The sequence below is a fragment of the Quercus suber genome, unplaced genomic scaffold (assembly GCF_002906115.3).
Source record: "Quercus suber isolate HL8 unplaced genomic scaffold, Cork oak 2.0 scaffold_332, whole genome shotgun sequence".
Lineage (NCBI taxonomy): Eukaryota > Viridiplantae > Streptophyta > Magnoliopsida > Fagales > Fagaceae > Quercus > Quercus suber.
This window is the reverse complement of record NW_027069785.1, coordinates 182,022-254,110: the sequence shown is the minus strand read 5'-3', so window position 1 is coordinate 254,110 and position 72,089 is coordinate 182,022. Positions and strand designations below refer to the sequence as shown.

General features: G+C 34.9%; 3 protein-coding genes, 1 non-coding gene and 2 pseudogenes across 5 annotated transcripts; 2 read left to right on the top strand and 4 right to left on the bottom strand.

Annotated features, from left to right (window-relative positions):
- Nucleotides 1-11,649: 11,649 nt before the first annotated feature.
- LOC111994110 (dirigent protein 5) lies at nucleotides 11,650-12,448 on the bottom strand. The gene has a single exon (XM_024025968.2). The coding sequence runs from the start codon at nucleotides 12,400-12,402 to the stop codon at nucleotides 11,860-11,862; it is 543 nt and encodes a 180-aa protein (XP_023881736.1). The 5' UTR covers nucleotides 12,403-12,448; the 3' UTR covers nucleotides 11,650-11,859.
- A 13,399-nt stretch (nucleotides 12,449-25,847) lies between these two features.
- LOC111994112 (small nucleolar RNA R71) lies at nucleotides 25,848-25,954 on the top strand. Its single transcript, XR_002881041.1, has one exon. It is a non-coding gene; the product is annotated as a small nucleolar RNA R71 (small nucleolar RNA).
- An 8,319-nt stretch (nucleotides 25,955-34,273) lies between these two features.
- Nucleotides 34,274-42,935, top strand: LOC112008197 (probable leucine-rich repeat receptor-like serine/threonine-protein kinase At3g14840). 2 transcript variants are annotated; one of them, XM_065759569.1, is made up of 7 exons: nucleotides 34,274-34,492; nucleotides 34,710-34,869; nucleotides 41,619-41,690; nucleotides 41,780-41,851; nucleotides 41,943-42,014; nucleotides 42,549-42,620; nucleotides 42,847-42,935. In XM_065759569.1, exons 1-7 carry the CDS (start codon nucleotides 34,402-34,404, stop codon nucleotides 42,920-42,922), a joined length of 615 nt encoding a protein of 204 aa, XP_065615641.1. In that variant the 5' UTR covers nucleotides 34,274-34,401; the 3' UTR covers nucleotides 42,923-42,935. The 2 variants fall into 2 exon arrangements, with proteins under 2 accessions (XP_065615641.1, XP_065615642.1); XM_065759570.1 differs by lacking the exon at nucleotides 41,619-41,690.
- Nucleotides 42,936-54,807: 11,872 nt separating this feature from the next.
- Nucleotides 54,808-60,992, bottom strand: LOC111994096 (dirigent protein 6-like; annotated as a pseudogene).
- Nucleotides 60,993-61,157: 165 nt separating this feature from the next.
- On the bottom strand, nucleotides 61,158-64,145 carry LOC111994648 (uncharacterized). Its single transcript, XM_024026538.1, has 3 exons — nucleotides 63,341-64,145; nucleotides 62,868-63,046; nucleotides 61,158-62,138 (listed from the first exon to the last, which is right to left on the bottom strand). Exons 1-3 carry the CDS (start codon nucleotides 64,143-64,145, stop codon nucleotides 61,158-61,160), a joined length of 1,965 nt encoding a protein of 654 aa, XP_023882306.1.
- A 4,779-nt stretch (nucleotides 64,146-68,924) lies between these two features.
- On the bottom strand, nucleotides 68,925-70,620 carry LOC112025044 (dirigent protein 5-like; annotated as a pseudogene).
- Nucleotides 70,621-72,089: the final 1,469 nt, after the last annotated feature.

Sequence of the window (72,089 nt, the reverse complement as noted above, 5' to 3'; positions counted from 1 at the left end):
AGATCTTCGATACTTACTCCTGCATTAATAGTCGATTATGCTATGAGCTCCACCTTGATTATCCAAGGTACCTCCTCCGTCAATGATGATGCCAATGTGGCTAGAGAATCCGCGTGTCTATTCTGCCCCCAGGCCATTTGGACCACCTTCGCTTTAAGAAACTGACTCATAACCTGCCTTACCACTCACAAGTATTCCTTCATTCAGGAATCTTGGGCTTCAAAATTGCCTTGCTCCTGGCTAACCACTAATCGGGAATTCGAGTAGACCTCTACTTCCTATGCACCCATATCTAGAACAACTCTCAATCTAGTAAGCAGGGCTTCATACTCAGCTTCATTGTTGGAGGCCCTAAATCCTAACCTGAAAGAATGTTCCAACCTTATCCTTTCTAGGGTGATGATTAGATTCCTAGCCCCTGCTCCCATTGCACTAAAAGTGCCGTCCACGAATACCTTCCACGGGTGACAGTCCACATGACAAATTATCTCCATCTCTTTTCTTAGGGCAAACTTTGCAACAAAATCAACAAGAACTTGGCCTTTCACTAAACTCCTTGGCTAGTACCTGATATCAAAGGAGCCAAGCTAGGTTCCCCATTTGGCTATTCAGCCCGTGAAGTCGGATCTCTTCAACAATGACTGTAAATGATATTCGATCAACAAATAAACTGTGTAAGCTTGAAAATAATGAGGCAGCTTCCTAGTAGTGTGCACTAGTGTTAACACCAACTTCTCCAAGGGCAGGTATCTTGTCTCGGCGTCAACTAGGGTCTTGCTTATATAATACACGGGTTGTTGCACTTCTCGATCCCTTAAAAGCAAGGCACTCATGGCATGCTTTGATACTGAGAGGTACATGAATAAATCCTCCCTGGGCTTTGGGGCTGTCAACATAGGTGCCTGTATCAAATATTGCTAAAAGTCCTCAAAAGCCTTTTTACACTCCTCATTCCACTAGAATCCCCTCCACTTCTTCAAGAGCTGGTAAAATGGATGGCAGCAATCAGCAAACTTGGAAATAAACCGATTAAGGGCAGCTAACATGCCAGTCAACACTTGGACTTCCTTTAGATTACTTGGCAGCTTGAGGTGCTTCACAGCTTCAATCTGGTCCAGGTTGACTTGTATTCCTCGGTTCGTGATCAAGTATCCTAGGAACTTGCCAGCCCCCACTCCAAAGGCACATTTGTCCGCATTGAGGCGCAGCTTATGCTGTCGATCTTCAATATGTTGCACCTTCTGTTTTCTTTTCACCACTATATCATCAATGTACACCTCGACCGTTCGCCCAATCTTATTTCGAAACATTCTCATGATCATTCGTTGATATGTGGCCCTAGCATTCTTCAACTCGAATGGCATCACGGTATAATAATAGTTAGCGTCAGGTGAAATAAACGTCATTTTCTCTTGATCCTCAGCAGCCGAGGTGATCTGATGATAACCTTAAAAGGTGTCCAGAAAGCTCATCCTCAAGTGTCTATAAGTGGCATCTACCAGTTGATCAATCTTTGGCATAGTAAATAGGTCCTTCAGACACACTCGGTTTAGGTCGCTGAAGTCAACACAAACCCTCCATTTTCCATTTTTCTTTTTTGCTACCACAGTATTCGCAAGCCACTTTGGGAAAAATATCTCCTTTATTGCCTCGACTTCCTTTAGTCTCTTAACCTCTTGCCTGACAACTTCAATGTGCTCCTTAGCCGATCTCCTTGGCTTCTGCTTCTTGGCGGGTATAAGGGGTCTAAGTTGAGCTTGTGAACTATGAATTTGGGATCCACCTTGGGCACCTTATATGGGCTCTAAGCGAACATGTCCATATTCTGCACAAGGAACAGCAGCATCTCTACCCTCTCTTTGTTCTCCACACTTGTTCCTATCAGAAAACTCCTATCATCATCTAGCAGAATCCTTACTCTTACCAAGTCCTCGGCACAGCTAGCCCCTACTTCCAATTAGGTTTTCTGTAATTACTACGAGGAAGCCTCATCGGTCGACTCCTTTTGTTTTAGTCCCCGGCCAACTGCGGCTACTAAGCACTGCCTGGCCACTTGCTGGTTTCCCCTCACTATGGCAATACCTCGCTCCATGTGGAATTTGACCTACACATGTAGGGTGGTGGTATTGCCCCCATTATATGAATCCATGGCCTTCCTAGGATCATCGTGTAAAGAGAAAATGAAGTGACCACTATGAATGTTACCATCACCTCCTTGCCTTCCATATTCACGGGAAACGAGATCTGCCCTTCTGGGATCACCATTCGGCCATCAAACCCTATTAGCGGCGTATCTTACTTGGACAGATCTTCCTTCTTCAAGCCAAGCCCCCTGTACAGGTCAGGATACATCACCTCAACTCCACTCCCCTGATCTATCATTACCCTCTTTACTACAAAACCATTTATTTGGGCCATAACCACTAAAGCATCATCGTGTGGTTGAATCGTGCCCTCCAAATCATCGTCCTTAAAGGCGATGAGCTCCCGAGTATACCTCAACTTCTTCTTAGAGGGTTGATCAACCGTGCAACTTTTTGTTGGTACTATAGCCAGTACCCCCCTTCTGTTGGCCACTTGAGTACCTCTTGGAGCTATGTGGATGACTTCTATCACTCCCAGCGAGGGTGGGAGAGGATTCCTACGAGGTCGGGCATCCTGCCCAGCTTCCTAATTTCTAGGATCCACCATGAATTCTTTCAAGTATCTCGCCTTCACCAACTACTTTAGATGATCTTTTAACACCTTGCACTGTTCAATGGTATGCTCCTTACCTTTATGATAAGTACAATACACGTTCTGATTTCTCTTGGACAAGTCTCCCCCCATCTTGTTTGGCCATCGAAAGTATGCTTATTCTTAATTCGATCTACGATCCTATGCACCGGCTCCTTGAATGTCACATTCACCTCCCTCATTTGTGCTCCCGGCCCCTGGATACTTAAATCTTTCCAGGGTCTTACTAGAAAACTGCTTTGCCGAGGATTATTTATGATTAGGGCTTTGCCTTTGCTTTGCAACTGATCATCCTCTAACTGTTTATATTCTTTAATGTGCCTCATTAACTGCCTCATATCCTCGGGAGGCCTCCTTGTCAACGAATCTCGTAGCTTGGAATCCTCGGGCAATCCCATCCGAAAGGTACTCACCGTGATTTTCTCATTGCCTCCGCCAATCTTATTGTACAACTCCCAGTACCAATTTGCGTAACTACGAAGGGTTTCCCTGGCCCCCATTTTCATTGATAGTAGGGCACCCACAGGCTGCGAAACTTAGTTGTGGGTCATGAATCGGACGCCAAACTCTTGAATCAATTTGGAGAAACTGTGGATTGAACCTTTCCTCAACCTATTAAACCATCTCAAAGCAGTGGGACTAAGACTTGAAGGAAATACCTTACACATCAGCTCATCGTTATGAAAGTGCAAAGACATCATTTGAATATAATGGCTTACATGTTCTACTAGGTCCTTCTTTCCATCATATGAATTGAACGATGGTCGTGTAAATCTGTGCGGCATAGGGGCCCCTTCGATGTTCCTTAAGAACGGTGATGGGGCAGCCCGATGTAATGCATGGCTTATAGCGTCCATAGTAGTTTTTCGGGGTCGTCGCTCCTTTAGGAAATTAAGTCTCGGTTTGCATATTCTCGTGAACAATTCTGGTGTTGGTGGGATCCAGATTGATGGGGCCCTTCTCTATAGTGACCTCCCACGCTGGCCAATCCTTTTCCTCTCTCCTCATTGCCCTTTCTCCAATGCCTACCTCTCACTTTCAACTCCAAATCCCTAACCAACCTTCATAGGCGCTTAAGTTCCTCTTCCCTTCACTCAAGCTTTTCATCCTTTTTGTCAAAATGATTACGCCCAAAAGCACCGACATTCTTCGGTACGTTTGAAACGACCCTTCTCCGAGGCCAGACTGCCCTTCCTCCTCAAACTCCCTATCTTCGCGTCTTTTTTGCCTTCTTTCCTGCCAAGTGGATCCCCGTAAAGACCTCCCAAAACCACTTTCAGCATAACTCTCTGATTGACCTCTAGACATTTTCCTGTGCATGTCCAGACAGAACCACAGCTTCGTAGGAGATTCCCACAGACGGCACCAATTGTGCACACTCAAAATATGGCTATTGGGCTTAACCTCTACTTGGCCTCATATTCTATTTATTTTGTGGGCTTTGGATTTCCTACTATGGGTGCTCCTATGCTTGGGGGACCTAAATACACTCCTGTTTCCTTAAGTCCTTTTCTTCACAGAGCCACTCTCTTACTTTCTTTGAGTGTTTGCCCTTTTCTTTCAGTGTTCTCCCAAGAATTCCCAACCCCCACTTCCCTCTTAATTCTCCTATTTATAGTCTTAGATATGTGGAAGTGTTATGATTACTCCCTCTTATTAGTGCAAATGGAGGTCCAATTCCATCATTTTTAGGTGGGTTTCTGGTGGCGAAGTGGTAGTGGCATTGGAACTGATTCCCACCTCCAAAAGCCCACCTGGCAGCGATATTCCTGAAGGCCCTTCCTAGTAACTGGGCACAGGGTATCTCTGAGCAACGATACCCCCGACCAGGTTATGGACGATCGCCGGGGGGGGGGGGGGGGAATTTGCCTTCGGTATTCAAATTAGCGTGGGGGGGGGGTGGGGAATTTGCCTTGGGTATTCAAATTAGCGAAGTCTTCTTTCAGTTTTGGGGCCTAGATTGGGCCCCGAGGTGTCTAGATCAAGGCTAAAGGACTAGAGATGGGGGCAAGGTCCAATAACTTGTCATAAGGTTTGGGCTCGAGGCCCGTGGGGCTTAGGGGCCTAACCCCATATGATAACAATAAAAACTTGGATGGTTAGAATAAAATTGTGCAGTTCTATATTTTTCTAAAAAATCGCTGGCATATTTCATTGGTTAATTAATTTTTTTTTTTCTATTTTGCAAATCCATTAAAAAAATTTGAATGGTTCACTGGTTTGACAGTTTGATTGCCGATTTGGTACAATTTTGATAACTATGCTCAAAATTGGGTCTATGTCCACATAATTATAAGGATTGGTAGTTCATGCTAGTGATCACATGCATTCACTCGTGCGTGCCCACACACACGCACTCATATTGGGACGATCGAATTTCACCTAGTATAATTTTTTATGAATGTTACTAGGGTGTCTACTCACCTACCGGACTCGACCAACCTGCGACTGACCCGAGAGCTTTGGTGGTCGACGATGAGTTCCAGACCTAAAAATCGACTCTAGTGGGTCAGATGGCGAGTTCTCTCCTCTAAAACTCGCCTCACCTAACTCAACCGTGAACTTACTAAAATCCGGCAAGTTTTGGTCAAAATTTTTTCAAATCTGATGATATTTATGCTAGATTGGGGAGATCTCACAGAATCTAGTGAGATCTTAGCTAGATTTGGTGGAAAACGCATTGGATTTGGTGAAGATCTCACCAGATCAATAGGTTCTCTCATCTAAAACCCGCCTCACCCAACCCAACCATGAACTTACCAAATTTTGGCGAGTTTTGGTCAAAATCCTTTAGATCTGACAATATTTATGCCATATTTGGGGAGATCTCACCAAATCTAGTGAGATCTAGGCTAAATCTGGTGGAAATCTCATCGAATCTAGTGAGATCTCACCAAATCTGGTGAGATCTTCGTTGGATTTCATGAATTTTTGCTTGAAATTCAATGTTTTGGTCTGTTTCCTTTGCCTTTGACGGTTCTGACTGAACCACCGATCACTATTCGACGAGAATCTGATCGCTTTGATCCGATTTGGTCGAGTCGGTCACGGGTTGGGCACCAACCCGACCCAGACCGACTCGTGGACACCCCTAAATGTACACTACTCAATAACTTTTAACTGAATCAATAATTATAAACTACTAATTTTGGATTACATGTTTTCACTATTCTTAAGATGCAATCCAAATTTTGCATTAATCAAATGTTAATTACTATTCCATCAATAAACTCATGTTTTGTATATAATCTTAAAATACAGAAAACTCTAAATTTTAAACATTTTATAGATGAAATAGTTATTAATCTTTAATCATTTTCAAATTTTACAATCATGAAGCATATAAGAAAAATATATAATCCAATGGTAGTCAAAAGACGCAAATAAAAAGATATTAAAAGTTGTATTATTGCCAAAAGTTACCCTCAATTTAACTTGAAATTAACTCATATATATATATATATGCCGCCTTATTACTTGAGCTACACACGTATCAAATTACAATAATGAGTCCAGAGCTTCTAATGTATACACAAACTCTATTAGCATCCCTAAAAATTATATTGGTACAGTCACCAATTTTGCACGATTCGAGGCGGACAACCCCTGAACCAACACAACAGATTTAACTCCATGAAATTTCAACATCTAAATCACCAAAAATTTAAAAACCCTTTTTACTGTTGATTGAGATGAACAACTTTGGGTCCTATGCTGTCTAAAATGTAAGAGTACACCTACTTTGGCATGTTCGTTAGGAGGGTGTTATTTTGAATTTTTTTTTTTCTTCGAATAAAAAAAATCATTGAGAAAATTAACAAAAAATACCAAGGATAAGACTCCTCAGAGACAAAAATTAAGTTTTACAAGCCATTAATTAAGATGGAATTATTGCATTTAATTTGTTCAAGGAGAATCAAAGCCAGAACACAGTCCAGGCATATCTATATGGCTGGCCTTACTTATCCTTTCTATCCTTTCGTTGCATTCTCTAAAAGCTGGTTGTTACTAGAAAGGCCAAAAGAGTCTGTCCATAACTAAGTTTAATTTCTTGTTCCCAGTGAATAAGATCGGATCTAAAATAAGAAGAAAATAATATATTACTATTACTGTATTCGTCATCAAAATCCAATGAAGGCTATGATGTATCGTCTCCTTCTTATGATCAGTTTTCATGTTAGGTAAGCCTTAGCAATTAGCATAGATCGAGTGGCCACAAGCAAAAGTTAGTAAGCCCAATGCAGTGAACTTTCTTAATATGTGTCCCGGGCTAAAAAGTTTTCCTTTGGACAAATGAGATTTATGTTGGGTTGGGGGTCTAAACTGAAACTCGACGATGGACTTGATGCGCAGCCCAAAGGCTATTGGTGAAGATCCAAGGAATCCACTATATTTTATGCCTTGGACCAAGATTAAAATTGACAAGAGTAGGCCATAAACAATCCCTACAACAAACACGTCAGCATGATTAAAAAGCATACTGTAAGAAATAACCCAGTAGTAAAGTGTTTCTGCAGAAAATAGCCCAGCGGTAAAGTGTTTCTGCAGAAGATAACTCAGCAGTGAAATGTCCCAGTGGTAAAATAAGATAAAACAAGATAAACCTCTAGTTGTTAGCTATTTCACAGATAAAGGGAAATATCTACACTTTCAGACTCATCATCCGTTAGCTCTAGAAAAGAGTCTTCTAGCACAACAATATGAAGGAAATATTCTATAGTAACAGTTACATCATAACCATTAATAGTAAATGAATAAGTAAATATTATAGGTTCCATAATAACAAATAATAAAGAAAACTTAGTGTGAGATGAAAGGAGACAGAGAGATCCCAGTTAGCGCAGCAAGATCATTATGGTGCCATGGCATGCTTGTGAATATATAGTGAGTAATGAGTAGAGAGAGTCATTTGTGAGTAGTATGAGTAATGAGTGAGAGAGTATAGTAAGGCTACTGGAGCTTTCTACTGGGGGATAGATAAGTGTTTATGAGTAGAGCTATGAGAAGTGTTTTTGAGCTAAGAGATGGGGAACTTAGTTTCTAAGCTTGAAACTAAGAACTCAATGACTTTTTTAAAGCTTGGAGAAAGCTTAAACAAAGAGGTTAAGGAAAAAATCTTTTCTGGTGTATGTTTTAGGGTATCTTGGTGTTGGTGTCTTAATGTCTTTTTGTGTGTTGTTAAAGCATTAATGGAGAGTTCCATTTATATATGGGTTTTTAGGGGGTGATTAGTAAATAATCTCTGCTAAATCTTTCCTAATCCTTAGAAAATCCTTAGAGAATCATTCCTGGGATTTTAGCTAATAGTAGTAAGCTCAACTTTCAGAATGTTCTTACTATTTTGGGTAATAACAACTGGGATTCTGGCTTAGCATTGAATGCTGATTAGCCTTGGCTGATGGGATTAGAGCATGCTTTAGTCTAATGATCTTGGATATGTTGCTACTAGAATTAGAGTTCCTTAGGGCAGATTAGACCACCCTAAACCAGGTGTCAACCTTGGAGCCCTTGTTGGGAACTCTGCTGGGATTCCCTTAGTCCCCTCAAAACCACATTTTCCTAAGTTTCCCCATTTGGGGTTCATGTGCTTGGTCCATGAACCAAAGAATACACATTTTTAGTATGAAAATGAACTAATTCCATGTTGCTTTAGGAGCTTTAAGGGCCTCGTCATGGCTGCTTTTGACTGGATGGGCTGAAGAAGAAAGGAAATACAGCTGGCTGAAGCTTCCAAGCTTTCTGTCACATCAGTTTTAGCTTTATGTCATATGAGAAATGATGGGATTTTAGCTTGTGGAGGAAGGGTTTAACCCCTGATGGACACGTGTCCTTTTCTGATTTGATTGGACAAGTTGGGACTTGACGGAAAGGGGTTCCAGTTGTTTGATTGTGCTGGATTTTGGCTAGTTAGCTCATGTGACCTCTATCTACTGGAATTTGTGTGTGAGTTGGGCTGGTCCAACTGGTCTTGTAGTTAAACTTCCTTGGGCTTGGTTGCACCTACAAAATGAGTAGTTTTGTCATGGGTGATATTTCATTGGCTTTTATGAATCTTGTAAGAGAGGTATTTCTTGAGTGATGAATAATCATATTTTCCATGAGTGTGGGATTTAGTATGTGTAAAACAAGTGTCAAAATAATGTTTGATTTTGTAAATATGTGCCAAAATAGCATTTAGGCTTTATGAAATAGGTGCCAAATTAGTATTTGGACTTTGTAAAATGATTTGAGATTTTTGTAAAAATATTGCCGTGTAGCAACGGACTTAGTAGAAGTGCCATATTGTAACAGGTTTAGTAAGAGTGCTGTGTAGTAACAGACTTTAGAGATGCTACATCGTAGCGGGTTTTAGAGGTGTCGTGTAGCAACGGGCTTAGAAATGCCGCATCGTAGCGGGCTTTAAAGATGCTGCATTGTAGCGGGCTTTGAAGATGTCGTATTATAGCGGGCTTTAAAGGTGCCTTGTAGCAACGGGCTTTGTAAAGATGCCGCATCATAACGGGCTTTAGAGGTGCCGCATCGTAGCGGGCTTTAGAGGTGCCATGTAGCAATGAGCTTTTTAAAGATGCCGCATCATAGGAGGCTTTAGAGGTTTCGCATCGTAGCGGGCTTTAGAGATGCCGCATTGTAGCGGGCTTTAGAGGTACCACATTGTAGTGGGCTTTGAAGATTCCGCATCGTAGCGGACTTTAGAGGTGCCGTGTAGCAACGGGCTTTGGAAAGGGTTTTGTTGGGCTTTTTGGATTTTCCCACAAGGTAAGTGCTTTTGGGCTCTTTATAGAGATGGTATAATTTCATGGCTTAATATGGTAGCAATATGGTGAGTATTTTTGTGAAAAATCTTAGTTGGATGATATGTGGGATATAATGGGTAATATTTGTGAGAGGGCCCAAGATAATTTATAGGGCTTATATATGAAATATTTGTGGGAGCCTAATAACATGGAAAATATTTGAGTAATATGTGAGAAATATTTATGTGGGCTTAAAATAATTTATGGACTTGTATGGGTATTTTTGTGATGAAATTAAGACCTGAAAATTTGTACAACAACAATATGCCAATCATTTTCTTCTTCCCATGTTCCATACTATACAAGCCCGTTCTCTGAATCAATTATGTACCCAAGTTCCACGTGCTGAAAAGATATCAATTGATATGCCAGCGTAAAGAGTTATGGATATTTAGGGATGCTTCCGTCTGGTCGTTGGGATTTCGTGTCATGCAAGGTGATAAATACTCTAGCCGTGATTTTGGATAAATACTCTAGCCATGATTATAGTGTATCAACGTGTGTGTAATAAACACCACTCTTCCTATATTTTTCACAATGTTATGCATGCAAAGCATAAGAGTGTATAAAATTGCATTGGTTTAATATTTGATATCATATCCCTTCCAATTAATTGTTAGTTAACAATTGTTGCACGTTGTACAATCAACCAATACTCTGACTTTTGTGGACGAATATAGCCAATATTAATATGTCTAATGTGCCCTTTAATCCAAATGGTTTAGGGTTGATTACCAAACTTTATGGGTACAATTAATTAAAGAGAGGATTCCTTCCAATTAATTGTTAGTTAACAATTGTTGCACGTTGTACAATCAACCAATACTCTGACTTTTGTGGACGAATATAGCCAATATTAATATGTCTAATGTGCCCTTTAATCCAAATGGTTTAGGGTTGATTACCAAACTTTATGGGTACAATTAATTAAAGAGAGGATGTGAACAACTTTAAAAAGTAAAAATGTCCCAATCACCACCTAACGATTGTGGACATGAAAGTCTGTTTTTGGAGTTTGCATTACACCCACATGGCTTGACTTAACTGTAGCTGACCAATATGTTGGGCATGACATAGAGTTGTCTATTCAAGCGACAATAAACTAGGGAAAAAGGTCAATCGGCTTACATCCAAAAGTACTTTTGGATTCAATTTTTTTTAGAAACATTATTTGTTTAAGCTGTAAATGGAAAAGAAGGTAGAATTTGGAAAACGACTCTTCTTTTATAACTAGTTAAATTGATTAGTCACATTTGAAGTGCTACTTTCGTATGGGGTTGTTTTTATTATTTTTATTATGCATCAATCACAATCTTTCATTTCAATGACTGTAAAAAATTTTGGTCACTATATTAATTGTTAAGAGTTATATAGTTGATGCTCTTCTAATTTATCAAAAAGGGTGATGGCTGTGTGAGATGCTGAGATTAAATCCCCTGAAAGAGATGTACAAAATGGGCCTAGCTCATTGAGGCACTATCCAGATAACATTGATCTTAACTGGTTTTTTTTTTTTTTTTTTTTTAGAATTAATCTTAAGCTGGTATTAGCCTCAGGCTTGACGAGAGGTCTCCTCAAATATCAAGAATGATTTTGTTGATTATCGTTCTTTCAACTTATTTTGCCTGCAACTGTGAGCTAATATTACGATGTTTGATTTAGGATTTAGGATCACACCTAATTAAGTGAAGCCCTCGAGTTTGATCACTCACATGGTTGATGTGGTGCTGTCTAAATATGTCCAAACAGTAAATTTTATCCAAGGGTGAGAATTAATTGGTACAAAAAGAAAAACGCACAAAACTTAACTTTTATAGTTAAATTACAAATTACGTACCCTAGTGTAAACCTTAACTCTTTTGAACTTGTCCTTTACAGTAGTGAGAAATTTGAACTTCTTAATTTTGCAAAAAGAAATACTTATAGTAATTTATTGAATAATTAAGTAAACGAAGTTGTAGAGAAATTAAGCTCCGTCGTAATTGCGAAGTACTTCAGCATATCGAGCTGACTTGCTTGAGAATCAGTGAAAATACTGAAGGTTTCATCCAAAGAAAAAAGGAAGAAGAAAGGAAGGTTTAACCAACTCACAATTGGCTAGAGTAACTTTGAAACATAATTCGCATAACACAAAGTTTTATTTATTATTTAGGACACAGTTACGAGTAGCAAACAAAAAGAAAGTAGCAATTCTAAGCGGATAGATCGAACAGCATAGAGCATGGCAAAGTATGCCATAATTCCTCATTCCCTAGTGAGCTTGTACTAATTACCAATACAAACACGCATGTGTAGCCCGCATATTTGATATGTGAATTGCATTCTATATCTAATAACATTCGTATAACTTAATATCCATCTTCAGGCGAAAGTATTTGGCTCCCTGAAAAACGTCAGTCTGAATTGTTGCAATCCCTTTTGTCAAGAAAAAGTCTCCAGTGCCACCAACAACTGAGAGGTCTCTTGTGTCAGCTGCCATTAAATCTGCACCCATAATGTTCAGTGTACCTTTATATTGTGTCGAGTTGAAGACCAATGTGAAGGCAAACCATGCATTGTAATCGTTCTTCTTGTCATAGAAATAGAATCCTTGAGCTCTTGCAACTGGAGGAGAAAGAAGGTGGCTGTCCAAAGTAACAGGATCATCAAAGACAACCAGCATGCCAAATTTGAAGTTGCCAAGAGTAGTCTGATTTGCAACTTTAGCGGATGTTGCATTAGCCAAATCCGTGCCATCAAAGAGAATGTCATGGTAGTAAAGCTCAAGACTCTTGCATGGTTGTCTCAACGGTTTTTTGGATGCCAACGAAGATTGGCATATAACAAAGAGGAAGAAGAGAATGAAGCAAGATTTCACTACTAGCTCTCCCATTGTTGCTTTTTGGCTAATGGCTTATGTGTCAGAGATAGGCAGCGTAATGCAGTTTATATAGGCAGCTCTCAAGGGTTGCTGCTTCTTTCTTCTCTTTCTTTTTATTTATTTATATTTCTTAAAAAGGAAAACATGTGAATAAAACTTTTTTCTTAGTATTTGTGTTTGTGAATAGTGTAAAAATAATAATAAACTTATATGAAAGTAATGTAACATTAATCAAAATCACAAATGTCATCAAGTTGAGGAAAATGATGTAGTCTTATAAGAATAATTTTCCCCCTTTTATATTTTAAGTTAGAGATAAATTTTAGTGCAATGAAAAGTGTCTTTCACCAAAAATAACAGAGCATGAGTTTGAGTCTAAAAATTAATCTCTCCAAACAAAATTGAGGATAAAGTTACTTGCTATCATCATTTGCTAGGCTGTAGAGTTTGGACATATCCCACAGAGATTAAAGAGGAATATAGCTATTCCTCAAATCATAATGCAGAGCCGGTCCAACTACTCTTACAAGATAACCAGAGCACTCTCAATAGTGCATGCCTATTTTTGCTGATTGGGAATACTCCAAAATAAATAAATAAAAAGGCACGTACAATTTTCTGTTGTAATATCCGAGTTCTATCAACTTTTCAATCAATTTGACTTCTTCAAATCATAATGCAGAGCAGGTCCGGGGATTCTAGCATTTTACTTTTATTATTATTATTATTTTTTTTTTTAATTTAGCAATATGTTCTTGTTTTGATACTCGATTATCTTAAAATCGAGTTTCAATAAAATACTCGATTTGTACAAAATCGAGTTATGCCTGATCAAACTAAAAAAAAAAAAATTGCATGGAACTCGAGTTTCATTAAAAACGCCACTATTGGACAACAAAAACGTAGCTATAGGTTATGCCCGATCAAACTTTAAAAAAAAAAAAAAATAAATAAAATAATTGCATGGAACTCGAATTCCATTAATAACGCCACTATAGGACAATCAAAATGTAGCTATAGGTTATGCCCGGGTTCCATGCGATTTTTTATTTAGTTTGATCAGCTATAGCGGCATTCAGGATCACCTATAGCGGCGTTCAAGAACACTTATAGTGGGGTTTTGGAACTCGAGTTCCATGCAATTTTTTTTATTTTTTTTTAAATTTTTTTAAGTTTGATCAGGCATAGCTCGATTTTTTACAAATCGAGTACTTCATTGAAACTCGATTTTAAGGTAATCAAATATCGAAATAGGGGCATAAACTTAGATAATTTGGAAACATGGGCATATTGCCAAAATTTTTAAAAAGTAGGGGTAAAATGCTAGAATCCTTGAGCAGGTCCTACTACTCTTACAAGATAACCACAGCACTCTCAATAATGCATACCTATTTTTGCTGACTGGGAATACTCCAAATAAATAAATAAAAATGCACGTACAATTTTCTGTTGTAATATCCGAGTTCTATCAACTTTTTCAATCAATTTGACTCCAAAAAGTCCGTTCTCAAGAATTTATAACAAAGTAATTAAAGGTACATGCGTTAGTGACATCCGTTACCATCAACTTTGAACAAGAATGTGTAATATATTGATATTGTTTTTCAATCATTTTCCACTAACTTATAACTCTCTTTTTTTTCGATAATCATTACTAACTAATTAGACTTTTGAGATTATTAGTACGTAATTTAGCTTAGCATCAAAGTTTAACTTGTTTGTTTTTCAATTCTACACGCCATGTAATCTCTTAATTTTGTTACTAATTCAGACTTGGATTTGTAAGGGAGTATAAATTTAAAAATGTCATGTTATAGTTGCGATTGTGTATAATTATGCGTAGTCAACATAGATACGTATATGTATTAATTAGATATACACTATTGTCAATTTTTTTAAGACATTTTTCTCACTTACTGTGTATGTGTGTTAAAAATACTTAATATTCTCAACCCAAAAAAAAAAAAAAAAAGATCAATTGTTCTGACGTGATATTATTATAAATTTATAAGTAGTCCTAGTGCTCATTAAATTTGAATTTAATCTCTACTTTATACCTTCTATTTAAATTTGAAAGTTTATTGAATTGGACTTTGGATAACCCTTCAAAACCCCCCACTAAAAAATGAACATGACTTATTTTTTATGTTTTATTCTTAAAAGACATTTAGTATTTTTCATTATAAAAACACGTACTTGAAAGATTAATTGTAATCTACAGCCTTTTTACGTTTTATTATTTAGATTTTTCTTATATAAAAGTTATTTAAATTATACTTGCAAATTATTTAATTTTAAAAAAAAATCAAGATAGCTCATTTTTATAAATTTTCTTTTTCTAATTTTTGTATTTTATTTAATTATTTAATTATTATAATATCATGACAATTTGACTTTGGTTTGAACTCCAGTTCAACCTTAAAAACATTGAACCCCTCTCTTTTCTAGTTCTCTAAATGGTTTGATTTTTGATATATTGGTAGCTACGTTTTATTTTTATTTATTATAAAAGATATAAATTTTATTGATTCAACAACTGCATGAATTTTTCACACACACACCAAAAAAAAAAAAAAACTGTATAAGTTGGTCAACACCTACAACCACAACATTAAGAAGGAAAACACGCTAGAGACACATATACAATAGCTACTTTTTTCTAGTGTTTAATAAGCAATAAAAAAATTGCTAACAATTATAGTAGATGACATTTACAAATAAAAAATAAAAAATAAGCGCAAAGGTAGATGATATTTATAAATAAAAAATAAAAAAATAGCGCAAAAATACACTTTATTATAATTTTGATGAATTTTCATTTTTGTCCACTAATTTTTTTTTTTTTTTTTAAATTGTCATTTTTAGCCATGAACTTTGATAACATGGTTACTTTAGTCTTTAGATCCATTACCAGTAAAAGCTTTTTGTCAAGGACTTCATTTCACATTGTGTGGGTTCTTTTTTTCTTTGTAAATAGAACGCACGCCCACGTAAAGTAGCAAGGATCTTGGGCTTAATGCTTTATACTTTAAGGGACTAGGCTTGGTTCGTGGCAACTAAATTGGGTTGATTTCGAACCAAGTGCTGCACAAAGTGCGGATCCTGCAACTCATACATACTAACATACAATATATATATATATATGTGTGTGTGTGTGTGTGTGTGTGTGTATGCGCGCGCGAGCGCGCGCATTTAATAGCAAAGAACAGTAAAACAATGAGGAAGAAAGGCAAAATAAACGTTAGGGATCCTTAAGACAAATTGAAATATTTCATTGCTTTCTTAATTTTGTAATACATCCTACTCACTATGACATTTTACAAGGTCCAAATAAGTTCAAAAATCACAGACTTAGATGGCTCTTCAGATCTCTAAGACTTGCAAAATTTGAATCCCTTTGAATCCAAGTGTATTCTCTAGTGACTATTTGAGAATCCCGGATGGTGTTTTCCCTCTTTTTTCTCCTTTTTGAATTCTAACAGAGTTTTCTCAAGGATTTTTCACTCTAATTCTACTGATGCTGAATGTCTTTCACTATTGGCTGCTTCTCCTTTTATAGTGCCATTCTAGGGTTTCAGGGGTACCATTGATTCTCTCCATTTACTCTCATAGGTACCAAAACCAATGTTATGTCAGCAACATTGATGGCTGGTCCCTTTCTCATTCTTCACTATTTCCCTCTTTTGGGATTCATTCTTCAAAAGCCCCTAGCTGACTTTCACATTCTAGGGGGTCTTAGAGGGCTGACCTTTGATCTTTCATTTTCCAAGGTTTCTAGATTCCACTCTTTCAGACCCACCTTTTGGCTGTTTTCCCCCTTTATCATTTTTTTCGCAAATGGGCTAATTCCTTTCTACCAAGCTGAAAGATCCCCAGCCACCTTCTTTCATGGTCCATCCTCCTGGGTTCCCTAAGATACCAAATCCTTACTCATGAGTTGATGGTTCCCAAGTCTTCTGATCCATTTTCTGCATCATTGGGTGGTTGATAGAACATATCTGTCCACATTCTTTGTGTTTTTAGGCATGCCCCCTTGAATTGTCTCAGTCCCAACCTAGCCTTGCTGTACATCCCGAGGATCCCAGACTTCTGGGAATCCCCAGGTATCCTGATCCAGTTTTCTCCCCGGGCTACCCAGCGATTTTCTTACCTTTGAGGGCTGGGCTAGACTTCTTCTTTCTTTTGTTTCGTGAGATTCAAAGCTTGCATATTCATGGGCTTGGGTCCCTTCCCATGGACCCTTAATGGCTTTGGGCCTTTCCTTTTTTATTGAAAGCTCGAATGTTTTCTAGATTTCAATCTTTTGTGTTGTTTTTGGGTTTTGATACAACATTGTGATATTTTGGACCTTAACATTTAGCCCCCCGAGTTCGTGGGTTGCTTGCAGCCTAAGCGTGAGTAAATGGGACTTTTGATTTTTTGTAGGAACTTCTTATCTGCTACCTCAGTCGGCTTAGGGATCCTCTTCCTTTGCTCCTTTGGAGAACCTACTTCTCCATGTTATCCTCTGGCATCCTAATTTTTTCACATATTACACTTCTTCTGTAACTCCCCCTCTTTCCACAAAACGTGGCAGTTAAGTGTCTGAGTAAACTTCTCCCTCTACTTTTTACGTTTCCCATACTCCCATTAATAATTGTCCATGACTTTTTCTTGTAAAATTGATTATTGACAACTGGCACGTCTTTCAATACATTGTCTTCTCCAACTTTTCTCTATGCCATTATTGCAGTCATCTTCATGCCATCTTTTCACTTCCAGAGATTTTTCCTTTCAAACTTACCTTCTTCCTTGCTGTTTTTTCCTTTGTACCTTCTTCTTTGTCCTTTACTCCCTTAACTTCTCTTTTCTGTTGCACTGTCATTCCATGACTTTTTCTTCTTCACAAAAAAGGAGGGAGCATGCTCCCACTCGTTCTGAAGGTGAAGGTTCCTCCGGGTTAGCATAGGTTAAGGTGCAGGAGGCTGTGGATTACCTAGCCTTCCTTTTACGGGACCCTTGGTACACCCCCAGTCTGTTCTTCCCTCAGGTGTCCCACGGCTAGGCTCCTCCTTCTCCTTACACCTAGGTTTTTTTGGTCAGTTTAGGTTTGCTAGTTCTACCTAGATTCTAAATCCAAGGGAGATTTTGGATCTACAAATCAGAGGAGGATCCCACGAGGCAGTTCCCATCTTCTTCGACTTTGTCCCAGGGAAGAATACCAGTTGGTCCAGTTGGGTGGACAGGGAGTTTTCTAATGGTGAGTTTATCAATTGTTTGGAGTGCACTGGGATCCTGAAATTAGAAGCAACTTCTAGGAATCTTGAAGGTTTTAGGAATGCCAAAGGCCTTAGACATCTAGTGCGCCGTTAGTGTCCTTCTCTCCACACATTCTTCTTTTCTATGGGTGAGCTCACCATCACTTTAGAGGATGCAGTTAATAATTTTCTCCTGGTGATGAGAATCCCTTTGACATCAGCCTTTCCAGTGAGGATCTTGAGATTGAAGACAAGCTTTTCAGTCACTTTGGCGGGTGTACTACTTCTTCTAGGGGGAAACCGGCCAGAGTGGGCAAATGGGTAATGTCTCTTTCTCAGGAAAAGGACAAGGTGGTTAGGCAAGCGGGGTTCTTGACACTATGGCTCAGTAAGTTTTTATTCAGCGAGTTCCCTGGGTATAGGATTAAGTCTATTTTCTTTCCTCTTACAATCAGATTGGCCCGATGTGTCTAGTATCCGTTAGCCCCTATGTTTTAGGCCTTGTTTATTCTAAGTTGGACTTGCTTCATGGAGATGAGGTTGAAGGCAACTCTTGCTACACTATTACTTCATCCCTCCATTGTGCTATTCTTTAGGTGTTCATGTGGGACCATTCTTCTATCACTTTGGTGAAGTGTAGGAACTTGAAGTATGTGAAAGATAAGTTCTAGGGATCCTCGGACGTGATTAAGGGTCTGTGTAGCAGTTCTACTAATAGTCATCCTCTCATCTTTTGTTAGTCTAACTTAAAATGTGGCAGCCTTAATCTGGTGGAGTTCTTCCCAAGAGTTTAGCCCCGGGTTTGCATGTGATTCTGTGTTGGCCTCTTTCCTCAACTCCTTAGGAGATACCTTTGACCTTCGCTTGTGATATGAAGGCAACTTGGCAGACTTGGCCTGTACTAGCCCTTTATGGCTTTTAATGCCTTCATCAGGTGGTCAAAGGTACACTCACTACTCAGCACACTGGGAACTTAGGCAATTTGGATTTGACCAAGACATCCCACTGGTGTTTAAAGAGGTAGTGTCGTTTCTCCCATCCCTAGATCCATTTCTAAAGCTTCGGGCCTTTTCTTATTGGTCGCAAAGGAGGCCCCAGTTCGTGGTGCCAAACTCTCAACAGGGGGTCTTTGCTTCCAATAGTTTTGCTGGTTATTGGAGAAGGGTTCAGAAGTCCTTCTTGGAATTTATTGGTTCTGGTAAGATTGGGGGAGTTCTTAATCCTAGTCTCTTTTCTACTAACACTTTCAACAGGCGTTTGGCCCTTCCCACTGTTGGCATTGTGTCTGTTGCAATAAGTAGTAAAATAGGATTTATGGAGTGGCATGCCCCTAGGGGTGGTTGGGTGTGCTATGCCAATGACTTTCCTGATGCTTGGTTAGGGTGTGACCTTATTGTGGGCTCTTCCTCTGGTGTTCTAATCAAGAGAGGAGTGGTAGAGGTAATTGGTGCTGCAACCCCTATGGGCAAAGGCAATGAAAAGAAAATCAAGCAGGAGACTATGAAGAAGGCTGAGGTTAAGGGCAATGTTGAGGCTATTGAGACTGGCCATGAGACTAAGAAAAAAAAAAACTGCCAAGTCTCGCAAGCAGCTTGTTGTTTTTTAGTAGCTTAAGGGAGTGGACTTTTCCACAAATGGAAAGGAGGTCGGCCATCCTTTCATCCCAAAGATCAGAGTGAAGACTAAGGTAGAGTCTTCTGTCCTTTAGGTTCCTATGGGTTCCTTTAAAGGAACCTCTACAGTAGCTGTTACTTCCTCAGCCCATTGTTCTCCAAGGTCCCTTGACATCTATTCGTGTAAAATAATCTGCAAGTGCATAGAATCATAACAAGTAGTAAAGTGTTTTTAGAAAACGAATGTCGAACTCACAAGGATTAACTATGTTATTTAATACCGAAATTCACTAAATTAATTACTATTTGGAAAATCGAAAATAAATGGAATGTTCTATTCTCTGAATTAAATTAAACTATTTAATAAAATTATATCTACATATAAAAAGAATTAACAAGGCGTAAAAAAAACCTAACAATGTAAAAATACGATAAGAATGGATCTAGAGTAGTTGATTTCACCTAACAAATCCCACACAATTTGTTCTTCCTAATTATTAAATTCTAATAATCTCCCGTTGATGATTAAAAATTCCTTAAGTATTCAATATCTTCTCTCGAATAATATCAAAAATATCTTCAACTAACAATTCCATATCTCTATGTGAATTTAATTAATTGGAGACTCATTACGTACTTTGAATTTTTTTGAAAAATCATACTAGTCGTGGTAAAGCATCTCTACTTTCGCTCAACTAATGGTGTTTAATTCTAGAACTAAAATAACAAATCACCTCTCGGTCTCATTGTAATTCAATTGATCAAACTATAATTTGTAAAAAATAGTAAGCATTAAGAATAAGAATTAAACACTCAATCATGGAAATATTAAAAATAAAATAACTCAAAAAATAAATTATGTGTTCATTACTAGACTACATCACTACTCTAGAAAATAAAATTTAGTTCATAATAAAATTGAACAGAAAACAAATAAAACTTATGTCTTTCATCTGCATTGGTTGATCAACATGAAGCTCTCGCCATTGTCCTCAGATCCTCCTCTTCATAAAGACTCCCAAAAGCAAATTCTTCTATGCAGCAGCCCCCTTTTCCTCTCAGGTTTCTCTTCTTTTTTTTTTTTTTTTTTCTTTTTTTCCCTAAAGAGCCTTTAAATAGGTCAAGGAATCCTATTCCCGTTTGGAGAAAATCCCAGATTTTTAGGCTTCACTTAACCAACGATTTTGGCCCATTTAACGTCGGAATTCGGACTTTTGGTAAACTACAAAGTTGTAGCCTTTTAAGTTAAATTTCCAGCCCAACTTGAATCATCTCGATTGGATATCTGAGTCGAAAGTTATACCAAAAATACTAACTGATGTGCAAGCTGGAATCCTAATCTGAATTGGACTTGGATTTAATTGGCTTAGCCCCACTTTGCATGTAAAGCCCTTGTAGATTAATCTGAATCTTCTCATTCCTTCAAAGAACAAATGAATAGATAAATATAAATAAAAATTAAGTCAAATCAAAAGAAATAAAGGAAAACTAACAATTTCAATAAATAAGAGGATAATAAAAATCATGTAAAAATTACACTTATCAAATTCCCCCCCAAACTTAAACTTTGCTAGTCCTCGGAAAAAAAAAAAAAAAAAAACAAGCTTTGCTTCATAAATTAAATTTTTTTTTTTAAATAGGTCAAGGAATCCTATTCCCGTTTGGAGAAAATCCCAGATTTTTAGGTTTCATTTAACCGACGATTTTGGCTCATTTAACTTCGGAATTCGGACTTTTGGTAAACTACAAAGTTGTAGCCCTTTAAGTTAAATTTCCAGCCCAACTTGAATCATCTCTATTGGATATTTGAGCCGAAATCTATGCCAAAAATACTAACTGATGTGCAAGCTGGAATCCTAATCTGAATTGGACTTGGATTTAATTGGCTTAGCCCCACTTTGCATGTAAAGCTCTTGTAAATTAATTTGAATCATCTCATTCCTTAAAAGAATTAATGAATAGATAAATATAAATAAAATCAAATCAAATCAAAAGAAATAAAGGAAAACTAACAATTTTAATAAATAAGAGGATAATAAAAAGCAGTAAAAATTACACTTATTAAATTCTCCCAAACTTAAACTTTGCTAGTTCTCGAGCAAAGAAAGAAAAAAAAAAAAAAAACAACTAAAACAAGCTTTGCTTCATAAATTTTAAAATTTTTTTCTTTTTTTTTTCTTGCCTCAAAGATCTGCATAAAGCTTATAATTCAAAGGAATCATTCCAAATTGAAAGCTCGAAAATGTGTTGAAAACACAAGAGCAATTTAGACCCCCACTTAAAATTACGACTCGATAGATTTTACACTAACTTAATACTAAGTGCGGAATAGTGTAAATGCGAGCGGATGAACAAATAAGCTACTCTAATTCATAAACTAAACAACACAGCAGTATAATGGAATATAAAAGAGTAGGGAAGAAGGATGCAAACACAGAAAACACCAAGATGTGTTTTCGAAGAGGAAACCGAAGAACTCGGCGAAAAACCTCTCCGCCGCCCTTCTAGCGGAAATCGATCCACTAGAAAATCAGTTGGGATACATGGGTTAGCAAGAGACCCTCCAAGACTAATCTACCTGATATACCTAAGCCCTCCAAGCTCCTACTCCAACAAGGCTTCTCGGAACCGTGTCTTGTCTAGCTCTCCGGATCCCGCAACAAGCTCCATGTTGCATCTGCCATCCTTGGCTTTTTCTAATGCTTCCTAGCAGCACCAAAATGTCATACAACACTCTCAAAGGGTGTGGTAAGTGTTTGGGCTATCACCCTCTCAATGGTATGGAAAATAGAGAGGGAAGGGTTGAGGAGATACTACAAGCAAGTGTATAGAGAAAGGTGGGGATGACAATCTCTAATTCTCAATGTGTTTGGCTAGGGTTTTTCTCTCTGAAGCATTCCTCAACATTTGTGGGTAATGATGGTATATATAGGATAGACACAGAAAGTGTGAGTCATTCAGTACAGGTTGGCAGAACGGATAGCCTCGCGGGTGTCTTGCAGGAAGGCCTTACCCGCGAGATACTCGCAAGACACAGCTGTCTCCACCTGGCCTGACTCTTTGCATTCCAGCATGTGCAGGGCACATGTTTCACTTCGCGAAAAGCTAGGTCGTGACATACCCGCGAGAATTCTTCAACCTCCAAATGCTTGAGTCTTTACACTCTTTCTCCATCACACAACCCTTACAACAAATCCCACAACAGATACAGGATATAAACAATTGATAATAATTACAATCAAATTTGGCACGGAATAAAAGCCAACAAAATACATAGTTGTAAACAACAACTTTACACAAATTAATCAAGTCCAAAAGTTAATTCAAAACTCAACTCCATCACATTATCATTCTTACTTCATCATTAGCTTTCTGGATAGTTTTATGCAAACAAGTAAATAAGTACAGATTTCTAAAAACTCCATAAGCTTGCTTTTTAAATCACTCTCCACTAATATAAAACAAAATATTACCCAGGATCAATAGGTCTTTATTAGGCTTGTGATGTATGGATATAGTGAGGGCTATAAAGAAAAGATAAGGTTCAAGCAAATAGAGCATTCTCACTTCTAAAATATAACTTTTTCTTAGTCCTTTGAATATCTCAAAATACCTCTCTTCATCAAATTTTTTTTTCTTACTTCAAGTCGTCACTTATCTTTTGATGTGAATGCAGGCATTTGTGATGGATGCACCCAGTTACTCAACAAGTCACAAACTTGAAGTGCTTTTGCATACTCATATTTCAAGTTACGGTTTGACATAAGAGTAAACATTGGTAATGAATACCCCTAGTTACCAAGCAACTCAAAACATTGGAGTAAATGGAACTCTGTACAATTTTCTTCTTCTTCTTCTTCTTCTTCTTTTTCTTTTTCTTTTTTTTTTCAAACACTCATATATCTTCTCTTTTCTTCAACCCAGTGTAAGAATAGATCAGTCGGATAACTAGGGATAAAGATAATAAAGAGGTAAGCTTCAAAGGCTCAATCGATTCAAAGAATGCCTAAATCACTTCCCAAGTAATATTCTGTATAAGATTTCTCCATGAGAGTAATTTAACAAGTTCTAGAATAAGTAGAGATCATCAAAATTTACAAAATTCACATAAAATTTCTCTAGGTATGCACAATGATTAATGATCATATCAAATTAAACAAGATCAAGTAAAGAATTAACAACTGGACTTAAGCAATGAGAATGATTCCTAAAAATTATAAGAAAATTCAACCATAATCTTATCATAGGCAAAATTTTTTTTTTTAATAAATAAAATAAATTTCCTTCCCCCAAACTTAAATTTCACATTGTCCTCAATGGGAAAAAGGAAGAAAAACTAATTAAAAGAATGAGAAAGGAGAAGAGATGCTCCCCTGATTTTTAATTGAATATTTTTCCTTGAGGTGCAGCCATGTACCCATTGAAGATTTCTTTGGTCTCTTTATTCCTACAAAATGAAAGGAAAAAAAAAAGATAAAGAAAAAAAAAATGAAAAATGAAAACATAAACATAAAAATAAAAAACTTGGGTTGCCTCCCAAAAGCGCTTTATTTAACGTCTGTAGCTAGATGTTATCCTCCATTAAAATCCTGTGTGTGCAAATTGAAGGACTAATTCCTTTGATGTCAGAGATGGTCCCACCCAAAGCCATTTTGTGTTCCCGTAAGATTCTCAGCAACTTTTCCTCCTCTACATCACTCAAAGAACTGTTAATAATAACTGGCAAAGTAGAGTCTTGGCCTAAGAAAGCGTACCTTAAATTTGATGGAAGCGGTTTGAGCTCAAGTTTAGGAGGTTCCTCTGATGGAGATGTTGGATGACATGATTTTAGATCTTCCACTTTTGGTTGCATTGAAGGGGGAAAGAGTGGTGTAGCCTCCAAATATCTTTCACACTCTTTAACCTCTTCATTATTGAATTTAACAGGTGTAGAGCGAGTAAGACATACCTCAAGTGGTAACTTTTGAAAATCAATTGCACAAGTCTCATCAGCCATGATCATGTCTCAGTCACTTATTTGAAAACAAGAATGTGTCTCGGAAGGAAATTCCATAGACTTAAATACATCAAAAGTGACCTCATCCTCTCCGACCCTCAAAACAAGCTTTCCTTGCTGGACATCAATTAGGGTTCTCCCCGTCGCAAGGAAAGGTCGACCCAATATCAAAGGAATCTCCTCGTCCTCATCCATATCAAGGACAGTGAAGTCAGCCGGGAAGATGAACTTGTCAACTTTTACTAATACGTTCTCAATGGCTCCTCTTGGATATTTAATGGATCTATCCACCAATTGTAAAGAGATAGTGGTCGGCTTTACTTCTCAAGACCCAATTTCCTGAAAATAGAGAAAGGCATTAAATTAATACTTGCCCCTAAATCACATAAAGCTCTATCAAAATAAGATTTTCCTATAGTGCAAGGGATAGTGAAACTCCCCGGATCTTTTAGCTTAGGCGGTAGCTTCTTTTGTAAGATTGCACTACTCTCCTCTATTAGCATTACTGTTTCATGCTCCTCCAATTTCCGCTTCTTTGATATAATATCCTTCAAAAATTTAGCATATTTAGACATTTGTTCCAAAGCTTCAATGAGAGGAATATTAATATGCAATTGCTTAAATATATTTAGAAATTTAGAAAACTGATCATCCACATTGTTTTTTCTTAATCTTTGCGGAAAAGGAATTGGTGGATCATAAATTGAAGGAGAATAAGTCTCAAAAGTAACTTCCCTGGATTTTTTGGATTTTGAAGCTCTTTCATTCTCCTTAGTCTTCTCGGCTTGCTCCACTTCTTTCATCTCTGACTCGACTTCCTTCATCTTTGACTCCTCATTATCCATAGCTTCATCTTGTTTGGCATTTGTTACTTTTGGCTCCTCATATGTTCGTCCACTTCTCAATGATATTGCCTTTACATGTTCTTTGGGATTGATGATAGTGTTGCTTGGCAAAGTTCTTGTAGTCCTCTCTGTGAGCATGCTTGCGAGCTGACCGATTTGCACCTCAAGATTGCGGATTGAAGCTGAGTTGTTTTGGATCGCCACATCTGTCTTATGCATGTACTACATGAACATGTCCTTAAGTGTCGGCTTCTTCTCTTGCTGTGGAACTTGCTGTGGTGGTTTAGCCTACCCTTGGTTATTACTCCATGAGAAGTTGGGGTGATTCCTCCATCTAGGATTGTATGTGTTCGAGTATGGATTATTTTGACGTTGAAAATTTGACACGTAATTTGTCTGTCCATAACTCGATTGGGCAAAAGGATTTCCCACTTGGCAGTCAACACTTGAATGATTTCCTGCACAATGATCACAAACAACATTAGTTTGAATAGCATTAACATTCATTTTATCTAGTTGTTGAGACAAAGTTGCCATTTATGTCACCAATGAGGTAATAGAATCAAGTTCTAAAACTCCAGTTGTCTTTCTTGGCATTGCTCTTTCTGTAGGCCATTGATAGTTGTTGGATGCCAATTCTTCTAGAAGTTCATAGGCTGCCTCATGAGTTTTACTCATTAAAGCTCCACCAGCTGTTGCACTAACCATAGGCCTGTTTGTAGCTCCTAGACCATTGTAGAATGTTTGCACTTGAAGCCATGCTGGAAGGTCATGATGAGGACACCTTCACAATAAATCTTTGTACCTCTCCCATGCTTCATATAATGATTCACCCTCAAATTGGATGAACGTGGTGATATCATTCCTTAGCTTTGCTGTCTTTGCAGGAGGGAAATATTTTGCTAAGAATTTTTGTGCCAACTCCTCCCATGTAGTAATGATGCCATGTGGCAAAGAATTCAACCAAACTTTTGCTTTATCCCTAAGTGAGAAGGAAAAAAGCCTTAGTCGAATCACATCATCTGTCACTCCGTTATGTTTAAAAGTATCACAAATTTCCAAGAAATTTGCAATATGGACATTAGGATCCTCTTGTGACAACCCCCCGAACTGGACAGTCTGCTATATCATTTGAATGATGGCCGGCTTGATCTTAAAATTATTGGCTTGTATGGCTGGCCTCCTTATGCTCGATGTAGCTCCATTTACCGAGGGCATAGCATAATCCCTTAACGCCTTTTGCTCTTGATCGACCATCTTAGATAGAGATGTGTTGGCCTTTTTCTTCTTTTCTTTCTTGAGCTGACGTAAAGTTCTTTCAATTTCAGGATCAAAGAGTGTATGCTCTAATGGTTTAGATTAGGGCATGCACTTCTAATTCCTGAAAAGAAGGAAAACAAACTCAGATGCACCTAATTAATTTTTTTTTTAATTAAATAAAACAAAATCCAAAGTAGTAAATATCTAGCTAGTATCAATTTCAATAACAAATAGTTAATCCCTGTCAACGGCACCAAAAACTTGTTCGCGTAAAATAATCTGCAAGTGCACAGAATCGTAACAAGTAGTAAAGTGTTTTTAGAAAACGAATGTCGAACCCACAAGGATTAACTATGTTATTGAATAACGAAATTCACTAAATTAATTACTATTTAGAAAATCGAAAATAAATGGAATGTTCTATTCTCTAAATTAAATTAAACTATTTAATAAAAATAAATCTACGAATAAAAAGAATTAACAAGGCGTAAAAAAACCTAACAGTGTAAAAATATGATAAGAATGGATCTAGAGCAGTTGATTTCACCTAACAAATCCCACACAATTTATTCTTCCTAATTATTAAATTCTAATAATCTCCCGTTGATGATTAAAAATTCCTTAAGTATTCAATATCTTCTCTTGAATAATATCAAAAATATCTTCAACTAACAATTCCATATCTCTATGTGAATTTAATTAATTGAAGACTCATTACGTACTTTGAATTTTTTTGAAAAATCACACTAGTCACGGTAAAGCATCTCTACTTTCACTCAACTAATGGTGTTTAATTCTAAAACTAAAATAACAAATCATCTCTCGGTCTCATTGTAATTCAATTGATTAAACTATAATTTGTAAAAAATAGTAAGCATTAAGAATAAGAATTAAACACTCAATCATGGAAATATTAAAAATAAAATAACTCAAAAAATAAATTATGTGTTCATTACTAGACTACATCACTGCTTTAGAAAATAAAATTTAGTTCATAATAAAATTGAAAAGAAAACAAATAAAACTTATGTCTTTCATCTGCATTGGTTGATCAACATGAAGCTCTCGCCTTTGTCCTCAAATCCTCCTCTTTATAAAGACTCCCAAAAGCAAATTCTTCTATGCAGCAGCCCCCTTTTCCTCTTAGGTTTCTCTTCTTCTTTTTTCTTTTTTTCCCTAAAGAGCCTTTAAATAGGTCAAGGAATCCTATTCCCGTTTGGAGAAAATCCCAAATTTTTAGGCTTCACTTAACCAACGATTTTGGCCCATTTAACGTCGGAATTCGGACTTTTGGTAAACTACAAAGTTGTAGCCCTTTAAGTTACTTTCCAGCCCAACTTGAATCATTTCGATTGGATATCTAAGCTGAAAGTTATGTCAAAAATACTAACTGATGTGCAAGCTGGAATCCTAATCTGAATTGGACTTAGATTTAATTGGCTTAGCCCCACTTTGCATGTAAAGCCTTTGTAGATTAATCTGAATCTTCTCATTCCTTCAAAGAACAAATGAATAGATAAATATAAATAAAAATCAAATCAAATCAAAAGAAATAAAGGAAAACTAACAATTTTAATAAATAAGAGGATAATAAAAATCATGTGAAAATTACACTTATCAACATTATATCTCTATTTCCCTAGGACTCTCTAGGCGTCCCCGTAGTAAGAAAAAGACTGTTGAAGAATCTGTAGAGAGAGAGAAAGGTCAGGTTTCATTCCTTCTTCTCTCTTTTATGACATTTCCTTACTCTGGTTTGTTGTTCTATTGTGTCTCCTTTTTCCTTACTGATGAACGGTCTTTCCTCTTTTTGTAGTCTAAGTGCAAGTCAAACCCTAAGGGGGCAAAGAGTCAATCCTCTAGTAATGATGTGGTATGACCCTTATTTACTTATTCTCTTTCACTTTCTGTTTTCTTTCTTTCTTCGGCACTGTGTATGTTTTTTTTTTTTTTTTGATGTTCTGTCACTTGTTTCTTCCTGCCTCTCTTTTCTTTTGCAGATCGAGGTGTCTCCTTCTGTGAGTGGTGGTGCTTTGGTGAAAGAAGTGATGGCAGCTCAGCCCTCGCTGCCTTAGGTGTGGAGAAGGAGCCCTGTAGTGGTGGCGTGGCTAGGGAGGCTAGGCAAGTGGTCAAGGATGCCCAACCCTTTTTATCTCTTGCCTCGTTGGCTATCTAGGATCCTGAAGTCTCTTAGCCTCTAGTTTCCCAGGATCTTGAACTTGTACAGACTCCCAGCCCAATTAAAATTGTAACAATTGAGCCTACAACTGAACTTGCGTATCTACACTAGCAAGTAAACCTTATCCCATCCTTTATTAATGCCTATTTTCTTGTTTCTTTTATCCTTTCTTCTTGATGGATTTTATTCTTTTTTCTCTTTCAGGCTAAGTCAGTGCCCGACTTGCCCCTGAACCTGCCTCTTCCTTAGAGTTAGAGACTTCTGGAGGTGTGTACTACTTGTTATTGTTGCCCTCCCCCCTTTTTAATTCATATCTTTTTTTTTTTAATTTTTTTATTTATGGGGAAGCCTTCAGTGTCCCTCCCTTCCTCCAATAATTTTGCCAAGATCTCTTCACTCTTCTTTCAACCTACATTGTATCCTTTCACAGAGTCTTCTAAGAGGTCAGAGGGATAGGAGGACAAACTTCCCACGATGGTTGAAGTGGTTGCCCAAGCTTAAAAGGAAGCTCTATCACAGGAGGCTGGTACACGTTTTTAACCTTTCCCTTGCTCTCCTCCTTTTGTCTCCCTTTTCTTTTCTTTTTTTAAAAACTATGACCCTGTGTTTTTTCTTTTCTTTTTTTTAGGTGTTGATGCAAGAACTAAGGGACCTAAGTCTGCGATTGCTGAGGAAGCTAAGGGACTTGCTCCTAGACAGGGATCTGTTAGACCTCCCAAAGACTTGAAAATCCTTTAGTTTCTAAAGGTGGAAATACAACAATGGAGGAAGCCCCAAAGATGGCTGTCTTAGATCCTAGCTCAAGGCTTTCTACTTTCCTGGCCCGTTTTGATTCTTTGGAGTTCAACAGCCTCGCTGCGAGCCACTTTCACCGTTTTGGGCCTCCCTTTGGTAGCTTCCTGCGATTCTTTGTGCCTGCTAAGGACTTGCCACTCTTGGAGGGAATGTTCATAGCTCATGAGGACTTCACCAGTGGGTTCAAGGGAGGCATTTTTCTGGGCAACATCCTGATAGAGCTCCTTGTGTTGTGTTGATTTCTCTAAGGGACTCTTCTCTTGACTCCTTATCTGAGGAGAGGAGTTTGGAGTGGAGGGAAGTGGTGCAGGATCTCATAGAGGCCAAGTTCAAATTGTCCTTTTTGCTGGAGTACCTACGGTTTTTCGCCCACACACTATTCCAGAGGAAGGCTTCCAAGGATCTTAATGCTGAAATTGTTGCTGCTGAGGAAGCTTTGACTCATGCTCATAAGGCATTGCAAGATTTGAAAGTCAAGAAACAGCTGATTCTTTCTTCCTCAATTGTTCCTGCAAGTCCCTCAGAAGGCTCTTTGTTCACTAGCCTTATATCTTAGCCCCTTTCTTTCTCTTTCTTTAGACAATTCAAGATGTATAAGTTTTTTCTTTTTTTATATTTCTCTTTTTGAAACTACTTCTGACTACTTTCTTTATGATATATATGGATATGTGCTTTATGTATATATATATATATTTTTTTTGGGCATCTTTCCCCCCCACCCCCCCCCCCTTTTTTTTGAGCTATATGAAATAATTATTGATTTTTGATATTTTGAAAATTTTTCGACAATAAATTTGACAAATTTACATTCAATAGAAAAAAAAAGATTTTGAATTGAGTTGTGGTGATTAGTTTCAAATTTACATTCAATAATAATAATAATAATAATAATAATAATAAAGAAGATTTTGAACTGAGTTGTGGCGATTAGTTTCAATCGAGTCATCTTATTGAATTGTTGATCTGGTCTTCATTTTTGCAATTATTGTTCCGCAAAAATTGAAAAGTATGATGATAAGAGCATCTCCAATGGCTTCTTTAAAGCCAATTTTAGAGCAACAACTCTCCAAAAACCCACTCCAACAGCTTTTCTATCTTTATTTTTTAGAGTAGAGTTGCTACAGTACTTTTCTATAAGTAGAGAACACTGTAACTTTTACTATTCATCCTTCAAATGTTTTTTTCTATTATAATAATCAAGTATTGAATAAAAAAAATGTTGAAAGATTTGTAATTGTTCGAAAAAGAATAAATAATAAATAAAGAATTAATGAAGAAATAATAATTAAATGAAGTGGAGAAAATGATAGAGAATCTGTTGAAAAGTACATTTAAAAATATATATAAATAAAAACTAAATATTATTGCTCACTTTCCAAACAATACAAAAATATAAAGAAGCTGTAGGTGATGCTCTAAGGCCGCCATTATTGATAATTGAGTCAGAAGTTCAAAGTTGTACAGTACAAAGCTTGTACTGTCTTTGCATATGAGGAATAATATTAACAACTTGCTTTCATGTCTCAAGAAAAAAAAAAAAGTTTGAATTTTAAGAATAATCTTTATCCCAAACGGAGTTGGATATGGCCATCTATACTTTGACCATCCAAGTTTATCTCAGGATTTGAAATTAATGAAACCTTATGCTAATGGTAATCCTACCCTATTTTGGGGTTTTTATTTTTATTTTTTCATATCAATATTTTCCCTAATTTTTGTTAAGATTTACACAATAAAAAATAAAATTTACACAATAAGAAATAAAATGCTAAGATTATGCTACATTATGAATCCGCTAACAAAAACTTAACAAAATAATATTTTTTTCTGTAGACAATGTGTGATGTATAAATAACCTACAATTATGGACCTAAATCCATTGGAATTATATTGTAACAATATTTAAACAATAAGCGTTGGGAACAAGCTTTAAAGCCTCCGCCTCTTTCCAAATAAGCCAACATCAAGCACAGCGATGTAATTTGCTAGCCAAAGTATAATTTAGATTTCGCACTTGCCAACCAAACTCAGACAACAATTACGTTTATCCAATGATCCCTCCAACAAAGAATCTCTCTTTACCGTGCTTCAGGGCTTTATTGGACCTACACTTGATATTAGCCTAAAGGCTGAGAAAAGGGTGGCTTCCCTAGACCCAATATCAATGGCCACTCCAAACACCAAGTCGTCAAGTCAAATGCGTCTCCACCTCTACCATTTTCTTTCTAAAAGAAAATGAAAGCAGATTTGCACTAACACGTGCAAATGACTCACCAAGTGTCCTCGTTTAATTTGAATAACAGTGGAGGACCATTTTAATGAGTTTTTTAAATGAAATTCCCACTGAAACTAGTTTATTCAATTTTTTTTTTCAATATTGTCTTGTAAGTTAACGTTGGATATTCATATATTACATAATGACAATTTCAGTTTTGATGATCAAGTTGTCCATTGATTAATTATGGTAAATTATTTTTGGTTATGGAGTTAGCTTGGTTAGAGTTGATGGTGTTTGGCCCTTTGGGGTAGTGTTTGATTAGAGATGTAGCCGACAATGGATTCGTTTTGGTGGCCTGGGTTTCCATGATTCTCACTGGAGATTGATAGGGAGGAGAAAGAGGGGCCAATTTGCCATTTTTGTTTTACTACGAATAATTTTGAACTCTTTATGGAAATATTATTTTTTTTTTTAATAGAAAAAAATATTATTTTGTTAAGTTTTTGTTAGCGATTCATAATGTAGCATAATCTTAGCATTTTATTTCTTATTGTGTAAATTTTATTTTTATTGTGTAAATCTTACAAAAATTAGGGAAAATATTGATATGAAAAAAATAAAAATAAAAACAAAAACCCAAAATGGTAGGATTACCATTAGCATAAGGTTTCATTAATTTCAAATCCTGAGATAAACTTGGATGTCATAATAGATGGCCATATCCAACTCCGTTTGGATAAAGATTATTCTTAAAATTCAAACATTTTTTTTTTGAGACATGAAAGCAAGTTGTTAATATAATTCCTCATACGCAAAGACAGTACAAGCTTTGTACTGTACAACTTGAACTTTTGACTCAATTATCAATAATGGCGCCTCTTAGAGCATCACCTACAGCTTCTTTATATTTTATTGTTTGGAAGTGAGCAATAACATTTAGTTTATTTATATATTTTTAAATGCACTTTTCAACGGATTCTCTATCATTTTCTCCACTTCATTAATTATATTTCTCATTAATTCTTTATTATTATTTATTTTTTTCGAACAATTACAAATCTCCAACATTTTTTTTATTCAATACTTGATTATTATAATAGAAAAAACATTTGAATGGATGAATAGTAAAAGTTACATTCTCTACTTATAGAGAAGTACTGTAGCAACTCTACTCTAAAAAATAAAGATAGAAAAGCTGTTGAAGTGGGTTTTGCTATATATAAGACAAGACCCTTATACTTTATTACCTATAATTTAATACACAATTTTCAGACTTTCACACTTATAAACAAAATGTCTTTCAGTCACTAATTTACAAAGAGAGAGAAAGTTGAACTTAGAAGTCAGCATGAAATAGCTGAGTAGCCATGAACACCGTTAGATGAATTTGAAAAATTAAACAAGAAATATTTTAAATGCGAAATTAATTGGGACTTTACAATTTCAAAATTTTCAATAGAATTTGTTATTTTCATCATAATTTGCAATATTGCAATTATTGGATCAATCAGGTGGGAATAGCTTGACTTAATAGTAGACCCTTTAAGTTTCTTAAGGGTCTCCCATTTCAGTCTGGACTCTGGCGGGTTTACTTGTATGTGAGGTGGTCCCTCACTTGTCCAAAAAAATAATTATATATGCAAAAAAAATTTATAAAAAAATTTATTTTAAATTAATATGTTCTGTAATTACTTGACTTGAAAAAAATGTGTATATATATACACTTAAAATAAATATTGTATACTAAATTAATCTATTTTCACCACTTAATAAAAATGCTGTCAGACACTAATTTACAAAGAGAGTAAAGGTTAAACTTAGAAGTTAGCATGAAATAGCTGAGTAGCCATGAACACTTTTAGATGAATTTGAAAAATTAAACAAGAAATATTTTAGGTTAAATGCGAAATTAATTGGGACTTTACAATTTCAAAATTTTCAATAGAATTTGTTATTTTCATCATAATTTGCAATATTACAATTATTGAATCAATCAGTGGGAACAGCTTGACTTAATAGTTGGCCTCCAAATGTCTTAAGGGTCTACCATTTCACAGTCTGGCCTCGGGCGGCTTTACTTGTATGTGAGGTGGTCCCTCACTTATCCAAAAATAAATTTATATATGCAAAAAAAATTATTAAATAATTATTTTAAACTAATATATTCTGTAATTATCTTTCTTGAAAAAAATGTGTATATATATACACTTAAAAAAATATATTTTATGCTAAATTAACTTATTTTGACCATTTAATATAAATGTTGAACACTTTTACTTGAGAATCATAAGAATTTGAGTTCAATAAATATAAGACAAATACTACATTTACAACATTTTCACAATAATTTCACAATAAATCTTATGTGGTAAGCTATTACTAATTTTACTTTGGGTTCAACATTAATATGTTTTACCCACCAATAACAGGCTAACAACTTGTTNGTAGATTTAGCTCAAAATTAACCTATTTTCAGCTAACTTTACACTACTCCCCTTCACTCTCCCTCATTTCTCCCTAAATCCAAACAGGTCCTTAATACCTAAATCTTGTCTCTCTTTCTTTCTCTTTTGTTTTTTCTTTTTTTTTTTTTTTTTGTGACATTGATATATTCAAAAAAAAAATTTATTAAATTTTATATAATTTAAATTTCATAGAAACTAAAAAAAAAAAAAAAATCCTAAAGCAACCACCAAATTCACACCCACTTGTGAAGAAGAAAAAAAATTATATATATTCTCAACTTTATTGTCATACTACTTTTATATCCAATGATCTCTCTCTAGCATGTATAACAATTTTACACCATTTTGGACACCGAATTTTTTTGCCTTCAAAAGTTAGGTTTATTTATCCAAAAAATTCAGGATGTTCTTCATTCGACTTCTCCTTGCTTCAGCTGTCACCTTTTGCTTCACGAGTTTTGTTTTTGGAGCCACTGTATTGGTAGATGATGAAAGTATGTTCTCACTCTCTCTCACACACACACAGTAGTGTATATGATAGCTTGAGTTTTTTTTTTTTTGTTTTTTTCCCTTTTCTATTTTCTATCAAATCTTTGTTTCCATGCGGATGTAATTGAACTAAAATTTGGTTGAAAATATTGATCGATTTGATTTTCTTTTTAACCTTACTTATATGTTTTTTTTTTTTTGGGTGGTTATAACGCTTCACAGTACGAGCTTTACGTGACATAGCAAAGACTTTGGGGAAGTACTGGAATTTCGATGAAGATCCTTGCAGTGCACCATCTGTATGGGCCAGAGATCCAAAAAATGATGCTGTTAACTGCAATTGCAATATCCCCAATACCACCGGCTGCCATGTTGTCAGCATGTATGCTCTCTCTCTCTCTCTCTCTCTCTCTCTCTCATATCTTCACCAAAGATTTATCTGCCAAACCATTGAAGTACTGTGTTACTGTTCACGACGAAAACTTACACTTGCGCGCGTGGCTTGATGAATTTATTTTGTTAAAAAATAGAACTGTGCAGAAAAAATTGTGATTTTTAGCTTCATCCAAAATACAAATAGTGATTTTTAACAATGGGTCCGTTTGGATAGCACTTATTGTTATTGAAAGTTGCTGAAAACTGATTGTTGCTGAAAACATTGTAGCAAAATAATTTTTAAATGTGTAAATAGTGTTGTGGGACCTACTTTTAATATTTTTTTAATACATAAACAGTGCGCTACAGTGCGTGAACAGTGTTAATGGTCTCCTGCACAGTGATTTTACTGTTCATGCGAAAAAAAAAAAGGGCTCCGAAACGTGAAATTGGAAACGCACAGTAACTTTGAGTGATATCCAAACGCAGGCAATAAAGTCAGTGCCCATGTAACAGTACAAGCAATTGAAGCAGTTGTCTAAGCCCAAGTTAAAATATATATTAAAAAAAAAAAAAAAGCCTCAAATAATATTTTTCTATTAAAGGAAAAACAAACGGAAAAGGAAAAAATACTGTTCCATAATACTTTTCATAACATTTTTATAATAAATATTAAGTAGCAAGTTGTTATAGTTTATTATTAATGGTAAAAAAATTAATGTAGTAGTTGGTTCAAATAGAAAACAATAAACAATTTAAAATTTAGGATTTATTGTGAAAAATATTGTGAATATTACATTTTTAAAACAAACAATATAAAAAAAAATGTAGTCACAAATACTTTCACAAATTTTTGAGATGGTATATATATATTGTTGTGACTGGTATGCGAGATACCAGTCTATTTCAAGATATTGTTTCGAGATTTATGCAAGGGATAGCTGTTGGCGGAGCCAAGGGGGCTGGGAGGGCCATGGCCCTCCTGACTTTTCAAACTTCCCATTTAGAATAAAATAATCTGTATATATTGATTATTGAACAATAATTTCCTCACCGACTTCCCCCTCAAATTAGTACTACTTCTTTTTAATATATGTTTGTTTGGATGTAACACAACTGTCAAGCTTGTCTGTCCTAAATAATAATATAATATATGTTTGTTGGGTGTCTATTGATTACATTACATAATATATGCTTATAAAAAAAAAAAATTACATTATATAATATATTATATGATACATACCATTTTATAATTCACCAAACATAAAATATTCTTTTTTTTTACAATTTTATTTAAATAATATTATTTTTATAAACTATTCATTAAAATAATAATAAAACAACTACCAATAAACCACCAGCCAATCCCCTTGGTCAACATGAAAATAATTTTTTTTTTCTTTTACAATTTAGGCTACAGTGAGCTTGTATTAATACAATCTCACTGTAGTAGTATGTCAAAAATTTTACAATTTGAAAGCTTTGATGGAGTTATTTTTTTGAAATTTTGATGCTAAAATTTAATATATACCCCTTTTAGCATCTTATTCTTTAATAGGAATGCTCTTACCTTCTATTTACCAAAATATTACACTCATATAATTCTAAAGATAATCTTATTATGAAACGGAGCTAGTTTGATCAGAATAAATGGAAACGGTCTTATCAGTTACAACACTCACTTTTTTTTTTTAATTATTTCATAATTTAATAATTACAATAATAAAATAAGCAGATTTCAAAAATGACAAAAATTAGATATAAATTCTAGTAAAAAAACTTAACATGAGTACATACTTTAAAATTGCTGATATTGAATTTTTCAGCAATTATTATTCCACAAAAATTGAATAGTATGACGATAAGGCCGTCGGTATTGATAATTGAGTCAAAAGTCAAAAGTTCAAAGCTATGAGGAATAATATTGAGGACCACACCGTTTGTTTCATTTTCATTACTATATCTTTCTCTTTCTCTTTCTCTAACGCGTCATGCAATTGCTCCCTCAGAATTCATTATTTGACAAGACATTATTGTCTCCGAAATTAAAGGTATACCACCGCCTTTGTTCGTTCGGCGTCTCCATCAAATATTGCAAGTTGCAATAATATATCTTAGCCAGTTAGAAGGAAAAACAAACAGAATAGTGCCACCCAATTATATATGCCTACATAGTTGTCAAAAATATATTTGTATGTACTTGTCAAAATTGAATTAATATTTTAAATTTATTTTTGTTGGGTATCATATCGTATTAATTTAGTACAATATACAAACACTATATAAATTTTTAAAAAAAATTATAAATATACATTATATTACATATATAAAAGGTATATTTATAATAAGTTTGAAATATATTTAACTAATAACCAATTTAATAATCATTTATGTAATAATACTTAAGAAAACTAATTAAATTAATCAAATTAACATATGTTTATAACATATACATTTAAATGGATTAATAATTAATTTTAATTATTTTGCCTAGCCAACTTCATTTAAGTTAATGTTATCATCATGTTCATCATCTTGAAAAAATATTTCTTCATTAACATTTTCTTCATCATCATCAACATTTACTATCTATTTTCTTCTTCTTTTTTCTAATTTTTTTCTTTATATTCTTCTTGGCATTCTTGCTTCTTAGACTAATAACAATAATAAAGAAACAATTATATTTTCATTTAATACATTATTCATAGCATAGAAAAGAAATTTGCAAATATGAAAATGAAGTGTCAAGTGTATAGTTCAAATTTTGTAGGAGAAAGAGAAGAGGGGGAATAAACAAACAAAAAAACTCATTTCAAATCCACATGTTGATGCATTGTAAGATAGCTATAATTATTGATATGATACGATTCATATGATATGTCCCTAACTATGTATCATATGATTCATGAATACTTCCAACATGCCCTTACTATACAAAAATTTTTGTGTACCATACAATAAGTATTATATGATACTAACAACTATGGGTGGAGACATAATCTACAACTTGTATATGAGAAAACACACAATTTCATCACTTGGGTCAACCACTTATTCTTGTCGGTAACACTTGCTAGTTGAGTTATAACGTTTAGCCAATAACAACTATACTTAATAATAGAATCATTTAATAATTTTACTTTTCATTTCAAATTCACTAATCACCATTGTTAGCACCAGCTACAAAACTCTTGGCCTATCATAACTTTACTTAATAGAATAATTTAACAGCTTCAATTTATCACTTCAAAGCAAATTAATAATAGAATTTTTCTCATTAATTAATCATAGAAATAAAATAAACTAATTTACCTTAAATTTGGCATGTAAGAGAGTAAAAGAGTGATGGTTTGTTGGTGATTGGTTGAAGAGAGAGAGAGAGAGATGTTTGATGGAACTATGGAATGATTTTTTTTTTTTGGAAAAACAATAGAAATACTCTTTTAAGTTATAGAGATAAATAGAATAAAAAATGTATGTGAGTGTCTTCTTCTTCCTCTTTTTCTAGGGAGGGGGGAGGCGGGGAAGGGGAGATGGAGTTCGAATCATAGATATAGGTGGTGGCAAAGAATGTTATTACTGGTGGACTATCATTTAAACCATCTTCTTTTTATAGTCATACACACACCACTTTCCTTAGAAAATTGGGTATGAGATACGGTTTGTTTTAGATAGACATGAGGGAAAATGACACAGAGCTGTCTATGGTTTTCTTTCATTTATATAAATTGACAAATATGACCTAGAATCTCAGCCAATCACACCCACCACTAAAGCTTCCCACTTCCATCCTATACCTTCATATTTTTATCTTCTCCAATTGCTAAAACACCATCAATTCTTGATTATATAAATTGACAAATATGACCTAGAATCTCAGCCAATCACACCCACCACTAAAGCTTCCCACTTCCATCCTATACCTTCATATTTTTATCTTCTCCAATTGCTAAAACACCATCAATTCTTGAAAAGTGGGTTGTCTCAATTGGCAACCCACGCAATAGTTCAGTGGATTTGACCATATTCCAACATATCTTCTTTTGTATGAGCTCCCGTTAGGAGAAAAAAATCCTAGCTCAAAAAATTTTCACCTACTCAAAATTTTTTTAGTAGAAAAAATTTTGGGGGAAAAATGTTTATTTCCTAGTGTTTAGCTATGTTCAAAAAAATGTTCCCAAAAGCATTTTTAACATTTGGCTTGTACGAAAAACTAAAAAAACTTTCTATATTTTTTAATATGATATTAAATTACAACTTTAATTTACCACGTTAAAATATTAATCTCTAACATATAAAATCATCCTAAAAAGTAAGAAAATCAAAATTAAATTATTCAGAATTACACTAACAAGTACAATCAGAATAACAGTGCAATATATAACAAAAAAGAAGAAGAAACAATTAATAAAAATTAACAGCTAAACTTTTATATACACTCACACATACAAACTACTATCAACTTTTGATATTATATGAGACCCAAACTAATCATTTACCTAATTACACTTTTGCTTGGATAATTACAAAACACTTGAAACCTTCAAAGGAACACTTGAAAGTTTTTTTTTGTATGAATTTAAAAATTTTGGATGCAATTCCCAAAGTTTTGAGTCATATTGTGATTGCCTTGAAGTTTTCCTAGGGTATCTTGGTCATTTCCATGGTTTCAATTTTTGTCATTTTATGTCATCATATTCAAGATTTTAAAGATATTTAGTCATTTTGGAGTATTCAAGTTTATTTGGATCAATTTGTAATTTTGAGGGTGTTTTAGTCATTTTGAAGATTTTAGGTTGGGGACTGCATGGATTGACTTGAGAAATTTTTAACTCAATCCATTACATGCGTAGAAACCAACTCAACTCAATCCACATGGGTCGGGTTTAATTGGGTTGGGTCAGTGGGTTGTGCATACATGTTTTATGCTTTGTAAAAATTAGGCTTTCTTAATTATTTAAACATTTTTTTTTTCAATAAATTGTTACAATTCATATAATATGCTTAGATTATATCAAATTCATCAAAATTTATTCCTATAATACCAAAATTTATCAACTTAAAAAAATAAAATAATGATATTTAAATAAACTAATATAAATGACGGATCAGATGGGTTGAAGAAACTATCCACCCAAACCCTACCCAACCAAAGACCCAAAATAGAATTTAAGCCTAACCCAACTCACCAACCCATGAAAACCAAGTCAAGGCATCATGTTTGGTCAGTTTTTTTAGGTTTGAGGGTTTGATGCACACCCCTAATTTTAAGTGTATTTTTGTCATTATAGATGTTTCCAAAGTGTTCTAGTCACTATAGAGGTTTTTGATCATATTGAAAATTTTCAAGTGGCATTTTGGATGTAATAATGGAATTTCAATTATTTTGGAAATATTGGTGGATATTTTTTTCCATTTTGAGGGCTTTAGAGGTGTTTTGGTTATTTTAAAGGCCTTAGGGGACATTGTAGTCAATTGGGGGGTTTTAAGGGTATTTGTATTATTTTGGAGATTTTAAGGATATTTCTATAAGTTTGGAGGTTTTGTGGTATTTTATCGATGAAAGTGATGAGTTAAGTAATGACTCCATAACAAAACCAATCACGAGTGGTTTAAATGATACTTTTTAAACTACAGAGAGGCAACAAGAAATTAGCCCTAACCACAAGCTGGTAAATTGTAATTAACCTTTAAAAATATTTTAAAATTCCAACCCTCTTGTCCCTTTTTGGTTCTACCCTTGTTGGCTGGTGGCATCTTGGGGCCACCCTAATAGAAACCTCCTTATAGTTACCTAGTGTGGATGGAGGGGGGGATTACACATATATGATAGAATAATCATTTACTTGAAGAGTTATGGACAACTATATTAACAATAATAGAAAAGAAAAGAGCATGTACTTTGTTGTTTTGACCTTAACCGTTTTTGGAAAATGAATAATTTTTCAAATTTTTTTTTTCCCCCTAGAAAACTACATCACTTTTCTATGTTTGGTAGCATTTTTAAAATGAGTTGGAAAAATATCATTTTACTTTCTTTATTAAGCTTGGCATAAAATAGAGTAGTTTTCTATCTACAACTTAATCTCACACCAACCTAATAAGGGATGTTAAGAGATAGCATACTCATTTTATTATGCTTCTAGTCCCACCTATGATTAGCCATTGATCAAATTACAACTTTATATTGCTAAAGTCATCCATTTATCCTTGTCTATAGCTTCAACAGTTGTTCAAGATACAATTTTTACATCCATGTTAGATGGTGAAAAACTAGAAAAAAGACTTATTTGTAACTATTCTGAATAAGAAATTATTAACATGTTTCATAAGTTTACATTGGATGGTTGATGAGGAAATACCATGTATGGCCTACTTAAATTTATTTATTGGTTTTTAAAATGTAAAAAGTATAAAGTGGAGTTTGGTCAGTTTAGAGCGGTAACAAAAAATAATTTTTTTTTTTTAAGAGAGAGTTTTAACTTATGACGTCAACTCCTAATTTATCATTAGACCAATATACTAATCAGTTTTTGGTATAGGCGGAGATTGAACTCTAGATTTCTTATATAAATATTAGAGACTTTACTAGTTGAATGTTACTCAACATTTTAAGAGAAGAAAGAAACCAATTTATAGGTGCAGCTAACCATATTATTTGTGTCTCTTTTATTGGAATGAATTTTAAATTTAATTTTTTAAGGCCAAAAATAAAATTAAAAAAGAAAACCCATTTTTCCAATGCTGGAAATACAGATATCTGAAAGAACAAAGTCTCCCGGGCACTCTGCCACCAGAACTGGTGAACTTGCCTTATCTTGAACATATGTAAGTACTAGTCAATAGCAAATAATTAACCTGTCTATGTTTTTGTGGTTTTCATCTCTTATTTATAATTTATGCATCTCCTTATACAGTGACCTGACCCGTAACTACCTTAACGGCACAATCCCTCCAAAATGGGGCTCCTTCACAAGGCTTGTCGACGTGTATTCTCTCTCTCTCTATGTCCTTCTGTGTGTGTGTGTGTTTTTGTTTGTGACTTTCATATTGTTATTCATGGCTTCTCCTGTATTGCAGTTCTCTTCTTGGAAACCGGTTGACCGGTACCATTCCCAAAGAGCTTGGAAATATCTCCACTCTAAAAAATTTGTGAGTTCTTACTCTTACTGCGCAACTCCACCATTTCACTCTGTTTCTATACAATGTATGATGCCCCCTTATTGATATTGAATTAGTTGAGTGAGCGTAGCGTGGATGTGTAATAGTTCTCATGTCGGGGCAAATTTTGCCAAATAATATTCTTTTGATAATAATGATTTAAATTGGTACTGTTTTGAAATCATTTGGGTATTTAGCAAAACCCAATTTTGAAGTGTTGAAAAACACAATCGCTTAAAATTCAGTCAAGTCAGCTGAAATCGTGTTTTGAAAACATGATTTTAAGTGTTGAAATTGTATCTCTAAAACTTGATTTTATATTAGAGGCTAGATTCTCAAATAACTCCAAAATGGTACCAATTTAAATAAATAATATTTAAAAAGTATTGTTTTACAAAATTTCTCCCAATTTCAAGCATATACTAAACTAGTCATTTTAAGGTATAGTGCAAATGTGGCTAACATTTTTTCTTGTATCGTTACAAAATGTTTTGTTATAAAGGAATTCCAATTTGTTATCAACAGGACCCTTGAGTTCAATATGCTTTCTGGAAGTCTTCCTAAAGAGCTTGGGAACCTAATGAATATAGAAAGGCTGTAAGACCCTTCATTTGAATTACTATATTTTAAAAACTTATTGCATTATACTTTATTTTTTTTTCTTTTGGTTGGCCTCCCTCCCTGTAGTAAGAATGTAAGATGTAAAAATGTCATTATGATCAAGCAAAATTGATTTACATTAATTTATTTTTACTTGTATTATATTTATGCATATCTTTTTTAGCTTATTGGCTTTTCTAAATTGGTATTGTTATTGTCATAGACACTTTACTTCAAACTATTTTACTGGGGAGGTGCCTGAAACGTTTGCAGGGCTAACGACAATGAAAGACTTGTAAGTTTCAAGATCTTTATTCAATTATTCGCACCGTCATTGCGTTTTTTTTTTTTTTTTTTGACCAACACCGTCATTGCGTTTAAAGTCCCGTGATAATAGCCCACCGGTTATCAAAGCTTAGTTTTGCATATTATTATTATTATTATTATTATTTTGGGTTAATTAATGTATTTTATATTTGATTTTAGAATAATGCTGAATAATTAATTTTGTGTTTAATTGAATTTTAATGCATGAAATTTGTTTTTTTTTTTTTATAAGAGAATGAAATTAAATAAGTAAATTTGTGCAAAGAAAAAAGTTAATGAACTTTATTTTTACAAGGGTCATGATGAAGTTAAAAAAAAGACAACCCAATTAAATTTGAATCCAATTGGAGCAAGAAATCAAACGAAATTTGCACCAAATCCAAGTCTAATTCGGATTAAGATTTCAGCTTGTGCACCAGTTAGTATTTAGGGTATAACTTTCAGTTTAGATGTCTAATCAATATGATTCAAGTTAGGTTGGAAAGTTAACTTAAAGGGCTACAACTTTGTAGTTTAACAAATGTCTGAATTCTGAAGTTAAACGGGCCAAAACATCAGTTAAGTGAAACCTGTAATAGGATTCTTTGACTTATTTAAAGGTTCTTAAAGTGTTTTTTTTTTTTTAATTTATTTATCCAGTTTTTAAAGTTTTATTTATATTATGGTTTGTTAAAAGTCTTGCTAAGGTAAGGGGTAAAATCCAACCATTTATTGGTATGTTCTTAACAATTATTTTATAGTTTTAATGCTTATGTTATTTTGTTTTTGATTGAATCCAATTTTACATAAGAGGAATGTGGTGTATTGAATAAATTTAGTGAGCGTGGATTATCAATTAAAAAAAAAAATAGTGAGTATAGAATAATGTCATATCCTTAAATATTTTGAGAATTTTATTTTGTCTTCAATTTCTTTTCATGCCATAAATTTAGAATGAAATTATTTACTAACAAGAGTGAGAAGTGACAAGGGATTTCGTTTTTGGGAAGAGGAGGCGAGGAGGAGGGTTCGGAGTTTGGACTCAGCCACATAGGGCTTAGGGTAGTGGCAAAGGTGCTAGCCCAGCTGTAGCCCATTGGCTGAGAAGGTAATAGAAATCCTTTGTCTTATTTTTAGACATGGCAAAACGGGTCAGAATTTTCTGACCCGACCCGACCCGACCTGAAAAATACCTGACCCGAACCCGATTTTTTTTGACCCGAAGCAAAAACGGGTTGACCCGTGACCCGACCCGCGCTTTTTGCGGGTCAACCCGACCCGACCCGCGACCCGACCCAAACCCGAACCATTTTTTAAAACTTTTTTTTTTTTTGGTAAAAAAAATAGTAAAACTAAGACAATATTGGTTTAATTATTTATTGTGAACTTTAAGGAAACAATTGATACATTTACATAACTATATGCAAATTAATTGAAAGATTAATGGTTGAACATTCTGTAATGAGTGAATATTTTTAGATATCAAATAGTAAAGTACATGCCAAGATAATCTGGTTACAGTAGAGTTAAAAAAATAGATTTAAAATTGTAGACATGTAAGAAATATTCATAAGTGTGAAAATAGTGAAGCTAAAGTATCAAATTAGTATAAATTATGAATACTTAGACCTATTTTTTAATAATTTATGTCCAAAATAAACAGCTTTTCAAAATAAATTATGATATATCCTAGAGTGTGTGTTACTTAACAATAATATGATATTCATAAAAGAGACCATGTATGAATAAGTAAGCAATCAAATTTTAAAGTATATCTCAAATTGAAATAGAGTGTCAACCACAACTGATAATAGATTATAAAATTAATTTTCAATTTTTATATTTGGAATGTTGATATTGTGCAGAAATAAAACTTGTGTATTTGTTTTACTTATCTTTGTGTTATTTTGTTTTAGATAGTAATGTTAGGATTTGTATAATTTTAAAATTGTTGAATAAGTATTAATAAGTTTAATTGAGTTCATTCTTGATATAAGTGGTGAATTCAAAATAATGCATTTTACATTAAGTAATTTGTTGCATAACTTTCCAAATGACAGATACATGTTGTTTTCTATATAAAAATTAAATAATAAAAAAATTCATGTGAAAAATACGGGTTAACCCGACCCGACCTGCAACCCGATTGACCCGAACCCGATTTTGACCCGCTTAAAGTGACCCGTTTTTGACCCGTGACCCGTTTGACCCGTAACCCGATTGACCCGACCCGAACCCGACCCGACCCGCCCGTTTTGCCATGTCTACTTATTTTTAGTGTTCCACCCTATTAGTTGAGAAGATTTATTTTATTTTTTTATTTTTTCACTTTCCACTGTCTTATTAAGTTATTATAGAAGTGAGATGTGTAGCACAGTAACTGCTTCTTTTTTAAAATAAAAAATAGAAATCCTTTTTCCCTTAAATATAAATTTGTATTTTCGAATGGCAGAAGGGTACAGTCGAAAGATTTTGAAAATTGAAATACTACTGTATTGCTTAATACTTGAATATCCAAAAACATTTGGAACAAATGCACAGCCTAAACACCAATATTTTTAAAACTTAAAACTCTGTTTCACAATAACAACTCATACTTTTTTTCCAAACACTCATTTTAAACAAAAACATCAATTTGCAACCCCTAATACAAATGCACCCTTAGAGCACTCACAATAAACATATGCAACCCTAACACTAAACATGCACACTACAGCAAAGCTCTTGTACTTAAAATATTTTGACTAATTGCTAAAGTAAGCTACTATCTCTAAAAGCCCACAAAGTTAGATCCTATTTTGATTCTTCCTAAAAAAATGTATTTTGTATAGAATTATACCACGCCATTTACATCAAAATTCAATAAATAAAAGACATATGTATAAAAATAATTATCTATTAACATATATCTTTTATTTATTAATAAAACAATTATCTTTAACTAACATTTCTCACACTTTTTAAATTTTGATATTATTAATACATTATCATTCGATACAAGATTCTTTCTCCCTGCTGGGAGAGTAGTTGAAGCAGCCAGACAAAAGAGGCCAAGAAAGTAAAAACATGCCGAATGGACCATTTTCTGGGATTACATTTTTTGCATATAACCAGACATCCAAGGGTATCAGGGACCACACTTCCTAATGGACCAAATACCCATAACTTTCCCTCATCCACACGGAGTGTCGGCAAAGATTATATTTACTAATCTATTTTATTATTTAATTTATTTTTACTATTATTTATGAATTTTATTACACTTTTTGATATTATTCATGAGTCACACTATATTATTTCAATTAATTTTTACTTTTATTTTATCTATAGTATTTTTAGTAAAAAAATTTTAATTTCAACAAAATAAACTAATCTCAAACAGACCCTCCGTATAGTGCCGCTGGAATGAATTTTCCGTTTCATTTTTTTATCAATAAAAGCATTTCCATCACTCAACTAATATAAAATATCCAAAAAATTTATTCTCAAATTTCTCTATTGATTCACTTTATTATCACATTAAATGCCACTTTCACAGAATAGTTTATTATCAAAAGCAATTACCTTTACTACCCAAAAAAAAAAAAAAAAACAATTCTCATCTTTAATACAGGTGAGATTTTGATTACAGATTTTTTTTTTACAAATCCCCCAAATTAAAAATATTTTTATAATTACAATCTCAAATTTATTATAAGATTTTATCAATTAAACTAATTAAAATGACAAGAAAAAATTGGCCTTGATATTTCTAACACTTAATTAAATTCTACCATTCAACTGAGAGATTAACTCTTTAAACTTGTCCTTTTTTGGAAGAAATTTGAACTTTTAAATTTTACAATACATTTAGTAATTTATTGAATATTTAAGGAAACAAAGTTATATAAAAATTAAACTCTATCGTAATTGAGAAGCACTTCAGCATATCAAGGCAACTTACTTGAATCAATGAAAATACAAATGGTATTAGGGTCAAGTACTGTATGTGTTGGCAAAGTCAAAACACTTATTTTATGCATTTATGCCTTTAGATTTTTGCGTCCAAGAGTGTCTTGAAGAACTACATTGAAGACACAAGAAAACATCTCAAGAATTTGCTTAGTAACGGTTGCATCTATTGCCTCTGTTAGTTATTTAGACCCCTTAAAACAATAATTGGATTAATCTAGTTAATTAGCCAAGTTGTTACTTAGTCAAATTATGCAATTCTAGGTTAAAACAATCAAACAATCATATCAAGAAATATAGCAGCGGAAATATAAATAACATAATGATATGATCACCCAGGAAACCACACGGTAAAAACCTGTGTTGCATTTGACCTAGCTATCCTCAAAGTAAACTTGAATCCACTATGCGAAAGAATCGAAGTTCATAAAAAAGGACTTACAAGCTCCCCGCTTGACTTCCTAATGCTACCCACCAGTAGAACAACATGACCACGTGCAAGTTCTGAATCCACGGACTCCTTCTTTCTTGGATTCTCCAATCAGATACAAGCACCCACGCCTGATATTCTTTAAGTTTCAATAGTAGCAACCGAGTTGATCATCAAGATGTTGAAGTAATCTCTACCTTGAAAACCCTAAGTTTTGTGTAAAGGAAAACTCTTCTAGATCTCACAAGAGATTTACACAAAACAGCAAAATATGAGCAACAACTCAACTGGAGCAACTCTAAAAACGTGGCTAGGGTTTTTCTTTATATACCTAGGGTAAAAACAAAAAACCCAAAACGTTTAATGAGTTAGGGCTGAGCTGGAAAATTCTGCAAAAAAACATTCTGCCCGAGATTCGATTGATCTAGTATTTCTTTCGATCGATCGAGCCAGGCCGAAATGCACCAATGCATCTGCAGCCTCTCGATTCCAACTTGACATGAAAGACCCAACTTTGAGCAAGTCTAAACAAGACTAAACAACCTGTTTTGATCATGGTTTGCCAATAATACAAATTAGAGTTTTAATTACATAAAATCCTAAATCTTTAGAACCTAACAAACTCCCCTTTTGGCAATCCGTGACAAAACACAAACACTAAGCTCAAAGTTTACAATTAAAAAGCCCTTTACAAAAATAATGCTCATAAAACCAAAATTCAATCCTAACTACTATCCATCAGTTGCAAGTGTAGACAGCAGCTCAATTAAATCAACCTGTTTATTCCTGAAATACTCAACAAACGCATAAATGCATGTGTGACAGAAAATAGTATATAAACAGGTATAACATTCTTGTATGATTCACACAACACATAATAAGGACATATATCAAATGAATAACTCATAGAATATAAATCAATAAACAATGTATCCAAAGTAACAAGAATAAAAAAGAAAACATGTATATCAATCAATGTTACTCCCTTTAACATGAATATCTCCAAAAATGATATACAAGGTGAAGCGCCTAAATACAATCTAACAGCTCCACTAGCTCCTAAAAAAAAAAACAAAAAAAAAAACTCTCCTTAACTACAAAACTCCTCTACAAACGCTACTTCCCCTTTTTGTGACGGAATGACAAAGGGCAATCACAATCCATCATCAAAAGGAGGTAGTGAGGGTGAACGAAGATGTGCTAGATCAGCTCGCAACGCACGGATCTCGTCAAGCAAGTCTACCAAAATCTGACTATGAGCCGCCTGAATGATCATGAAAGTCTCCAAAGTACGACGGATATCAAAGTCATCCGATGGAGGTGGAGGAACAGCAATAGCAGCAGCAGCATCATTAGGATCAGGAACATCCTCACCAGAAGGACTTGTAGAAGAAGAGGAAAGAGGTGCGGACCCAGAAGGTGTAGACCTAGGGTGTTTAGAGCCAGCTCGAAGGTGAGCAACCCTTTATCTAAGAAAAGACGCACCTATAGGACCAATGACATGTACAAGCTTCGAGGAAGGGAAACCACTAAGATCAAGATAAAGAAGAATCCTATGGATAAAAATAAGATGAATAAGGGCATGAGAAGAAGATGAACTCCTATACACTTCGTTCAAAGAATGAAGGAACAAATGGGGAAAACTAATAGGAGCATCAGTAGCTAGAGCATCCAAAAAATACACACCTCTCGAGAGGAATGGTGTGTAGATGAGAAATGGGCCAAAAGCAGTGCCACGCTATCCTAAAGAAAAGATAGTGTATCTCAGAAAGCTCAGCAGTTGTGATCCTAGGATCAGAAACCCACTAGATAGATGACCCAGTGATGTAAGACATGACATCACTCAAAATTGGAGACTTATCATAAGGGTAGACAGGGTGTTGGACCAAGGGAACCCCTAGAGCATCAGCCACTACTGTAGGAGTAATGGTGTACTCTACGCCTCGTATCCAACTCTTGACTAAAGTGTTGGAATCATAGACGCGGATCGAGATGTTCGAGTAGAACTCTCGAATCAAGGTAGCAAGTGGAGGAGGATCACAAATATCCACCAAGGGTAGCCAGCCCCTACGTTCTAAGTTTGCCCTAATGGCAGGATCCAACTCATCTAGAATGGTAGACCGCTCAGACCATATCTTACGCCGAAGGTTCAGCTTCTCAAAGATTTTCTGGTTTTTCTCACGGTCAAAGGATGGAGGGGAAGGAGTAGGTGAAGGGACAGACCTATGAGCCCTAGTTTTCCTAGGCACGATGCTATGGAAAGGACAAAGACACAAGAGAAAACCAAAAGAGAAACAAATAAAAACAAAGGGCAAACTGCAAGTTAGCACCAAAAAATATAGAGAAAAAAAAAACTATATGATGCATGAACAATTAAAATGGCATGATGCATGTACTAATACAGTAAACAAAGTTCAAGTTTAAGATCAATTGCACAAAATTGGCTCGAGCATAGAGTTTTTAACTAAAAACCCTAAAAATTTGAAAACCACTTGAAAATTTTTGAAGCACATTGATGAATTAAGCATTACAAAACACAATACAGAGATTATAATGCCTAATTACATCCAATCAACAAGCCAATTTTATCAATTTCATCCCAATTGAACAAAATCCCCAATTCGGAACAATTATAAACCCTAGAAATTTCAATTTTCCACAAAGCCCAAAATTGATCAAATTAAACTATCAAGAACATGTTTATAGTTTGTCCCCATAAGAACCCATTGATCAATTTCACAAAATTGGGCTTGAAACATCAAAAATCCCAAAAAGAGAGAGGTTCGAAAATATGAGGTAAAATGCATGAAAAATGCAAATAAACTCAAAAATGAGGGGCAAAAGAGACTTACCGGCTTGAGGAAAGAGAAATCTTGCAAAAATTTTGGAGGAAAATGACAAAAAATTTGCTGTAGATCCTTGCCTAGTCGGAGAGAGAAAAGAAGGTTTGAAGAAACTTTTGAAAAAGAAGATGAATCAGTCAAAGAGTACTGTTTAAAAAACCTGATTCATGACTTTCGATTGATCGAAAATTACTTTCGATCGATCGAATCACTCCGAAAGTTTTAAAAAGAATTTTAAATATTTCGATCGATCGAAAATCAGAATGTATCGATCGAAACAGGCAGCGGATCACAGTATTTTGAGAAAAATTACAGTTTTGAAAAACTCAAACCAATTTTTGAAAAGAACTCCTCAAAGCATTAAAATCAATGAAACATAATGCATAAGTATGAGATGAAATGGAATGCTTTTTCAAAAACCCAAATTTGTAATCCCAGTTTCTCCAAGGAAAGTTTCAGCCAGTTCTTCCTTTAAATTCACAAGCAAAAAAAAAAAAAAAAAAAAATTTGCATAATACTCAAGGTATTTTCAAACTTGGTTGGTCAGACCAAAAACACACACAATAACATGTACAGTGTTTAACAAAGAGTAACTTGTGTAGTGTGTGCAAACTAGCAAAAGCTTGAGATACATGTGAGGTGATATGTGAATAGCAATTAATCACAAAGTTTACAAAATTCATCACATAGAATTTAAAAGAGACTATCACCTAAACAGTTACATCCTATAACTCCCACATCTCCTAGAACATAAGCTTGCAATCATGTAAGTTTCTTGAATTTTGCCTCATAATGTACACACCAATTTTAATTATGTGATTTGGCATCAAGCCTGATAGTACACACCAATTTTAAGCATCAAGCATTTAAACCGAGGCTACACCTTATGTTCTTTTTGTGCATGTACTACACTTTCTCGAGCACAAAATCTTAAGATATGCACTAAGGTGTTCATGATTGGCTAGTGAACAGTGGTGAGATAATTATTTATGCCTTTCTCAAAAGAATCAAATCCGACAGTCAAATAATACGTGACTTCAAGATTAAGACAAAGTGATAAACACCATAAACATCTTTCCCACACAACATGCACTACAAAGTTTCAACTAGTCAAGTGCAACAAATAAGCCCATCAAACCTAAACAAGGTACATAAAACTTGTTATGTAAAGATAATATGGCCAATCCTTGATTATAAATCCAAGATGTGAAATACAAAACACAAAAATCCTTTTGGTTCTAAAAGAAAATTTTTGACCAAAAACAAAAAGCACATATTATGCTAAATAAACAATACAAAAGCAATGCATGATAGTGCAAAACTAAGCAATAGAGGGTACACAAATAAGAAATATCAATTTCTTAATTAACCCTTGAGTACATGTACAAATTAGTACATACTCACACAAAATCAGAAATAGCTTAGCACAAACTATTCAAGTTTCTCCACAATATCAAGTATATTCTAAATCAAGAGAGAGATATTATAACTCATGTAATCCTCAAGAAAAATAAAACAAGACACAAAATAAAATATTTTTGTCTTTTTGAAATTTTTCAATGTTTTTGGATTTTTTTTTTTAATAAAAAGCAACCTAAAAAAAAAAAAACACGACCAAAAACAGAAACAAAACATGTCCACAATTAATTGAAAGAATTAACTCAGGGACAAGTTAGCAACACTCACCTTGGAGAATCTTTTCTCACCCATCTAGCACGAGTCTTTGGTTTTGTAGGTGAAAATCCATGTGAAGTAGAGTGTATTTGAGAAATTACACCAATCTTCTGAGAGAGACTGAAATCCTACAAATTCCTTTCACAAGCCAACAAGCTCAAAATTTTCAAAAGAATATGAAACAATTTATTTGGACTTATTGTAGGAGAAATATCATCACATGTCCTAGATTGAAATACAGAATGCTTAAATTTCAATTTATGACAATTAGGACGAATGTGACCACAGACACCACACAAGTGACAAACAGGAACAAATTTAGGAGCATCAGTATTCCTAACAGCAAATCTATTCTCAAATTTTGGTTTTTGCCTCAACAAAGAACAATTTGGTCTAATATGACCAACAACACTACAAAGGTGACAGGTAGGCACAAAAATAGATTTATTATGCTCTCTAATAATAGGTTTAGATATAGGTTTAGAAACTTTAGCGTCTACATCAGAATTTTTACCTTTGTCTAACCTAGCAAAATAAGCCTTTTCTTTATTATTCCTCTTGAAATGAGGGATATAAACTTTCTCAATTTTAGGCTTAAGAGAAACAGAAACACTTCTGTTATCAACAACAGGCTTGGTACTAGTCAAATTTTTTTATTTTAGTTTTAGATTCAACTAACTCTTGTTCCAAACTTTTCATCTTCTCATCTTGAGAGGAAATTTGATTTCTCAAAAATTCATTCTTTTTATTAGACTCATCTAATCTCACAATCAAATCCTCTTTTTCAAGATTAGCCAATTTTAACTATTCTTTAAATTTCTTAGCAATTTTCAAAGATTTAGATAATTCCTAACGAAGAGTTTCCAAAGCATCAAAAAAATCAACAGAAACAATAGTGTCCTTTTTATTCAAAACATCACAGGCATCAATAAAATCAGTAGAAGCATGAGAAGAAACATGATCAGAAAGACACTTCAAATTATTCATGACAACAGGGGTTAAAGATCAGCTTTTAGATCAAAAGATCTAAAATAGAAGAGCTACCCGCTCTGATACCACTTGTTAGTTATTTAGACCCCTTAAAACAGCAATTGGATTAACCTAGTTAATTAGCCAAGTTGTTACTTATTTAAATTATGCAATTTTAGGTTAAAACAATCAAACAATCATATCAAGAAATATAGCAGCAGAAATATAAATAACATAATGATATGATCACCCAGGAAACCACACGGTAAAAACCTGGAGATGATTTGACCTAGCTATTCTCAAGGTAAACTTGAATCCACTATGCGAAAGAATCGAAGTTCATACAAAAGGACTTACAAGCTCCCCGCTTGACTTCTTAATGCTACCCACTAGTGGAACTTACTGACACGACCACGTGCAAGCTCCGAATCCAAGGACTCCTTCTTTCTTGGATTCTCCAATCAGCTACAAGCACCCACACTTGATATTCTTTAAGGTTCAATAGTAGCAACCGAATTGATCATCAAGATGTTGAAGTAATCTCTACCTTGAAAACCCTAAACTTTATGTAAAGGAAAACTCCTCTAGATCTCATAAGAGATTTACATAAAACAGCAAAGTATGAGCAACAACTCAACTGGAGCAACTCTAAAAACGTGGCTAGGGTTTTTCTTTATATACCTAGGGTAAAAACAGAAAACCGAAAACGTTTAATGAGTTAGGGCTGAGCTGAAAAATTCTGTAGAAAAACATTCTGCCCGAGATTTGATCGATCGAGTCAGGCCGAAATGCACCAATGCATCTGCGGCCTCTCGATTCTAACTTTACATGAAAGACCCAACTTTGAGCAAGCCTAAACAAGACTAAACAACCTGTTTTGATCATGGTTTGCCAACAATACAAATTAGAGTTCTAAACACATAAAATCCTAAATCTTTAGAACCTAACAGCTTCGATTTCAGTCTCTACTATAGGGCGAATAATTGAGTTTCATTTAATCTTGACACCACCTTGATACCACTAGATTGGTCGAGATTCATAGTTTTGTTTTTGCCTATAATTGTGGGTTTTTGTAATTAACTCCAATGAGGGGCCTATATAAAGACCCATTAAACATGAATTTTTATAAGGTTGTAGAGGTGAAAACCCTAAGGTATTCAAAGAGAAAACCCTACCCTCCATTTGTTGAACCTATGATTTTCAAAAGAGAAGAATGAGATATTGTTACGACTATGTGTGCCAAGATTTCTATACCACGCAAAGTCTTCGAGACCAACCATTAAAGATCCAATTGGCATTTTATGTGAAGCTTGGTCACAAAACTACTGCAACCAAGAGTTGTTGTGGTAAAGTTAGTGATGAATTGGGTATTTGCACACCAAACAAATCACATGTTAGAGTAGTCCAACTGGATTGGAGTTGCGCTAGGTTAGCATTAGTAAGTTTTACTAGGTACTAGGTAAGTACTTCAAGATCGAGTATATTCCTTGTATTTGTACCTTCAATCTTACATAGTGAATTCTTCAAGTTTATGGCTGCCTTTAAACCACCATTTGAGGTTTTTCCTATCTAGATTTTTCCATCACAACCATATTGTCATGTCAAATTTATTTTTCATTGCACTTTATTTTTGTGATATGGTTGTAGCCATCACATATTGAATTAGACCTCTATATAATTTAATAATTTAATCAACTTGGGTGATTGATTAAAATTAATTGGGGTCAAAATTTTCGAACGGAAGGTTTAAAGTTAAACTAAATCATAAATGACTAGAGTAACTTCCAAACACAATTTACATAATTCAAAGTTTTATTTTTAAGATAAAGTTTAGCTACAAAATTAGTTGTAACAAGTAGGAAATAACAAGATAGATGCAATATTCTAAGAGGATAGGACAGCATGGATCATAACAAGCAACGCCTTATTTCCTCACTCCCGAGTGAGCTTGTACTGATTAGCAATTAATACACACATACACAATATGTGATATGTGAATTGCATTCTATATCTAATAACATTAGTATAACTTAATATCCCACTTGAGGCGAAAATATTTGGCCCCCTGAAAAATGTCAGAATGAAATGTTGCAATTCCTTTCGCCATGAAAAAGTCTCCTGTGCCACCAACCACTGAGAGATCTCTAGTCTCAACTGCCATCAAGACTGCACCCATAATGTTCAATGTACCTTTATATTGTGTCGAGTTGAAGACCAATGTGAAGGCAAACCATACATTGTAATCGTTCTTCTTGTCATAGAAATAGAATCCTTGAGCTCTTGCAACTGGAGGAGAAAGAAGATTGTTGTCTGCTGTAATAGGATCATCAAAGACAATCAACATGCCAAATTTAAAGTCACCAAGAGCAGTCTCATTTGTAGCTTTAGCGGATGTTGCATTAGCGAAATTTGTGCCATCAAAGAGAATGTCATGGTAATAAAGCTCAAGACGCTTGCATGGTTCTTGGTTTCTCAATGATTTTTTGTCTACCAAAACAGATTGGCATATAATAAAGACGAAGAAGAAAATGAATCAAGATTTCTCTACAAGATTCCTCATTGTTGCTTTTTGTCTAATGGCCTTTGTGTCAAGAGACAGGCAGCATAATACGGTTTATATAGACAGCTTCCCAGTCCTAATTCAATATTTGTCCCTCCTTTAATTTTTAGGCCTTTAGAGTTTAAACGTATGTCACATACTCCTACCAAAGTTGGAAAGAAACAGCAGTGCAAGCTCAATTACGCACGCCTAGTTTCTGACCGGATGTGTGTACCCAGTGAATACAAATTATATATATGTGTGTGTGTGTGCGCGCGCACGCGCACTGGTGTTCCACTTTCTGTTCTACCAACTAGAAATTTTTTACTGATTTATTTAATATAAAAATAAATACATTGCATATTATGATTGGTGAAGCATAAAGTGAAATACAAAAAAGTACAATTTGTATCCAAATTACCAAAAAGAAGAAAGGCATGCTTAATTATTGTAATATCGAAGTTCAATCAATTTGACTCCATAAACCCAATTCTAAATAATTTGGTAGAAAAAGGGATGATTTTATTATTGACATCCATTGCTATCATTTGTTGACAAGAATGTAATAAGGTTGTACCTTCGATTAAGTTAGATCGTTGATTAAAATTCATTGTACATTCATGATTAAAATTCATTACTTTTGACATTATTCCTCCACCAACCACTGAGAGATCTCTAGTCTCAACTGCCATCAAGACTGCACCCATAATGTTCAATGTACCTTTATATTGTGTCGAGTTGAAGACCAATGTGAAGGCAAACCATACATTGTAATCGTTCTTCTTGTCATAGAAATAGAATCCTTGAGCTCTTGCAACTGGAGGAGAAAGAAGATTGTTGTCTGCTGTAATAGGATTATCAAAGACAATCAACATGCCAAATTTAAAGTCACCAAGAGCAGTCTCATTTGTAGCTTTAGCGGATGTTGCATTAGCCAAATTTGTGCCATCAAAGAGAATGTCACGGTAATAAAGCTCAAGACGCTTGCATGGTTCTTGGTTTCTCAATGATTTTTTGTCTGTCAAAACAGATTGGCATATAATAAAGACGAAGAAGAAAATGAATCAAGATTTCTCTACAAGATTCCTCATTGTTGCTTTTTGTCTAATGGCCTTTGTGTCAAGAGACAGGCAGCATAATACGGTTTATATAGACAGCTTCCCAGTCCTAATTCAATATTTGTCCCTCCTTTAATTTTTAGGCCTTTAGAGTTTAAACGTATGTCACATACTCCTACCAAAGTTGGAAAGAAACAGCAGTGCAAGCTCAATTACGCACGCCTAGTTTCTGACCGGATGTGTGTACCCAGTGAATACAAATTATATATATATATGTGTGTGTGTGTGCGCGCGCGCGCGCGCGCACGCGCACTGGTGTTCCACTTTCTGTTCTACCAACTAGAAATTTTTTATTGATTTATTTAATATAAAAGTAAATACATTGCATATTATGATTGGTGGAGCATAAAGTGAAATACAAAAATGTACAATTTGTATCCAAATTACCAAAAAGAAGAAAGGCATGCTTAATTATTGTAATATCAAAGTTCAATCAATTTGACTCCATAAACCCAATTCTAAATAATTTGGTAGAAAAAGGGATGATTTTATTATTGACATCCATTGCTATCATTTGTTGACAAGAATGTAATAAGGTTGTACCTTCGATTAAGTTAGATCGTTGATTAAAATTCATTGTACATTCATGATTAAAATTCATTACTTTTGACATTATTCCGTTTAGCTTAACATCAAAGTTGAACTAGTTTGCTTTTTTTAATTCTACATGCTAGAGTCATCTCTCTTAGTTTTGGTTTTTTGGAGGGGGGGGGGGGTGGTAAAAGCCCAACCTTATGTATTGGGCCTAAAGCCTTACTCGAAGATTACTGTGCGTCCAAAGAGAAAAAAGCGGTTAAGAAGGAATCCGTGTGGAAGAGATATACCTGAAAATGAACGAAAAATATAGTCCGAAGAGATCGCCAATGGTCCAAAGAGTTCATTCTCCTCAAATACAAAAAGTCTCGATCAAACAAATATCTGGAAAGTTTGAGTGATCTTCCTAACAACTTCAATGAGAAGGATAAGATTCGGGCATGCCTGGAGATGATAAGAACGGAGAAATATCTAAAAGAAAAAGCTGCTACCATCATGTTTAATGCACTGCAGCAACTTTCCTGGCCGCATTTATATGGAGAAGACCCCTGAACAATGTAATCTCAGCTACCACCACTCAAGGAGACCTAAAGAAGGTACTTGATGTGACATATACTCAAGTGGATACGTAGATGAAGAACAAGTGGACGATAAAGATGGTTTAGAAGAAGGCTATATAAACAGGAAAGGTCTCTAAAGAAAGGGGATGGAAAAAAAAGATAATAAGAGAGGAAAAAAAATTTTACTGTAACTCTAAGAACTGTATTAACTGTTCAATCAATAATATTCCTCTTCGGACATCATTTTGTTTAGCTTTTAAGTGTATTTTTACGTTGGTTCATTCCCGGTTACTATAGTTAACAGTTGCTAAATTCACAAATAACCTAGCCCTTTCATCTACTCTTTACAAATTTATTGTTTTGGGTTTGGGCCACAAATCCTGACCCTACAGCTTTCATTGAGACTTGGACATGAAAGGGAGTATAAAGAAATGTAATGTTATATAGCTCCGAGTATGTTTGATCATGCATGGGTACTATACATATATATATATATATATATACAAGCGCTAATTGGGATTTGGGATTACTCTTGTCTAATAACTTAAGCTCTATAGATTAGATATTCTTTTGTATTTTTTTGCTTTTTGTTTTTTTTTTTTTAACAGGTGAGAGTGAGGATCTAGATTGTAGATGTCTCAGTTGAAAACATCAAAAATACCAATCGGTTGAGTTATAAAACTCTTGGCTGACATTATATTAGTATAAAAACTTGTCCTAGTGCTCATTAAGTTTGAATTTAATCTCCATTCTATACCTCCTATTTATATTCGAAAGTTTACTGAGACTAAAAAGAAAGTTTATTATATTGGGCTTTTGCTGATTGAGCGTGCGTTTCCCCCAGCATTTTAGCTGGACTTATGCTGACATGTTTTGCAGGCCTCAGCTGGCTTTTTGCTATGGTTCGAGCGTGCTTTTGCCCCCAGCTTTTCAGCTGGCTTTTTGCTGAAATTCTGCCACTGTTTAGGGGTTCACATGACTTGTTTGATAACAACTTGACTTCCACACTTCTTCTTTTTTACTTGCACACTTTTGTTCGTGAAGGATGGGAAATTATTGTATATAAATATAATTCAAATATTAGATCTAGCTATTAACGGATTATCCAAATAAAATAAGTAAAATTTCATATTACTTTGTTCAAATAAATAATTGTAGAGATAAGGGCCTGAAATTATATATTGAGTTTTGGACCTAATACGAAGACATGGCTGTGTCCGAGGAAGAGCAAATGATTGTGAGGGGTTCCAATTTTAAAGTTTCATAAGTAAGAAACAAATGGAGCATGGTCCGAGGAGGAAAATCTTCCTCAAATGTGATGAATACACTTCAAATATGTATTCCAATAATCCAGGTGATCTTCCAGGAGCTTCCAGGGATAAGAACGTTCATCATACACATATAAGATTGATGAGAACTCCAAAATATCTAATGAAAAGTTGCTACCACTACATTAAATGCACTGCAGTTACTTTTTTGGCCGCATTTATGTGAAGAAGACCCCTGAACAATTAATGTATTCTTGACTACCACGACTCACAGAAAGCCAAAACAGATGTCTGATGGGATAAGTACTCAAGTAAATGTTCAGATGATCAACAAGTGTAAGATCAAGATGGTTCAAAGAGAACTATATAATATAAGAGACCCTCCATGAGAGGAGGATCGAAAACTAGAAAAAGGATACTGTAGCAATCAAAGTTGCATTTGCAATCAGTACTGTTGATTTATACCAAGATTTGCCTCCTCATACAATAAATTCATTCAGCCCTATATATTTTATTTCTGCTTGATCATCTTTTAAATTTATACTAGCCGTTGTTAAATTCATATAGTGCCTAGTTTTTTAACTCATTCTGTACAAATTTATTATACTGGGCTCATTGGGCTAATATCCCATACCTTTTGGGCCAATATCCCATACCTTTTAAGCTTGGGCTGTAAAACGTGACCCTACACTAATATATTAACTTCTATCATTATTGTTTATTTATTTTATCCTACACTAATATATTAACTTCTATCATTATTGTTTATTTATTTTATCCTTGAAAGCTATTTGGCATGCATTTATCATTATTACAGTCTTTTTATGTTATATTATTTATATTTTTCTTATATAAAAATTTATGAAAATATACTTGAAATTAATTTATTTTTTATAAATCAACATTGCTCATTTTTATAATTTTTTTCTATTTTTCTATTTTATTAAATTATTATAACATCATTATGGTTCGACCTTGATTGAACCATTGCCCAACCTATAAACCTTAAACCTTTCTATTTTTTGTTTTTTATTATTTTTTTTATGGTTCAATTGTTAATATATTGGTAGTTACTTTAAAATAAATAAATAAAGAAGAAGATACATAGAAAATTGGAATTTTATTGCTTTAACAACCATATGAAATTTTTCAAAAAAATAAAATAAGTAAAACAATTTTATGTGTAGTTTACAATAATATCATGCTTGCTAAGTTGATGAACGCTATTTTCACATTAAAAAAAATTAATTTTATAGATCTTTTTTTAATGTTGTTGTTGTTGTTGTTATTATTATTATTATTATATTTGTATGTCATTTTGCAAATCTGCGTATCAAAATATAATAGGTATTGCACACAATTTTTTTTTTTCCTATAATACTTTCACCAAAAAAATAACGTGAATGTGGTTTTAATAGTAAGGGAGAGTATTAATGATTAGACAATTAAAAATTAAGTACTAATTTTTTTTACCCAAAAGAAAAAGAATTAACTGGTACTTAATTAGCCGATAACGACCCTACTTTTTTACTCTTCTCATTTGTCACTTATGGCCTATTTGCATATCCACGTATTAAAATATAATAGGAATTGCACACATATATTTTTTTTTCCTATGAAACTTTTAGCAAAAAAATAATGTGAATGTGGTTTTAATAGTAAGGGAGAGTGTTAATGATTAGACAATTAAAAATTAAGTACTTTTATTTTTTTTTTTTACCCAAAAGAAAAAGAATTAACTGGTACTTTTTATTTATTTATTTATTTTTTTTTGAGAAAGAAGTCAGTGCATATTATTAAAGAAGGCTATTAAAATCAGCCTGGAATACAGCTAACAAGTTTGGTGGTACATCTTCCATCCAGACGGACATAGAAGGTGGGATTGTTGCTCGTCTTGCTAAAGCATGAGCAAGCTTATTACAATGTCTATGCACAACAAATAGTTTAAAAGCATTGAAGTGTGAAATAAGAAATTGTATATCTGTTATGAGGTGGCCATAGTGTGCTAGGCTTCTATTCCCCTATTGCAAAGCTTTGTATAGAACCTCAGAGTCTCCTTCCAAGACTATGCGCTAAAAGCCACATTCCAAAGCAAGTTCCAGGGCCCTCCTTGCTGCCATTACTTCTACTTCAATAATTGAAGTTGGTAAGGGAATTAGCTGTGCTAGGGACGCCATAACAAGGCCTGTGTCATTCCGGGTTACAACTTCCAGTCCTGCTTTGTTGTCTTTAGCGAACGTGGCACCATCAAAATTCACTTTAGCCCAGTGCTGGTCTGGTGCAATCCACACTGTGGCTGGCTGTTGTCTGCGAGTCGTGATGATTGAGGTGCTGAAGTGGGACTATAATGGCTGCTCCCAAGAGTGCTCCAACACCTTATTAAGAGGGATAGTTGGTTTTCCCAGCCTCAAGTTATTTAGACGATTCCAAAGATTCCAAGTAATTGCTGCAACTAGCTCCACGTCGCTACCACCTGCAAGAATGAAATCAAAGAGATCAAGGAACAATGTGAAATGTTTAAGTGCACCATTTTTCCATTTTGTGTGCTTCCATAAGTCATCAAGGATCGGGCAGCCATAAAGTGAATGGACAACATCTTCAGGCGCCTGCTTGCACCTATCACACAGCCCATCAGTGATCGCTTTACGTCGCACCAAATTCACCTTAGTAGGAAAGGAATTTTTGCATGCCTTCCATACTAAGTGTTTGACTTTATCAGGCACCTTAAGACCCCAAATCTTGTTCCATAGAGGCTGCAACGTATTAGGTTCAAACTGATCGACATGACATCTCAAAGCTTCCTCCTGCAAGAACTTATATCCGAACTTAACCGAATATTCCCCGTCTGGATTGAAAGGCCAGATTAGAACATCGTCTTGAATGGTCCTACACAGTGGTATGCTCTTTATAACTGCTGCCCCACATTCAAGAAACATTCTGTCAATTACTTTAGCTCTCCAAGTCCTATTCACTGGATCTATGAGCTCACAAACCATAGCTGTATCACTCCCTGGCCCCATAGGAGAAAAAATCTTCGTTCTATTCCTTGTAGGCAGCCAATTATCACCCCAAATATGGATTGATTTCCCCAACCCGATTCTCCAAGCTCCACCTCTCTTGATGACTTCCCTTCCATACATTAAACTCCTCCAAGCATAGGAAGCATTAGCTGGAGTTGTGGCTTCCATGACTAACAAATTAGGGAAGAACTTGGCTTTAAACATCCTGTAAAACAATGAGTTAGTATCATGGAGTAGCCTCCATGTTTGTTTAGCCAAGAGTGCATCATTAAAATTTGAGAGGTCCTTAAACCTCATGCCTCCCTGAGATTTAGGTTTACATAAATCAAACCATTTTATCCAGTGAAATTTTCTACTTTCACCCCTTTGACCCCAAAAAAATTTACATATCATAGATTCAAGATCATGGCAAAGTGTAACCGGCAACTTGAAACAAGACATAGTATATTTGGGGAGAGCTTGTGCTACAGCTTTAATCAAGATTTCCCTTCCGGCTTGAGAAAGCAATTTTGCTTTCCATCCTTGCAACCGCTTCCACACCTGCTATTTAATATGAGCAAAGCTTTCTTTTTTATTTCGCCCCACAAGCGAGGGAAGTCCCAAATACTTCTCATATTGCTTAATCACCGCTACACCAAGCAAATTCTTTATGGTTGTTTGCATATCTTCCAGTGTGGACTTGCTAAAGAATAAATTGGTCTTTGCTTTATTAATTTGTTGTCCTGATGGAAGTTCATATTTGGCTAGGATTTCCAAGAAAGCTTGACATTCACTCTCCTTTGCCCTACAAAAAATTAGACTATCATCTGCAAAAAAAAGGTGTGTTAGTTTAGGACCATTCTGGCATAAAGAAACACCCTTAAGGACCCCATTTATGGCTGCCTTACTTATCAAACCATGCAAACCTTCCGTACACATAAGGAATAAATAAGGGGAGAAGGGGTTGCCTTGTCTTAGACCTCTTGTAGGGGTGATATGACCCTGTGGTTCTCCATTAATCAAAATAGTATATGAGGCTGTGGTGATGCAAACCATCATGAGCTTGATCCATCTTTCTTGGAAACCCATCTTTTCCAACACCATCTCCATATAAGTCCATTCCATCCTGTCATAAGCCTTGCTCATGTCGAGCTTTAGAGCCATATACCCAGTTTTTCCTGTATTGTGGTTTCTCAAGTAATGCAAAGTCTCAAAGGCCACCAAAATATTATCTGAAATCAAATGATCAGATATAAAAGCACTTTGGTGTTCAAACATAATCTGAGGCATAATAATTTTCAAATGGTTAGTGAGCACCTTTGAAAAAATTCTATAAAGAACATTGCATAAACTTATAGGGCGAAATTCTATCACAAACTCTAGGTTTTTCACTTTGGGGATTAAAGTAATGAAAGAGTGGCCTAAAGATGGAGGTAAAACTCTAGTATTAAGATAATGCAATATAGAGGTAGAAACATCAAAGCCAATTAGAGACCAATAGTTTTGATAAAATAAGGGGGGCATACCATCCGGGCCAGGGGCTTTTAAAGGAGCTATTTGCCGCATTGCCACTTCCACTTCATTGATTATAAAATCTGCACTAAGCCTGGCATTCATCTCAGGAGATACAACCCAAGGTATGGTGTCAGTAACTTCCTCAAAACTACAAGGGCCACCCGTGGTAAAGAGTTCTTGATAGAAATTTGTAATGATGTCAATCACTTGGGAAGGCCGTGTACACAACCTGCCAGAGTTATCATGGATTTTTGTAATGTAATTTTGGGGACAGCATTGGGAAGCTCTACTATGGAAGAACTTAGAATTGCGATCACCGTCCTTGAGCCACAAAACCTTGGACCTTTGGGCCCACATTTTAGCTTCCTTATCCAGCAACAGATTCACTTCTTTTTCCAGCCCCCTCATGTGCCTTGAATCCCCAGTTCGAAGTGCCCTCCTTTCTGCCTCCCGGAGTTCTTTTCTTTTTTTCTCTAATTCCTTTCGAACACTACCAAAATGTTGTTTACTCCATCGGGTCAACTCAATCAAACACTTATCTATCTTCTTTATCACCTTTGTATCCCATGTCTCCATAGATGATTCACACCAAACAGCTTCAACCGTCTTAGTGCATCCATTGTCTGTCAACCACATTTGCTCAAAACAGAAGGGTTTTTGGAGGCAGCAGTTCATACCTTTAGGTGCAATCTGTAAAGGTTTATGATCGGAAGTTGTGACATCTAAGTGAAACAATTTAGTACCTAGGAACATGGAGTACCAGTCATTGGTGGCTACTGAACGGTCTAGATGCTCCCAGATTGTGTAACCATCCATGTGTATATGCCATGTAAAGGGAAATCCTTCAAAACCCAAGTCCATGAAACCATATTCGTCCAAAACATCTCTAAAGGCTTGCATTTGGTTGTGTGGCCTAGATCGTCCTCCTTGTTTTTCAGATTGACGAGTGATTTCATTGAAATTGCCTGCATATAGCCATGGAGTAGTCCCACGCTGTCTTAGACTGCGGAGTTTTGCCCCAGCTTCGTGTCTTAACTATGTATCTGGCTCTCCGTAGAAACCAGTAAACCTCTATTCATCATCCTTGTTCTTGTTGATCGTAGTGTTAATATGATAGTTGGAAAAAGTCTCAATTTCCAGGTTAAAATCTTCCTTCCAAAAAATAGCTAAACCGCTTGCTTTATTTCTACATGGAACTTCAAAAAGGTTCTTGAACTGAATTCTTTTTTGTACTATCTCTAGCCTTGCTTTATCTGTCCATGTTTCGACTATAAACAAAACAAAAGGATCTTTTGCCAGCACCAATTCTGCAAGCTGATCTTCTGTACGCAGGTTCCCAAGCCCACGACAGTTTCATACTAACAGACTCATTGCTTCTGGCAGGGTGGGAACTAGCCTCTGCCAATATCTGGATTTTATCTGCATCATTCTGAGAAACCACAAATTTTTTGTTTGGTAATTCAGAGTGACTTGTGTAATTGCCAGTACATTTCAAACCCACCAATGCTGTCTGGTTATTACTCACTGATTTGTCAACTCTGGGAATATGTTTCCAAGTGGAGAGTGGGGCCGTATCTTCTGGAGAATTATGGTGCTTTAAATTCTCGTCCATCATAATAGGAGATGATGGTATTGGCTTAGGTATCTGCGAGGGATTAGTGTGCATGGAAATAGGAGTATTAATGGGACGTAATTGAGTGGAAGTATTACCTGGCATATTCTGCTCATGGTCAGCCACATTTGGTAATTCAAATTTCCCCAACTCACAGTCAATATCCTCTATTTGCTTTTCAAAAAGATCTTGTGCACTTGACCGTTGCACCAAATCTGGGTTGGTTGATGTGGAGTGAACCGTTTGCTTCTCAGTATGGAAAGTATCTCCCAGTATTGAATTTGAGGCAATTTCAACACTGGTACTTTCCTTATGAGGATGCATAGGCTGACTGTGTGGCAGTGTGTCTCCTATCACCAGCGCCGTGGTCTCTCTCGCCGGAATATTCTGGCCAAAGTTGTTTCCCTCCTTTTTGTCATACAACCCCAGAACTGAAACAACTCCTCACCGTGAACCATTAAATGGGGGAGCTCTCAGCCATGCTCCATACCCCTTTTCTGAATCATCCAGGGTACCTTCACTATCTATCCACCGTTCGCAATCCCTATCAGAATGAGTGAGACAACCACACCAATAACAAAGGTTAGGGAGTCTTTTGTATTTGAAAGAAACCCAAAGTTCTCTATTATCATCCAAAGTAAGCAACCTTCCACAGCACAAAGGTTGGGAGACATCTACAAGAACTCTAACACGCATAAAACTCCCACATTCCTCTGTTGGTGTTTTTGTAGAGCAACAGACTTGTCCCATTGTTTCGCAAATCCCCTTTGCAACTGCTTTGTTCATGAATCTGCCAATAACGACCCTACTTTTTTACTCTTACCATTTGTCACTTATGACCTGTTTGTATCAATTCTACTCTACTCTATTCTACTCCCCCTCCCTCTCCCTCTCTCTCCATCCAAACGGACTATTAGAGTTTGATACAAGAGGACTCTATAATCTATTAACATGGTCTTTATTATTGATTAGCAATCCTCCACATTTGACTGTTTTTTTTTTTTTTTTTTTAACCCAGACGGAATTACTGGAGTTAGTTTATTCATAGAATAACGTTTAGTCCTTTACATACATGTGGATCCACTGCATGCTAGTAAACCCCATGATAGTGATATTGCATATGAGAGTTATATGTATTTTGACAGCAGTAGCATAAAGAGGAACACGTTCAATTATTATTACTGATTCACTGTCAATTAATGTAGCGTTTAGCATTTCAAGTCTATAAAGAATACAAACATAATATGTTTGATCTTATTGGCATTTCACGTGGTTATATACCATGGCAAAGTCAGGATTTCAATTTAAAGGTTTAAAATGAAAATAAAAAGCTGAAGACAAAATTATTTTAAAAAGTTTTAAATTTTAGTATAATAAAAAAAATTAGCTAATTAAGAAAAAGTTTGATTTAAATATAAAATATAATGTAAGTGTTATAAGTTATTATTTATTTTTTCATGCCTAGCGTTAGATATTGTTGTAGTTTAGATACTTCATAGGTAACTATAAGTATATATTTCAAATTAAACAAGTAAAAGATAAAAAATAAAAAATAAAAAATAAAAAATTAATATATAACATATAATAATTATTTAATGAAATTAAAATATTAATCTAAATATATGATATCAAACAATTCATTTTCTTAATTAAAAATAAAATGAAAAATAAATCTACATAGAAGAATTAAAAGTATGATAATATACTAAACGTTTTCCAAATGTTTTATGTATGATTTTATTTTCTTAAATAGATTGTATGGCGTTTTTATTTTCAAATTAATTAACTTAAAAGTATTAATATTTATTCATTCTATCCTAAATTGTGTTTATTGTAAAAGTATTTTAGAAGAACTAAAGAATATATACAACAATATAAAAATTTTTACACATTGATTGGGAGTCCAAATCGTTTGTCTCATGTATTGTGCATGAGACAAAAGATTTGGATTCTATTTAACGTCCCTTGTATTATTGTGCAGTAATCCCAAGCTGTGCCAGAAGCAATTGTGAACCCAAGTTTTGATTCTATATATATACACACATACACTACTGAATGAGATCTTGTGATTAATCTGGGACCAAAATTTGAGCTTGATCCGTGCTAGGCAGAGAATTATTATGAGTACATCAAATCAAACTACCATCATTATGCACAAACCCCACGAATGTTAACTTTCAATTTACGGCTATTTTATCATTTTGTCTAGCTAAATGTACTCTTACACTCATTTGTTATCCACTATTTTATTCAATATCCACAATTGATGCACTGATTTACACATTTCAAAAGACAAAAAGGTTATGTCCACAATTAAAACATGAACAGGGGATGTGAAATAATGAAAGTGAGAAAATCATTCTCCACCTTGCTATGCTTAAATTTGTGCAAAGCTAGCTTCATTAGTATGGAATATGGTTTGCTATATGGAAGTGTGACTGCGGAATTGTGAAATTTCCAGAAATTAATGTTATATATGGTTGGACAATAGGAAGACAGTTGGTGTATGCAGCCCATCAGGCTTCTAGAGGCAAGGCCCAGTCGTACATATAAGGCAAAATTTTAAGAAAAGCAAAAATAAATTACATCAGTTTTTTATTTTTTTGGTAAACATAAATTACATCAGTTGGATACATCGCCTATTATCAATATTCCCTCCTTTCTGGGACCTTTTTTCACCATCGGACTCGCGTTCAACTATTACTGGACAGCGTGTTCAGTAGGGACTTAAGGGTTAGGGGGGAACCAAGGTTCGCTGTAAATGTTATATTACACTGTAATATTACATTATTGTAATTTACATTAACGTAATTTCAATATAAAAATACAATATTACATTATTTAGGGAAGTGATTATTATTATTTTTTTTTGGAAGCGGAAAGTGATGAAATTAAAAAGATGTGATATATTTTGTAATTTTAGATTATGGTAATGTTAGAAAAAATCAAATAAACCAAAAATCTTAATGTCATATCATCGTAATGTGCATTACATCAATGGCATATCACAGCAAGCCAAAACACCCCCTTAGAGTTTTGGGTGAGTTGGGGGCCGGATTCTTCATGCTAAATTGAGCTAATTTTGTCCAAAGGGCTTATCCAACCATCGTCCTTCAAATCTTCATTCAAATATGTCATCTCTGTTTAGTTCTCTTTTTAGATCTCCCATCTTTGTTGAGATCTCCCATCTTTGTTGCAATCTCCGCCCAAATTGGTGGAGATATTGTGATCTTTGGCTAGATCCATTGGAGATCTCACAATCTCCAATGAGATTCGATGGAGATCTTTGGGCATCTCTTTCGTCATCCTTTCAATCCAAATCGACCACAACCTGATCCACCACACTTGACAACCAAATCCATCTAATATGTTCTTCTCTCAGGTCAATGGCAGATGTCGTTTTCTACCACCTGACGTGATGAAGTTGGGTTTGGGATGAGCCCAAACTCGACCCAAACCCACCCATGGACACTCGTACTCGTAAGAAATTTGAACTTCTTTATTTACAAAAAATAATACATTTGCATAGTGATTTGAACTTTTTTTTTTTTAAAAAACAATGTTAGTATTTAATTTTTAACCACACATTTAGCATAAAAGCTACCAAAAACTATATCTTTTGATAAATATTATACAAATAAATTATAGAAAATTACAGGGTATCCAAATAGACACCAAAATTACTCACTTGAGAAACAGTGAAAATATTGGAAGGTTTAAGTTAAACCTAACTCACAAATGACTAGAGTAACATCAAAACATAATTTGCATAACGCAAAGCTTTATTTTTAATTTAGGACACAGTTACAAGTAGGAAAGAAATAGATAGTTGCAATATTCTAAGAGGATAGGTCCCAGCATAGGTCATGTCAAACTATGCCAAAGATCATGCTGTGGGGAGGTTAGCACATTTTGGCATCTGTTGTAAGTGTTCGAACAGTCTATGATACCTATTCGTTTCTCACTAAGTCATAGGCCCATGACCTATGTATGCTGTCCTATCCTAAATAGTAGCTACATATGTGATATGTGAATTGCTGCCCATATATATATATATCTAATAACATTCGTATAACTTAATATCCATCTTGAGGCGAAAATATTTGATGCCCTGTTTGGTGTCGGTCTGAATTGTTGCAATCCCTTTAGTCATGAAAAAGTCTCCTGTTCCACCAACCACTAAGAGGTCTCTAGCCTCAGCTGCCATCAAGTCTGCACCCATAACGTTTAATGTACCTTTATATTGTGTCGAGTTGAAGACCAATGTGAAGGCAAACCATGCATTATAACTGTAAAGTTGCTATTTACAACTATGTATTTTGTTGGCTTTTATTCCATACCAAATTTGATTGTAATCATTTTCAATCGTTCATACTCTGTATCTAGTGTGGGATTTGTTGTAAGGAATGTGTGATAGAGAGAGAGTGTGAAGACTTAAGCATTTGAAGGATGAAGAATTCTCGCGGGTATGTCGCGACCTAGCTTCCTGCGAAATGAATCATGTGCCATGCACATACTGAAATGCGAAGAGTCAGGCCAGGTGGAGACAGCTGTGTCTCGCGAGTATCTCGTGGGTAAGGCCTTCTCGCGAGACACCCATGAGGCAATCTGTTTTGCTAGCCTGCACTGACTGACTCACACTTTCTGTACCTATCCTATATATACCCTCATTACCCACAAATGTTGAGGAATGCTTCAGAGAGAAAACTCTAGCCAAACACATTGGGAATTAGAGATTTTCATCCCCACCTTTCTCTATACACTTGCTTGTGGTATCTCCTCAACCCTTCCCTCTCCATTTCCACACAATTGAGAGGTTGATAGTCCAAACACTTACCACACCCTTTGAGAGTGCTGTGTGACATTTTAGTGCTGCTGGGAAGTATTAGAAGAAGCCTGGAATGGCAGATGCAACATGGAGCTTGTTGCGGGATCCGAGGTGCTAGACAAGACACGGTTCCGAGAAGCCTTGTTGGAGTAGGAGCTTCGAGGGCTTAGGTGCATCGGGTAGATTAGGCTTGGAGGATCTCTTGCTAACCCATGTATCCCAACTGATTTTCTAGTGGATCGATTTCTGCTTGGAGGGCGACGGAGAGGTTTTTCGCCGAGTTTTTCAGTTTCCTCTTCGAAAACACGTCTCGATGTTTCCTATGTTTGCATCCTTCTTCTCTACTCTTTTATATTCCATTATACTGCTGTGTTGCTTAGTTTATGGATTAGAGTAGCTTATTTGTTCATCCGCTCGCATTTACACTATTCCGCACTTTGTAGTAAGTTAGTGTAAAATCTATCAAGCTGTAACTTTAATTGGAGGGATCTAAATAGCTCTTGTGTTTTCAACACATTTTCGAGCTTTCAATAACCATTTTTCTTATCGTAGAAATAGAAGCCTTGAGCTCTTGCAACAGGAGGAGAAAGAAGATGTTTGTCTGTTGTAACAGGATCATCAAAGACAACCAACATGCCAAAGTTGAAGTCACCAAAAGTAGTCTTATTTGTAACTTGTGCCGATGCTGCATTAGCTAAATCCGTGCCATCAAAGAGAATGTCATGGTAATAAAGCTCAAGAAGCTTGCAAGGTTCTTTGTTTCTCAATGATTTTTTGGATGCCAAAACAGATTGGCAAATAACGAAGATGGAGAAGAGAATAAAAAATGATTTCTCTACAAGCTCTTTCATTGTTGGTTTTTGGCTAATGGGCATTGTGTTGGAGATTGGCAGCTTAATCCAGTTTATATAGGCTGCTTCCAAGTGCTTAATTTTTTTCCCCTTTTTAATTTTTAATTAAACCTTTAAAGTTCTGACATTCCCCACAACCCAACAACCAAACCCCCCCCCCCCCCCCCCCGGGGGGGGGGGGGGAACAGTGATTGCCCTGTCCTATTCCTACCAAAGTTTGAAAGTGAAACATTGCACGCTCAATTATGCATGCCGAGTTGCTGACAGGGGGTTTAACCAACAAAAATTCTATGACATCCATTGCTATGAATTGTTGACAAGAGTGTGTAACATCGTTGTACATTCAATTCATAGGGAGTTAGATTGATGATTAGATCCATTATTTTTTATTAACAGAGATTCTAAGTAGCTTAGCTTTGCATCAAAATTCAACTAGTTTGTTTTTTAATACAATGTATGACATAATCTACTATTTAAATTTTTTTTTATAATTAATTTTGGCATTTAATTTGTAATTTTTGAAATTTTAGGTTTAGGTGTATTATTTCTTAGTTTTTAGATGCTTTTAATACTTTTTAAGTCAAATTATGGTCCTATTAAGGTAGGGGATAAATTATGATCTGTTTTATAATTTAGTTTCTTTTCAGTCAAATTTTACCTAGCTGTAAACCTTTTTTAAATTCAATTAATTAAATTAATGGTAAAATATCAGACTTTTTTTTTTTTTTTTGGTGAATTTTAGAAACCTATCACCTTGTGGTCTCAAGTATTCCCTCGTGAATTCAAAGTTATTTTTTCAAAAGCAAATGTATCTTGTTTCTTGCATTTTGAAATAGTCACGTTCTATTTCTAGTGGATATTTAGCACCCCATCATAATACTACAACTAGCTAGAGTCATCTGTCTTAGGTTTTGGTTTCTATTGAAACTGCTTGGATGTGAAAGGGAGTATAAAGAAATATCATGTTATAGTTGCCTGTCTGTTTGATTAGTGATTATGCACTGGTATGTGTCATAAGGTTCTACATTTGATTAATAGGTAGTAATATCGATCGATGATTAAATCCATTTTTTTATATATTAACTTAAACTTTTGACATTATTGCTTAATTATGTCATCAGGGGCGGCACCTCTAGTCCAGTGGTCCAAATGAACCCACCTAAGCTGGCAACTTTTGTTTATATATAATATTTTTTTTTATCCTTAAAATAAAATTTTGAATGTCATGATCCTAATATTTTTTTTATTCCCAACTGATACAAGCTTTGAATATGCTTTTCTTAACAATTTATTCTTGCAAATAAAGTTATAATCAATTTGAGAAATGCTATGTTTACAATATTTTTACAACACTTTCACAATAGATTCTAAGTAAAAGATTATTACTAACAGTTATTGTTTGACAAAAAAGTAATTTTAGTAGTAGTTTCAAATTATAATCAGTAACGACTTATTACCTAAAATATGTT

Coding starts and splice junctions, on each gene's coding strand:
- LOC111994110 (XM_024025968.2), bottom strand. CDS start 12,402: ATGGGAGAGCTAGTAGTGAAATCTTGCTTCATTCTCTTCTTCCTCTTT.
- LOC111994648 (XM_024026538.1), bottom strand. CDS start 64,145: ATGGATGGTTACACAATCTGGGAGCATCTAGACCGTTCAGTAGCCACC. Junction 63,047..63,340: donor AAAAGCCCCTGGCCCGGATG/GTATGCCCCCCT, acceptor ATTTGATTTCAG/ATAATATTTTGGTGGCCTTT. Junction 62,139..62,867: donor GATGGATCAAGCTCATGATG/GTTTGCATCACC, acceptor CCTAAATCTCAG/GGAGGCATGAGGTTTAAGGA.
- LOC112008197 (XM_065759569.1), top strand. CDS start 34,402: ATGTTCTTCATTCGACTTCTCCTTGCTTCAGCTGTCACCTTTTGCTTC. Junction 34,493..34,709: donor TGTATTGGTAGATGATGAAA/GTATGTTCTCAC, acceptor AACGCTTCACAG/TACGAGCTTTACGTGACATA. Junction 34,870..41,618: donor GGCTGCCATGTTGTCAGCAT/GTATGCTCTCTC, acceptor CTGGAAATACAG/ATATCTGAAAGAACAAAGTC.